This window comes from Grammomys surdaster, unplaced genomic scaffold (assembly GCF_004785775.1).
Source record: "Grammomys surdaster isolate TR1022 unplaced genomic scaffold, NIH_TR_1.0 174, whole genome shotgun sequence".
Classification (NCBI taxonomy): domain Eukaryota; kingdom Metazoa; phylum Chordata; class Mammalia; order Rodentia; family Muridae; genus Grammomys; species Grammomys surdaster.
The window spans coordinates 20937858-21009946 of NW_021604622.1; the positions used below are offsets into that span (position 1 = coordinate 20937858).

Below are 72089 nucleotides of genomic sequence, written 5' to 3' on the forward strand. Positions count from 1 at the left end.
TCCCAGTGGGGTGCTTACCGAAGCCACCTTCTCCCGCTGCCCTTTCAGGTGCTCTCTCTTGTGGCTTTTCAATAAATCACCCTTTAAACAGATGGCTCACTCCAGCCATCAGTCACTCCAGCCTTGCTCCTGGCATTCCGACAGTGCTGATGTGCAGTCAGCATGGCGTCGTCATTCGACATTTCCATACTGGAAGACGGCATTGCTTTCTCCTTCTCAACTGAGATGTGTGCACAAGACACTAGCTGTTGAAGCTGAGCTCTTGGCTTCCTTTTGATGTCTGCCCCCTCCCAAACATGACTTCTCATGTCCCTGATAAAACATACATGAAGGCCCACTTTTTTTTCTGCAAAGACATAGACAGAGGCATGTTTTATTTAAAGCTGTGTCTTACAGGTGGGGGTGGGATTGAGACGGGAATATCGGGGCGTCTTTGAACTTTTAGCGTTTGCTGTATATAGTTTGAGGTGAGAGCCCAGGAAGCTCAGTCCTTGTCTTGTGAATTTGGACAAGGAAGTTCACAGACCACATGGGGTGATTTTAGGAAGAAGTAGTTTATTGTAGAGCTTCAGAGAGGGAGGTGGCAGAGCTATGCTGGAAAACCCTGGGAGGGGAGGAACACCAGCCACATTGCTGTGGATAGCTGGGTGGGGGGTGGGAAGAGCTGGTCAGTACAGGTCCTGGAAGCTTCAGCCCTAACCTTAGTGTGCTTTCCTGGAAAGAGTACTCCTTTAGGGAAAAGAGATAAGGAAATTAACAGCCCCCTTACTGCCTTCTCAAGCCTCTTGGCCATGACAGAACCAAAGACTTTTGGTGCAGACACTCCTTTTCTGGCATGTCTAGCCTCCAGCAAGGGGGCTAAGATAGAAACTGGTTACTTTTATTTATGATCTTTTTATTTTTAACTGCCTAGCCAAATTCTACCACCCATTCTCATCAATATTCTTTGTGGAAACTATGGATAAATATCAACAAGGAAATGAAATCAGTCCTAATCTCACGGGTATCTAGACGAGGCCGTTATCGATGTCAGTTGGACCCCCCCCCCTCAGGAAGCCATAGGAACCACAGCAGCAGACACTGACCAATCAAGGGTAGCGAGCTGCCCAGAGGTCCTTGGCTACACTTTCACATTGATTTCCTTTCTCAGTTAAACCTTAGGACAGTGTGGACCAGTCCCAACTCTGTACGCAGGTACCTCTGAGGAGGGTGGTGCTCATAGCGCTCCTGTAAGGGGCAAGATCCCATCTAGAAGATGAGGCTTTCTTGACCAGAAGCAAACTATGAAGAACGAGTGATAGGAATTCGTCCCAGGCAGGCAAGACTCTTCTAGTTATAGGAAACACCTAGTCGAGGTGACACCTGATCTGTGTATGTAAGCACCATCCTCCCAGTGGGAGATTTCAACCCCACTTCACATCTGTTCTTTCTGGTAAATGCTCTAGATAACAGTGATGCCTTAGGCCAGGTTTGTTGTTTGTTTTCCAGACAGGGATTCTCTGTGTAGCTTTGGGTGTCCTGGAACTTGCTCTGTAGATCAGGCTGTTCTTGAATTCACAGTGATTCACCCGCCTCTGCCTCCTGAGTGCTACAACTAAAGGTGTGTGCCACCATGTCCAGCTGGACCAGTTATTTTACTCCAGGACAGCTGCGTGCATTTTACTTTTTTTTCTAACTTCAGAAGATCAGAATGTCTCCTTCACTGCTAATTGTAATTACTGGGCCATGGAGAAAACTTTGTGAATTCCTCAAAAGTAGAACCATTGGCTTAGGGAAATTCCAGAGCCATATTACTAAGCCATACTGGCTGTAGAGCAGAGCCCTGAGGACACACGAGGGATGCACCTCTCTCATCTTGGTGTAGCTTTATGTGTTCTCTGAATTGTCATGCTAAGGGACAGCTGGCCTCTTAAACTCCATTAGCCAGATTTCCCCATTGTTGACCTGGATCACTTGACCCAGTGATGATGGTTGGCAGCTCTCTCCCTCTCTGTGTGCAGTGACAGGATTCGTCCTAGATCAGTGCACAGGAATGGGCTGGAAGGAACTGTTAAGAGGCTGTCTAGAATTCCACACACATTAGTTCCCCCTTTCCCTTATTTGGTTCTATCAGCATAGGCTCTCGATGCTCCTTTTATGCTTGAGGTCCTATCAAAGCTATTTTATTGTGTTGTTCATATTCCTATCTTGGCTACTGGGGACTCCAGTGGCTCTGGTGTCCCATTGACATGTCCTATTGTTTTGTGTTCTGGGCCCTTCCTTACTTCCTAGCACTGTAGATCTTCCAGGATAATGACAGTCTTATTCCCAGCTCTAGTCATAGACTGAGTTATTTCTCTAAGGGGCTTTGGATCCTTTGGTTAGACAATGAATAGACAACCCAGGGCTGGGCACAAGTTGGGCTATTCCATTTTGAAAGCTCCTTCCTAATGAGATGATATTGACAGCAAACTCTCTTCTGCAGAAGAGAGCCCAACCCTGCAGCTACTCCAGGGCACACAAATCATGTCTGTTGTCAGTAGTTCATTAGGTTTTCGGTCTGGTTTGGAAAAGTCAATGTGACTGACCTCTGCAAATATTTGATGAACACGGTGTGTCATGGTCAACCAGGAGGGCATGTTCTGAGTTACAGCTACACTAGTTGAACTCAGTAGAATGACATTTCCTAAAATGCCCCTTGTTGAGTGAGCTCCCCTTCTTGTTTTCTGAAACACTGTGTCTAAGTATCGGACTGGAGCATAGGATCTGCCCTGAGGGTTGGTGTCCTGGCTTTTAGCAGACACTCTTTGCTTCTGAGTTGTTCACATGCCCCCCTTTTGGCAAATATTCATTCCCTTGTGGAAGACTGGTTGAAAAGCAACGCACTATTTTCTTACTAGAAGCCTGAAGTTTCTGGCTTCGGAGACTTGAGAGAGGGAGAAAGAGGCTTCCCAAATATGGCTCTTGGATGGCCTTCTGCAAGCTGGAGCAATGGCTTTGAACTTCAGTGTTCCTAAAAGACAAAGAGCTAGACCCTGCATGTACATGTATGGTTGACAACCTAGGGTCATGTTCCCTATCTGCCCCCCTACTAACTGCCCTCCCCTGGAGATGACTTCTTACAAGACAGCATCTTCAAGGTCAGCATCTTCCATGTGGAAAGACCAGAGGGAGGAATTACCTGACTCACTTGCTGCACAAGCATGTTTCTACCATACATACATCTGACACGCAGCCACACGCTCCTTTTCTTTGGTGTGTTGTGATGTAAAAGCCACTTTACAATAATTTTGCAAAGCCCAGAGAGCTTGCAACTTGTATTTGAGGCACTGTATCATGTTCAGATCATCTCTGGCTGGAAAAAAAAAAAACAACCAACCCAACACAGTAATGACTCTCTGGGAAGTCAGTTTTGTGAGAATATGGCCCCTGTGACACGTTCTACCCACAAAGGAAACACAGAAAGGCTCATCTAGGAAAGATCCAATGCACAGATCCATGGCAGACTGGAGGGACGGTTTATAGCTTTGCTGCTGTGGGGACTACGTAGGGCCTAACATAAAGCAGCACTGAAAGAGGGATCTTTAATCTCATGCTGGGATGGGATATAGACAGGGGTATAAACTGTTCTCCAGCACCATAGCCAGTGCCAGTTAGCAGTTATTAGAAATTGCTGTCGTGTCTGGGTTGTAGACACAAGTGATGCCACACTATTTGAAACCAGCAATGGGGAAAGGTGGCAGACCACTTGTCCATGTCAGGTAGTAAAGTTCCCAAGCTTCAAGGTGCTAGATCTGAGGGAGTCAGAATGGTTTGAATTTCTAAGGCAAACAGTGTGACTAATGGGTAGCACCTGCTGCTGCAGACCAGTTGAATGTGCTCCCAGATACTGATGAGCCATGGGGAAAACCCTATTGAATGTATGAAGTAAACGTCCGATCTGCTAAGCTTTGTTGTTTTGATGTCTCACTGTGGCCAGGCTAATTCCATGAAATTTAAATTACCCAAGTGCAAATGATGCTATAATATTTCGGTACTCTGTTTTAACATGACTACAACTCATTACTTAATATATTCAGTTTTATTTTAGACAAGACTTGCTTGTATTTTAGGAAAAGGAGATAAATATTTGATGGAACTGACATGTTTTGAACTCCACCCTCCAAAGTTATATCATTACGTTTTCAAATTAAGGTTTTTGAAATCAGCACAAAGTTTAAAGTTGGTTCTATTAAGATTGTTCCCAATTAACACGTCTCAACCTACTGCCCCATCCATTCCCTTTGCAGCCCTGTCCCCTCTTCTAGAGGCATGCCACCCACCCCCCAACCCAACCCCATTTCTCCTTTGGCTGGATCTGTAAATGGTGAACTATGATCCTATGAGAAATTTTTTGATGAATTGTAATAGCCAAGTCCTGATACTTTAAACAGTCGTTAAATGTCATACCATTTCCCTGCCTTAAACAATTAATTACTCATTTTTCTTAGCTTTCCGAGTTCTTAACCCTTGTTTAGTTCCATGCTGTGTGTTTGTGTAAATCTCTTGTAATGCATTCTGACTTGGCAGGTGTCTTCTGTCTCACCTGCACTGTAACTTGCTGGCCTGTGTACCTCGCACATCCTGCCTGGGATTATTGCCCAGAGCCTCTTTCTCTGGAGTTTCCCTGACAATTTCCCCCATGTTCCTGTCAAAGTGTTTTTCTCTTTCTTTCCCTGGCTATCCTGATTTGGCAGGTCATGTCCTAGTTAACATCCTGGAAGTGTGTATGGAGGGTATAATATTGTCAACTTGGCATAATCTAGAATCCGTGGAAAGGGAAAGAAACCTCTGTCTGCATTTGCCCGTGAGGGATTTTCTACATTGTTAGTTGAGGTGAGATGAACCACCCTAAATGTCTGTTACCATTCTGTGGGCTGAGGGATCCCTGGCTGAATTACAAAGGAGAAAGCAAGCTGACAGGAGCATTCATCTCTGCCTCATGACTGGATGCGATGTTATCAGCTGCCTCTCTCCTGCTCCCATGCCATCTCCACAGTGATGGTCTGTGCCCTCACACTGCACTAAAACACGCCCACCCTGAAGTCAGCCTTGTCAGGGATTCTGTTGGAGCTAAGACAAGTAACCAATGCAAAAGGCTTGAGCGAAAAGGTCTTTCTTTTAAATATCATTCAGTGACAGTTTGGTTGAGAATTCTAGGGGAGAAATCAACTTCCCTTGAAACCTGTTCTTGGAGGTCTTTTGCCAGCTCTTCCCCTAGTACTACTGATGATGTGCCCTGCTGGGTATCTTCTCATCCTAAAGGTAGCCTTTCAGTCTTGAAACTCCTCTTTCAGCTCTGAAAGTTTCACAGTTCCCTCCTTTTAGAACTCTTGGTATCAGAATATTAGATTTGATTAAAAAAAATCTAGTCTCATTCTCTTACTTTTGTCAGCTGTCTTGTGGCTGACTTCAGACCCCATGTCAGCTTATGCCTTTCTCAGGTCTATGTTCATCCTCCTGATCCTTGGGTCTTTCTTGTTCCATGAATGTCTCTAGAACATTTCTATTCTGTTCTTGATCCATGAATACAGTTTCTTCACCCATCTGAGAATGTCAGCATGACAGAATGAGGTTATTTTTTTTTCTTCTTTCTACATTGTCTTAAATTTCTTTTGTTTTGACCTTGAGGAAAGGCTGTGTTGTGGAAGGCTAGGGACCACTGATTGTGTGTTCAAGTTTATAAGTAGGGTACCAGCAGGTGTGAACATTAACACAGGGCTGAGATATGTCACTTGTATGACTCTCACTGGTTAGAAGGCTTCTTTGGGAGCCTGAAATTTTCAGGAATTCCAGCTACTTCTTTGGCCAATGAAAAGCTGCTCTGGTCTCTAGCCTCTGGGACTCACCTGGTTTCCTGTGTTTTGAGAACTGAGGAAAGAGGATATACAACATGTCCCCCTGCCTGGGGTCCCCAGAATTCTGCCCTCAGCCTTGCCAGGCACCAGTTTTCCTTATGCAGGGATGAATCTGATGACAGTTTAAGGGACACAATCCTAAGATGTCAAGGGTGCAGCGTATGAACTGCTTACAGGCAGATTTTAGCCAACCCTGATGAGCTGTGCTTCCCCACTTCCTAATCTGGGGGAAAGGAAAGGGAAATGAGTTCTGCATTTCTGTCAGATTTAGGTTTCAGTTTCTAGAGTCTGCTAAACTTTCATACTTACCTGTCTGCTTTGCCCAAGTTCCAGGTTCTATGGCTGTTGTTTCTTCCCTTGCCCTCCTGACCCTAAAAATTAGCAGGCTGCAGATGACCCTACATGTCAGGTGGTGAATACCATCCAGATGCTTTCAGTCTGCTATTTTGCCAAGGCTGTAAAGGCTGTATTAATAGACATATTGCCCAGAACAGAGCAAGCCATGGAAGACCCTGGCTAAGCCTCAGTGAAAACAAGGTGGTCTCCCTTCCTAGGCCAGTTATCCATTCAGATGCCACCTACAGTGGACTGCCACACTGGCTATTCCTAGGGGGCAAGTGCAGCACATGGACCTACGCCACCCGCAGTCCCCACTGGCAAATGAGAGTAAGACAGGGATGTGTAGCTGCAAACCTGGGGTGCCAGTGACACCCGTTGGGTGTGTTTACCATCCTCCAGAACACATAGGGACCATGTCATGTCTTTTACGCCCTTTCTTTCCAACCTGGCTCACTGCCGTCCTGTCTGCCCTGCAGCTCTGTTTTGTCATGTTCTGGACCCCCAACGTTTCCGAGAAGATCCTGATAGACATCATTGGCGTAGACTTTGCCTTTGCAGAGCTGTGTGTCATTCCTCTGCGAATCTTCTCCTTCTTCCCGGTGCCAGGTAAGGAGCAGAGTGGGAGGTATATGCACTGCCATTGTGCAGTGGCGACATACCGAATGAGCAGTGGCACCATGACATGAGCGAGAAAGAAAAAATGCCTAAGGCTGAGGTGGTCAAGGCTGACTCAAGAAGGCACAGTGGGAAGTGGGGACAAGGTCACGGCTCCCTCAGACAACAGAAGCGGGATGGTGTCTGGTCCCAGCCTTGGGGTTCATCCAGCTCTTTCCCCAACGCTTTCCCTCTAGAGGAAGGTGGTCAGAGCTAGACTGGAAGAGTAGCAGTCATCATGAGAACAGCCAGGCCCACCAGAATGGTACCTGCCTGCAGCTGGCCTCCTACACACAGGTCTGGGGAGGCAGGGAGCCGGGTAGGATTGGGGCCTGACACAGGAAGACGAGTGAGCAGCCCTGGGTCACAGCAGCTAGGCTGCCCTGGGCCAGCAGCAGAGGGGGCATGAAGCAGGGTGGAAGCAGGCCATAGAGCTGACACGCCCTTCTCTCCTCACAGTGACCGTGAGAGCTCACCTCACTGGATGGTTGATGACACTTAAGAAAACCTTTGTCCTGGCCCCCAGCTCCGTGCTACGGATCATCGTCCTCATCACCAGCCTTGTGGTCCTGCCTTACCTGGGGTATGTGTTCGCAGCACTTGGCACACACACACACACACACACACACACACACACACACACACGGCTTAGAGTCCTTTGCCAGTAAAATCTCCTATGTAGAGGAATAAAATCTGCATAACCAAGTGAAATCCCCAAACTATTAGACTGACAATCCAAAAGGATGCTTGTCTGCCCACACCAGTGAGTCTTTGAGACCCACACTAGCCTGGAAACAGGTGACCTCAGGGTTCCATTCCTGTGGTGAGGAATGTGTAGAACAACGGGAGGAAGAAAGGCACAGGTCTACCTCAAAGGTAGGTGGTCATCAGATACTGTCCTGAGGCCAATGGAGGGTACTACTGCGCCATCCCTTGCTGGTCTGCAGTATTCTTGGGATTAAGCAATTTCAGCTTAATTATGTCAGACTTAGTTCTAACAGACAAAATATGTCTGTGTTCTCCTTTGCAGGGTGCATGGAGCCACACTAGGTGTGGGCTCTCTTCTAGCAGGGTTTGTGGGAGAATCTACCATGGTTGCCCTCGCAGCATGCTATGTCTACCGAAAACAGGTGAGAAGCGATGGTAACGGCTTTGGGGACAATCGGGACCTCTCTCTGCCTTCACAAATAACTCCCCTCATCAGATCTATTCCAGGAAGTCTGTTCTGATCCAGTCTGGCCACCCCACCCCTTCCACACCAGGCCCATTCCATTCCAGGCTCTTACCCTGAAAACACAGAGCTAGTCTGTCCTGAAGGCAGGGCTTTTCAAACTGCATGGCAACTATTTTTTTTTCCTCTCCATGATTTATGAGTTCTCTGGGGTCAGAGACCCTGTATTATTCACTTAGATGAGATGACAGGGATCCAAAGCAAAGCCTGGATGTGTATACTTTTAGGCTGCAGGGTACAAAGAAACCAACATAACTGCTAAGAGGCCAGGGGAGCAGTCAGGGGAGCCCAGGGATAGATGATGGAATTCATTGTGAAGGGCGGACGTGAGGGGTAAGGGGACAGGTGAGTCACCCTGCCCACGTGCACCATGGCCATGGGGGTCAGGAGAAAAGACCTAAGTAAAGGGCAGAGGGCTACAAAAGGAAATGTCAGAAGACTAGTTAAGATGGGGTAACGTTCGGTGCAGGCTTTGCACTGGAGACTGACCCAGTGAACGGGACACTAGTGGGAGAAGGGACAGCACAGCCAACTGGCCATGTGCATACCGAAGAGAGTGGGCAGGTAAGATGGGAACCTCCACTAAATGTGGGGAATAGTCATGGGAACTCTGTACTTGCTTACGCTTGGGTCAATTAAAGTCGAAAGCCAAGCTGTCCCTGAGAAAGGGCCATGAGGAGGCCGTGGGGAAGCCCACGCAGCTGGGGAGAGCAGGGTGTGAACGCCCCGCCATATAGAGATCGGTTCACTGCAGCAGGCAGTATAGCCCAGGCCTTCCTGTGGGTCCCTCAGCCGTGCTAGCAAGTTCCAGTGGAGACAGATTTGGACCTATCTGAGGTCTTGTAACTAGGACTCAAGGAAAGCAAGGATGTGACTGTAATTGCTAAACATCACAATTAAGCCAATACGAGAGGGGTGAGAGAACTCAAGAAGGCTGAGCCACTGGAGAGGCACGGACAGAGCAGTGATGGGAATCAGGTCCTGAAAGGAAAGTGTTGGAAGAGGCTGCAGAGCACGGAGAACACAAGGTCTGCATGGACCTGGGGATGACTGAGCGCTGGCTGATGGCTGAGCAGCCATTTTCTACAAGGGGGCAGCAACATGGCAATGAGGCCACCAGGAATCAGGATATGCAATCAAACAGGACCGCGTGAAGCGAGCACTGTCACAGGGGACACCCACTAACGACAGGTGGAAGGACTGCTCTAGAGAATAAGATTCAAAGTTTGTAGCTTGGGGTGGAAGGGCACCGGAGGGATGAGAGGAGCAAAGCCTCCATTTGAAAGAGTTGTAGGGAGCTGGTATGTTCCAAAAGCGTGTCAGCAAAGATGTGAGGGACAGAGTCCCCCACAGTACCTAGTACACAACAGGCATGCCAACAGCCACAGGGGAAGGCGTGTATGAGCTAGATTCAGCCTGAACCATAAAGGGGACTCCGCTCACAGTAGTGCTGTGGTGTGTCCTGTCCACACCCCCACTCTGATATGTCATCTTTTATCTAGAAAAAGAAGATGGAGAATGAATCAGCCACCGAGGGGGAAGACTCGGCCATGACCGACATGCCTCCAACAGAGGAGGTGACAGACATCGTAGAGATGAGAGAGGAGAATGAGTAAGCACAGGCCGCCAGGGGCACTGCAGGGACGGTCAGGACAACAGTCGTCTCTTTCCTCCTCCTCCCACCAAGTTGTTCTGTTGTTTAATTTTTATTCTTGGTTATGAAAGAGGCCTTGATTTAGAGGTTTCGTATAAATTCTCTAGCATACTGGGTATGCTCACCGATGCAGGGACCTGAAGAAAGGTCTTTACTGTTGCTTTGTAACTCAGAACCGCTGTCTTCATGCCCCTGCTTCATAAAACCCAAAAGATAGAGCCGCCTCTTGGTCGATGTTTCTACTCCCTTGGACAATCTCCACTTTGGAACCAAAGGACTTGGGACAGATTCTTTTCTGTTCATGTTTGCCTCCTAAGAATCAACAGGTTGCAGCTCGGCCTCTCTTGACTTGCTCCCCAATACTGTGGCTCTGGAGTCATGAACTATCTGCCGCGCACACAGGTGGGCCCCAGGCTGCAGCCCACAGTCTCCCTGCTCCCAGAGGAAGAGCTGGTGGCCCTCCTGGGCCAACATAATGGGAATTTAATCTCCTGTAGAAATTGGATCAGTCACAAACTGACTTGATCGTCAGCATCTCATTGTTTCCCTGAGTTGCCGCACCCCAGTGTACATACATGAGCTGACATATCAGAGTTGTCACGGAAGTGCCGCTCCAGTGTCAGCATCCTTCCGCATGAGTTTCCCTGAAGGCTTGCGTTTACTCGCCTTCCCTGAAGATGGCACTAGAGCGAGAAGTGGAGCGTTCTAATTGTCCGTTTCTCTAACTGTCCATTTTGTTTTCACAGTGAGCAGAGCTTTAAGTCGTAATCTAGCAGCACTATTGTAACTTCTGATGTAGACGTGTTACCTGCTTCTGCAGGACAGGTAACTGAGTGTACTATGGTACTCCCCTCCACACCGTAACGCAAGACATTTTATAAACAAGTATCAAGGTCACTATGTGATACCCCAGAAAAAAATGCATTGGAAATCCACTTAGTGCAGTATATTTTTCTAAGTTTTGGAAAGCGGGTTTTTTCCTTTAAAAAAAAAATTATGGATACAGTTCACTAAATTCCTGACTTAGTCAAAGTAACTAGACTGAAAGAACCTAAACAAAACAAATATTTTAAAGATATAAATATATGCTGTATATGTTATGTAATTTATTTTAGGCTATAATACATTTCCTATTTTCGCATTTTCAATAAAATGTCTCTAATACAATTCAGTGATTGCCTGCGTGCTCCAGATACCTACAGCTTCCTCGTGTGTACCAGTGACCAGTATATGTTACAGCCTTTTTTTACACGTCCTTTGTGTATGAATGTAAGGGCCTACAGATGCCAAGAAAATAAGTTTTCATGATGGGCAACCACGGGAGAGAACGGAACCCCTAGTGCAGACAGGCAAAGGGCAGAAGGCGGGCCTCCTGTGCTTATTATTTCAGTGCTGTGTAACCTCATGTTAAGACTGTCAGGGCAGAGGCTGGCTGTCAGCTACACAGGCTTGCGTTCCCATTTCTAGATACCCAATGTCCTTCATATGTGTCCACCACGGGAACAAGTCCTATGTGCTTCCGGAGCTGCTTGTGGGTGACTTCAGGGGCAGATTTGAGAGAGAACTGAAAGTCTTAATTGTATTGGCTTTTTAAAGTACATGACTAGAAAATTAAACAGCAATATTTTTTAAAATGTGTGGCTATTTTCATGCTTCTGGGGTTGGAGCTTAAATATCAAATTGCAAGAGCAAAATCCTTTCCCTCTAAATTCAACAACAGCTAGTATCTCTATACTGTGCAATCAGAACATGTAGCTAAAAGCCCAAAGCCAGCTTACTTGAGCAGGATGGCTGGTCACCAGCTCACTCAAACTTTCCGACCACTGGGATGCAGGGCCTGGCCAGGCCTCAGCAATGAAGCTGCCACATGGCGGGATTTGTTCAGACCTTCCCTCGTAGTGCAGGCTCTTCCACACACACCTTCTGTGGGCCTGTTTTGTCACCTGACATCCTAAGACAGAACTCTACACTGGCATACTGTTGTGTTCAAACAAAGAATTCCATGGCCTAGACTTGGAAAGGGGGGTCCCTTTCTCCTCTTTCCAAAGGCATTAAGGGCAGCCTTTCTTCCTCACCAGCCAAGGTTACTTTTAAACATTTTGCTCAACTGAAAAGGACCATGCCTGTGAAATCCTCAAGGACTGTGGGAAGACCAAGTATGGCTTTCTCAAGGTTAAGTGACAAATGCAACTTAAAGTTGGAAAGGCAGGAAGGACAGGTTTTCCTCAAAATACTGAGAAGTGAGTTAGGATGGTCCAGATGAGGATTTTCTCAGAGGAACTAGAGAAGCTGTTTTTCTGAGGGTCATTCTAAGTGCACACCTGCTGTTGGCTCTGCCCTTGTTTACTGGGTCCTGGCACACAGGGCCTCTCTAAGGCACCCTGGAACTGAATAAACAGGATTGCTGTGACTCATGAAGGACAAAGCCTCCCCACTGCAGGGCTCAGGGAGTGTGATTGGCTTGAGGTTGGCAGGGAACTCACCAAGGATCCTTTCACTGGGAAGACCACTTGTTTGCATCTGTGGGTTAGAGCTGGTCAGTCTCTTCTTGCTGTCGATGTTGGGCTTCTGTTGCTTCAAAGGCCCTCTTCTCCCGTTTAGGACCATCTGTTTCTTGGCCTTCACTGATGGTTTGGCTTGGAAATGTTCATAGAGGGCCTCAGAAATGAAAACACTTACCCTGGACTGCAATAGTTACTTAAGCACTTCAGACTCCATGAACAATAGGAGCCTTCTTCCAATGCAGCCCCTCCTGGATCTGACAGGACTGAGACAATGGCCTTCATCATGGGGGAAAGTTCTTGTAATTATTTACTTTTAGTTCTTTGAGATAGGGTCTCTCAACATAGCCCTGGATGTCCTGGAACTCACTATGTGGACCAGGCTGACCTTGAACTCACAGAGATCCATGTGGCTCTGCTTCCTGAGTGCTGGGATTAAAGGTGTGCACCACCACATCTGGCCTCTTCTAACTAAATTATCTTACCTGAGAAATGTTTCCTTGTACTTTTTTTCTGCTTCAGTAAAGCTCTGAATAGAATGTGACCAGAACATCATGTGCTGGTTTGTAAGAATCACCCAGGTGTCTGGCTTAGGGTACTGCAGGAAAGCTAACTAGCAAACTTAGAATGAAGCCTTCTGCACCCCACCAGCAGAGGGATGTTCTCAATACTGCTGCCTACTTTTATAACCAAAGGTATAATGCTGTCTCTGGTAGGACCTGGGGAGGTGAGGTGACTTCAGCGTTATCTGTGCAAACCTAGTGTTTCTGTCTGCCTTTCCACAGGACCCTCACACAAGGCTCTTTTATTAAAAGCATTTGAAGCATCAGAAAGCATGGTTTTGAGCAATGTCTCTGGAAACCATGAGAGATGCTTCTGTGTGGCTATTCTGAGCCTCTATTTTTGTCATTCAAAGTAGCAAAACATCAGGTGACTCATCAGCTGATCTAACCACACATGAAACAGGATGTAGTGGAAATCTCAAGAAAGGCCTGGGTGCCCTGCTCAAAGGCTAGTGACTAAAATTAACACACCAAAGCTAAACAAGAGGGAAACAGGACTGTAATCAACAACCCGAACCCCAATTAAAGGTCAGGAAACAACTCAGTGCATAGTTTACTGTCTGATCTCAAAGGGGAAAATAATGAGAAGACAAAGAGACCTTAAACTTCATTTTCCCCACCACAAGACAGAAGGGTGGTCGTTTAGCTCTGTTAACTGATGTGGTTCCCTACTGGGAAGAGTACCTAAATCAAAGAAAACAAATTCTCTGCCAAGTACAAGTGGTTCCGGAATTGTAACTAGTACCTTACAAGACCTTAGTAATAAATTTTTAGAATTTCTATTTAGTGTCTTTGTGTATGTACACTTTACTGTGGAGATTCACAAACTGAACACAACAGAGTCTAGAAGAGGGTCCAAGTGTCCTCCTTTGAGATGGAGTCCCTTTCTGAATTTGGGGCTCAAGTTTTGTTGGCTAAGTTAGAAGCCATCAAGACCCACCAATCTTGCTTCTGACCCCCATGGCCTGCTAAGTGGATGCTGGGATCAGAACTCTCATCCTCATGGTTTCACAGCAAACACTCTGAACCAGTAAGCTGCCTCTCCAGTCCAATGATAATCTTTCTCTCCTTCATTTGCAATCAATCAAACAGGGTCTCTCAGAACCGGACCAGGGAGATAAACTTTTAGAGACGGCTGTCAGACACACATGGATAGACTTACTGGATGTTTCTATACCGCAGACACACATGGTCAGCTCTAGCTTTTATACAGTACCTCTTTTCTTTTACCAGTAACTCCAAGTACACTTATTAGCAAGACTTGACATCCACTTCTGTAGAAACAATGTCAACCCACATACAAGCTGAAACAACACACAAATACTGGAAGCCTTTTTACTCCAGAAAGAAGTCCTTAGCGTACAAAGAGAAAGGGGATGAGGGGACAACAGGTAAAAACAGTTCTAACACAACAGCAGTAAAGTCCCATTAAGGGAAAACTCTTCCTTCTGGTCAAGATGATGAAATCTCTGGCCTGGGGAAAGAAGACCTAACACCTAAGTTACCCACCATGAGGAGTGAATGTGAACTAGCAGATCAACCACCTGGACAAGGGACCACACCAGGAAGGTGGGAGCACCTTTAGGAAGGCAGACTCAACTTCGGCCATGTTGAAGAGATAGGCAAAATAAACGAATTCCTTTAATGAGATATACTTTTACTTCCCAGAATTCCTATCCCCTAGCACAAGCTGCCATGGAGTTTAGCTAGGTCCTTATTCCAAAAGGTCCAACGTCTTTCTTTTTTCTTTTTCCTTTAAGATATTGGCAAGAAGCCAAGTGTGCTTTTGCTAGTAGTTCAGGGTTCCAAGCTCTTTTCCTAAAGCTCCTCTCTCCACCATGTGGCTGCCTGCTGCAGAGTAACATGGTTTGTCCTTCTCTTTCCCTTTCTCCTCTAGGCAACTCCTGACAGCTATATCTTGCTTGCTCTGGAATTTTTCTTTTAAAACTCTAAAACTGTCTTTGAGCTTCCATTTGATGTTTTAATAAAACTCTTATTAATGAGAGTAAGAACTCCAAGAGGGTCCTCCAGGTCTTTGCACTTCAAATAAACTATGGTTTTGACTTTCAAAGTCTCCTGCCTTTTAATTCTTTAAGCACTAGACAGAAAAGAACCTGTTCCTACACCCTACTCAGTGTCAACTGTTATACAGTGCATAACTTCATGGAAATTCAGTGTCATGCACAGTGATGATTGCTATAAAAGCCCGAAGCACGGGTCTCCAACCGTGGGTTCAGATAGGCAGCTTTTGCAACTGGAGAACATTACGCCAGGTGGACTCTGGTTCCCTGTAGTATAATGCTGTGAACTTCCAAGACCCAGATTGGCATGAGCTAGCTTCTGAAAGTGATGTTCACATCACCTTCATGTCACAGAGCAGATTCAGGGTACACATCACAGAAGCCAGCACTCCACAGTGTCAGCCATGTTACCACGAAGCAGGTGTATTACCCCAGGGGTGTCACAAGGTTTATGGAGGTACCTTGTTCCTTGTAGTCAATGATAGTTTTGCTTTGCCCTGTGGTATCTTATCTAGATGACTGTCTAGAGCTGGTATGACTAAGGTATCAGAGCTTCAAAGACCTGACAGAGCCACACAAGAGAGCTGTCCAACACCAGTATGCCTTCACTCACTCACTGAAGAAAATCTTCCAACCAGCAGGCCTGGAGCCCATGACAGGCCTTTCACACCTCTGGCCTCTGAGCACTGCCCACTCATAAAGTCCAGGATCCTTCCAGGCACAACACTGATTTTAAGTATGATCCAATTTTAGGACACGCAGTGGGAAAATGACCTAAATTCAGAACATTAGCAGCAACCCGTATTTCCCTGCTTTAGTGAAATGAAGTCACTGGAAGTCACCCTTCCACCAGTGTAGCACCTGTCGCTTCCACTTCCTAGGTGAATCTTGCCCTAAGGAAGTCAATATAAAAGCCCTTTAAACAGTCCTGCTTATGCTTTTGTTATTAGCATCCATGCACTTTTGGTTTGAGGTTTGGGGGGATTTTTACCCATAACATTAAGAGTAGTTTCATACTCCAGTTTTGCCTGTGAGAAGTGATGGGGTAAAGTGAGGTTGGTTTCAGTCTTGGTTCTCTTATCCTAACATCCGTCCATTTACCACCAGTAGCTTCACTGCCTAGCCTTCACTACGATGTCCCCATTTCCCAGATTCATACTTTAAGTTTAGCCCTTTACCTCAGTAGTTAAAAGCTAAGCAAGAGGTTTTCCCCCCTAATTTCTTGTCATAGCTAAATTATTTATTTCTTTCAGATTGTTTTTTTTTGCATTATGATGGTTTTTACTTCACACCACTTCAGACATAGTCTTTGAACCTTCCCCAACTTCTGTGCTCTACACACACTACAAAAATCCCAATGTTAGCCAGGTCTGAGACTAGAATCTCTAACTCCTGCCATCTGTAACCTTGTCTGCAGACTTTTCAGGAAAAGCCCTACTTTTCAAAATGTGACATCAGAACCCAAAAGATGAGTTTTTCAAATTCCTCGTGTTCTATTGTTTTATTAAGATCACGTACCCATAACCCCTATGGTTATAAACATCCTACTGCTTTAAGACTAGAGATTTTCTTTCTTCCTGTTCTTTTGATTATATCTTCTATTCTGCTTATGTTGAGAGTTTTCCTTGCTTTATTGTTTTGCCTTTTGAAATACAGTCTCACTAACTAACCAAAAATGGCCTGAGACTCATAACCCTCCTCCCTCCGCTTTCTAAATGCTGATTACAGACACATATCATCGTGCCCATTGCAGTTTTGAAATTTTAAGAGGTCAAGTTCTTTGTTTCCACCAAGGTACGTGGGACATATGTATCTCAATATCTGACTAACATCAAGGTGAGCTTAGTCACCTGGCTATCCTAAAGGCAATTCAGAGGTGCACTGGCCCAAGTAACAGTTGGTTTCCTTGGGGAAGAATGGCACCACAGGGTAAGTTTGCACCTCTTTCATTCTCATGATATCCCTGCCTGTCTAGCAGCTGTTGATGAGAGGCCCTGAACTGGGAACAAGGTGAGGGATAGAGGGTCTCTGAATGCATCCCAACAGGAGGCCGTGAGCTAAGCCTTGGCCTAGCCCAGGGGGTGAGGCTGTTTTAGGGCAGTACATGTTATAAGCTAAGATCCTGGCTCCATCTTCCTTCCTCAGGTTCCAACTTGAGAGAGGCAGTGCTCAACAACGAGTTACAGCTCTCTCTTATTCAGGAGAGAATGGGTTTTGTCATTCTTGTTGTTTGTCTTGTTACCTGTTAGCAAATAGCACTGCTCGTGCCTTATGAAAACCACAAAAGCTATTTGTTTCTCAGCTACACTCCACCGGGGCTTGATCTCCACCGGGGCCATTCCCTGTTTCCACTGCCTTTTTCCTGTGAGAGAGAGTCCCACACAAGAAGGTCTTGCTATTCACCTTCCAGGTGCATTTCCAGCAACTGGAATGGGCAGCACAGATGAAAGCTGTTCTGTACACAGCAGGTCTTTCCTCAGCAAACTCCTGACAAGGATTATTATTGGGAGCCTGTTTTGCAGGCAGAGGGCATCTTTCTCCCAATCTGTAGCATGCTAGCAACTCGGGAGTCCACACCACGACCTGAGAAAGACTGTGCAATCAAGACAAAGAACAATTTTAGGGAGGGTCAATAGCTTACTTAATTAAGCTAAGCTCATCTTGCTTAGAGTAGGTAGTGGAACTGTCCTTCAACCCAGACCGTGCTGTCAGCACTGCCCAGCAACACATAAAATCTTAACCCCTCTACCCACAGAGGCAGCAAGATGTCAGAGTTGGCCTTAGTACAACACAGGCCTACAACAGGATGCTAGGAAGTTAACACGCGGGTCTCAGTCTGTCATAGTCCTTAAAAGCAGACACCTAACCACAGCAACAGAACAGGCTTCTAAGTTTTATTTTCTAAGTTTATTTTTAGTTCTTTCCATAATCCTTGGCATTTGTGTATGTTAAAGGGATCAGAAGCAAAGACCCAGAGTAGGCTCAGCCTCTGGCCTTGAAGACAAGAGACACTACAGGCGACAGGAGACCCTCACCCACCAGTCAGGCATCTGAGATGAGTTCACAGTAGGAAGCAAGCCCCTAAACCACCCATATGGCAAGGTTAGGTTTTCAGGGCAGTGGGCATCTGACCAACACTGCCAGGTCCCAGTGAGCAAGGAGCAAGCTCCACTAACGCAAGAGCACAGTAAGGCCAATCTCCTTACTGTGGGGTGCAATCTCCCATGAGGATGATCCAGGGAAGGAAAGCACCTTCTCCACGGCAGAATCTAAAACCCTCCCCAAGCTACTAAAATGCAGGTAACAAAGGCATAGGCCTTCCATAGAAAGAACAGAAAAGAAGGGGAGTTCATTACCTATATTCACCTAGGCTACTCTGAAGTCACCCCATCAAATGGCTGCTGTGGTCTCGTAGGACTAACATAGTTTTAGCATCATTTATGTGAATGCAGATCAAGGTGATTCTCAATAGATAAATTAAAACTAAATTAATTTTAATTTTAATTAACCACAAAAATGTATTTTGAGGGTCAACATTAATATTCAAGTACCTGTGGTTACTAGGAAAATGATGATAAAGACTGGATATTTTAAACTCAATGCCCTTTTCTTGTACTAACTTATGTTTTGACAATTTAATTCGTGATGCAAAACTAAAACCCAAGATATCAAGAAATTAACTGAGATAAAAACTTGAGTCAATTTCCTCCTCAATTACTGTTCCAACATGCTCTTATGAGTATTCACAATGTGGACCTATACAGTAGTTGAGACCTAAAACAGACATCTGATAAGTGACCTACATATGACAGTCAATCCAATGAATGGTACAAACTTCAGGTCATTCTATGTGGAATTAAAAACAAAAGCTTCGTTCCACCTTCTCCAGTAGTAAGTCTCAGTTTACACAAGCACCTGAGCAGTTGGCCTGTCCTCTCAGAACGGTGAGTTTCCACGCTGCCCAGCTACAGGGCATGTACACAAAGGCATGTGTGTGTACACTGCAGCCTGGTGTGCACGCTTACCATACCAACACACACACAGACAGACCTTTCCTCCTGGCTCCTAGTATTACTGACTTGGGGAAAGCAGCAGGCAGGTGTAGACTATGTACTAAACCAGCGACCCTGGTGCTTTCTGTGGCTCACGAATGTCTTTACTTCACACGTTCACTGAACTGCTGCACAGCTGAAACCAGATTCACCCTGTTCCTCTGAAGAGATGAAAACAAGATTGTTAAAAACAGTTAAGTGTTAAATATTACACTTATTTTAAAATAACGGACATAAATTTGGGGACAGGAACTGATAGAATATATTCTCAGGAACTTTTCACATTCAGAGTTTTATTCTCTCATCTTTAAGCACAGGTTTGTTGGGCATCCACATTGCATTATGTGGTGTGGCAGTTAGTGTTAACTGCCAGCTTAACACAACTAGACTTACATGGGAGATGAGTCTTGGTACACCTGCAGACTAGCCTGACTGCCTTCACTGGTGGCTCCTGGTCCTGGCTGGATGCTGGACTGTAGAAACAGACAAAGGAACTAGGCAGCAGCTTGCGCTCTCTGTTCTCTGCTCCTGGCAGTGGATGTCATGTGACTAGCTACTTCAAGGTCCTGCCACCTGACCTGCCTGCCATGGTGGACATCCTTGGTCAGTGACTGAAACACGTTTTCCCTTATGTTGCTTCTGCCCGAGACTTTTATTATAGAAACAGATAGACATCATCTTCGGGTTTAAGCTCATTTGTCAGCCCACCTCCCACAGTCTATCACTCTTTCCTAAAACTCTAAGTGGACACCGGGCTCTGCCTCTGCCAGCCAAACTAGCGATCTGCTGTTTCTCTGAGATGAACTGTACACATGGAAAGTTTTCTATTTCTACTGTGGTTATTGATTTTTTAAGAAACAATACATCTTAAAGCAACACTATCCAATTTATACACCTACAAGCAAGATTCTTCAATGGTTTTTACTTCTAAAAATATTCTCTGCCCTTCAAAGGGGAATACCCACAAAGTAATGCTTAAGAAAATAAATAAATAAATAATAAACTAACTGATCAACTAAATCTTTACACCGCAGGCAGTATGGCAGCCTGTGTGTCTTCACCATTAGACGTTCATCATTAGTGCTACGTCACCTCAAAAACATAGAAAAGACCTTCGAAAACAAGACTACTGTTTCATAGTGTGAGTGGGAGAGGACAGGGAGAATCACACAGAGTCACTTAGGGAATCAAAAGAAGAAAAGCTTCAACACATGAGAACTCACAGACAGGAGAACTCGCCTAGTGTGGTGGCGTGTACCTATAATCACAGCACTCAGGAGGTCAAAGGCTGAGGATGGCTATGTCTCAAGAAGTCAAAACCAACCAACTAAATTAAAAACAAAACAAAAAACCACAGGCATTCTTCCAACAGAAGCTTTATCAATTCATACTGTATGATATTTTACCTAGAAAGTCTGAAAACTGGAGGGGAAAATAAACAAAAGGACACGCAATGCCATTTTCCCTATTCTGTACTATCATGAGGGTATCTGTGGCTACACGGGAAAACAGGATGACTGTGCACTTAGAGTATTTCCTTATGCATACAGGAGGAAATGCAACTATCTCAGAGCAAATTCACACAGACTCAAATTCTAAGTTAAAGGCACTAATGCCGGCCATCACGAACATATGCATGAGTGAACCCATGAGCATTGCACATCCACAACCAGTGCAGGTGAGCAAGATCTGACATGAGATATGATACAGGGAAATTGGACCTAACAATACCACAAACAAGAACAAGAAAGAAATATGAAATAGAAAGAGGTTCCCCAGAAACGAGTTCAAGTTCACTAAGATTATATTGTCTTTAAAATGCAGATAAACACGAGTATTTCCAAGAATATTACTAAATTTCAATACTGATAATAAATCCAATGGTCAGCTGGGAATTACCTAAGCATTTCAAGTTCTGCTTCCAAAACTGTTCAAACATGAATGCAGACGTTCCCCACTATTTAATTACAAGCAACAATATAAAGTGTCAAAGTCCAGAATAAGTCATTATTCCCATTTTAACTTGCTGCTCAGGGCCTCCTGAGGTAAGGGTACCACAGCATTTCAGAGTGACAACACAATGCCTCTCAGCATAGTCACACACATTCAGAACAGAGAGGGATGCCAGCACTCTATTCAATAAACAGTTAATGAAATGTGGTGATTTTACTCACAAGGCAATGTAAGAAATACTACAAGGGTCTGATTGCTTTTTATATCCTGAGTTTTCATTCGTAAGACTTAATTTTTATTGAAACCAAAATTTATATTTTAAAGGGTTGTCTTTCTTCTCAAAACAAGTTGCTTATCGTCCATATGAAATTAAGTCCAATTAAGAATTTTAACTATCATAAAATAAGTTCAACACATGAGGATAACACCACCAACAAATTTTGAATATTCAGGTGCTACAGGTGGAATCCTAAAGAAGGATATGTCTGGTCACCAAGAACAAAGGCCATAGGCTATGTTCCCCAAGGGAAATAAAGGGCCCAAGGCAACCCATGCTCAGGACATCTCCCCAGTTACCCCTGCCCAAGTCAGGAACATGGCTCATGCCATGCAGACAGAGCTATCCTAGCCAGCCTGGCTGCCTCCTAGGTTCCTAGCACCTCATCACACTTCTGGACTGCTTAGCACATGCTTCTGCTCCGACTTGCTTATCAGACATCCCAGGTAGTTGGCTGTGTCACATCCTGTCACAGGATGAGTTACATGGGCTCATCAGCACACTGCATCGTCAGCAGCTTGAAAAGGGGCACCCACCTGTGAACTTGAGTGACAAGCTTAGATTTCCACCTCTATAAACACTGGAATCACTGAAATCCACAACCCCAACACTAGAGCAAACCCAACACATGTACAAAGAGGATCTCCCAATGCCAGGGCACAAAGCCTCAGCAACCAAAGCCTAAACTCCTCCCCACTCTCTTCTGAACCTCTCCCAGCCTTCAAAAAACTACTCTGGGACCCCATTCTTAGTCTTCTAAGAGACATTATGCTTTAAATATGTTAATTGGCATATAAATTCACTGTCCATGCCTCCAAAAGCAGATGAGGCTACCAAAGACACTGTAACTACTCATCCCTGGACACTACTATTTAAGCATATCTCATAGGAAGACCACTAATGAGACCCATCACCACCATTCCCCAAAAAAAGGAATAAAAATAAAAAACAAAACTACTGTTTTAAAAAGAGAAGTAAAAACCAGTTTACCGTTAGAACTTTCATTGGACAGATTCCTTTCCAAACAGTTTCCTCTGACCCAAAAACATCTGCCTTATGGAGACACAGTTTGCACCTTCCAAAGGCACGTGCTGAAGCCCCCAGTGAAACATACTGTGTAACAGAACAATGAATGAAGGCTTGGCTAATTAATTCTCATTATCAACAGCTAGTCTTCAGATCATATCGGTCCAAAGTTGGCTTCAGGGGCCCAAGAGTTCTCCCAGATTGTCCTTGGAGACCCGCAGATCTGAGGCCCCAGAGGAGGAGCTGCACATGTGCATCTCTTGGCTGTTGACATGTGTGTCCCTCACAGACTTGTCTCCTCACACAGTCTGACAGGGATGTTATAGTGCCGATCATCCTCAGCTATGAGCGTCACCATTGGCCAGTCCTTGGGGGGATCAGTGGGATAGACTGTGATGAATTCCTCAGTGTTATACTTGGACAGCCGGTACACCTGGATGGTGTGGCGAACAGCATAGGCAAGAAGGAACATTTCAACCTGGGAAGGAAAAGCAAATGAGTGTTCTGAGGGAACCCACAGGGAAGATGGCCCCTAACACCAAGGGCATCCACTATCCCAGACAATGAGAGGCAACGGTTTAGCTGCAAATGTTCTCCTCCCTTTTGAACCTAGTCAAGAAGGATAATAAAGAATGGAGTACATAGCCAAGAGGAACTTATACTTGGAACATAAAAAATTTACTGTTAGTTTAATAAAGTATATAATAAGACATCAGTTTAAAATTGAACAAAGTATTTGGAAGACATTTCTCCAAAGACAATAAACGAGCGGCCAATGACCACATTAAGTCATAGCCCTTAGAGGAGAGCAGACCTGGGCCATGAGCACGTCATTCCTGTGAGAGTGTGTGCAATCAAAAGACAGTGAGTGGCCGTGCATAAGGGGTTTTCTTTGGGAGTAATGAAAACGTATACAGACTGAAAACACAGTAACTGTCAATTAACCACACAGTTTAACCGCTGATCTATGTTCTGTGAACTTCATCTTGGTTTTTAAAAGATAGTAAAAGCATCAGGAAGACATGGAAAAATGATAGACTGCTGTGGGGATGTAAAGAGGGGAGCTGCTCGTCTTTCTCTTCTTCTGGCAATGCACGGGATCAAACGTAGGCCTCGTCCAAGCTCTGCGAGTGTCTGGCACTGAGACACATTCTAGACCTGTACAGTAGTTCTTCAGATCGTCACAACATTACTATCTGCCCACAGCAATTCTGTTCTTGGACATATACCCCAAACGAAACGTGTACACACATGTACACACAACCCTGCCAATGACTGTTCACAGCAGTCAGCAGGAGTTACCCACACATCGAGCAGATGAGTGCACAAAATAGGACACTGCCATACAATGCCAGTTTACCTGGTAAGAAAAAGGAATGAAGCCCCAGTACATTCTAAAACACACATGGACCCTAAGACATTATACTAAGTCAAAATGGTGGTCATAAAATACCGCATGGTGTATCATTCCATTTCTAAGAATGTCCACAACAGGTAGATGTATACCCAGAAATTAGAGTATGATCGCCTACAGTTGGAGAGAAGGAAGCCTGATCACTAACGAGCTTTGGATTTCATTATGGAGTTCCAACATGGTTCAAGATTAGACTTCACTGGTGGTTTAAATGAGTGGGGTTAATGGTGCTTAAGTAATATTTTTTAATGAGCTATTTTTAAAGAGGACACACCACTGTAGCAGAGCTCACTGGGTCTCAGAACGGACTAATTTCAGTCTAGTGTGTAGCACAAGTCCTCCTAGACTCTTTGCCACAAGACCTTGACTTCTTTGTTCAGGAGTCAAGCAGCCTACATTCTAAGTACAAAGAGTTATCTTAAATATTTCTGGCCTAGCAATAACCACCAGTCTTTTGCTCTTTCTTACACCTTATATAAAACAACAGAATAGGTTTCATAGATTTCTATCTGGCAGAAAGAGTCACAGAAACACAGCTTGACTCTCTATTCCTTGAAGCATCGATCCTGGTACTCCGGCCTTTTCAGGAGTCCAAGTAGAAAGTACCAAGTTAGATTCAGAGTCTTATTGTTACTTAATGTTACTTAGCTAATCGCATGTATGCACACAGAATGTTAACATATTTTACAAATTATATTAGCATCCTAGAGAGTCAAGAGAACTAATCTTATCCATCACTTTGCAAAAGCAATCCTAGGACCATGTAAGGGTCGAGACTAATAAACTATGTCCATAAGTCTTAGAAATGTCTCCTTTAAAAAGGTAGAACTTCATCACCCCCTTGAGTAAGTAACAGATTTAGGGATAAATGAGAATGTGTAGCTTCTTCCAAACCAAGAGCAGATCTGTAGAGAGGCCTATGCAGTGAAGAACTGAATGACCCTCTGGACACCAATTGAGATGTAGGTTTCCTGCCAAGAGTTATGCAAGTAAGACATGCAAGTACATCTACAGCCCAACCAAGACTGTAGCCTTAAATGCCATGACTGCAAGCTCGTGATGGCTGGACCAGCACCTAGGTAGGATGCTACTGAACTGACCTACAAGTTTTGGGACCCCCCTTGATGGCTAGCCTAGGGATAAAACACTCTCAAAGACAGAACTCACCTGCTCAAGGCCACCAGTGTGTCCCACCTGGTTTAGGTGGTTCCTCAGGAGCTGCTCAGGGTCATTTGACGTGTCTCGGGCAAACAAGAGCACAGAGAAAAACGGAACTTCCTTTCCCTTCTCCTTGTCATCATACAGTTCGATGGCTCTGTTTAGCATTAGGAACTTTACAGCTTCGTAGAGGCTGTACTCCTCCTCTTCATTTGTGAACAGTTCATCACAAGCTGTCTGCCTCGCTTCGGGAGTTTTCATTGCAGCCAGGCTTACCCACTACAGTAAGAAAGTTGTCACCATTAGAATTCTTGTTCTGCAAATCTCTGGCATACTTCTGTACACTGATTACCGGATGGTTTTCAAAAGAAGGGACCATAAGCAACATGCCAATGTGAACAGCTTCAAGTTCTCACCTCAGACAACACTGTTCTTCAGATTACATGAAACTCTTGTTTACAGTGCTCCTCAGACTACATGAAGCCCTTGTTTAGCTTGTTAAGGTGAAGTGCAACAACACAGCAAGGGGCGGCACGGGGATGTGAGGCGGGTGCGGATCCCCTGCCTGCCTTCCCAAGCAACAAGAGCAGCAGCAGCAATCAGACAGCTGCCAGAGAGCACGGAGACCTGCCAACCCCGACAGCTGACAGAACGTGTGTGAGAGCTGTCAAACAGCTGTGACTGCCATACCTGGAGGTTTTAGAAACCCCAGAAACACACAGACAAGCCTCCAAACTGGAAGACTACAGAGGGAGACTGTGGGATCTCCTGAATATTGGTTTATTAAACTTACCCCATAATGTCTTCAAAATATACATGAGTGTCTAATCAATAAATCCACTCAGGAATTCTTGACTACTAATTAAAACTCCAGGTTTTCACATAATAGCCAAACTCTTTAAATGAACAAAACATTGTAAATATGTGTACTGCTAAGCTACCATGAAAACTGAGCTGTCAATTTAAATATCAGCCCTTATGAATAAGCACTAATTGGCACTGCTTTCAAACACCAGTCCGAATTTTAAACCTGAGAAAAACGTAGTACTTCTGACTAGAGAACTCTCCAGTACTTAATGGCTGGACTATGTTGTCACGCTTCATCTTTTCTTGAAGCAGACAATGGTGCTGGCTAGGAGCACAACTGGAGAGACAGAGAGTCAAGGTGCAATTAAGATCTGGCTTCTCAAGGTTTCCCTCCAGGCTGCGTTCCCTTATCTTTAGAACAGAGGTCACCACAGCCATCCCACTTTCTTGGTTAAAAGGTAGAGGAACCCAAGCACCTTTTAGTGGCAGTATGACAAAGACAAGTGCCGAGAGCTGTTCACACAGATTACTGAGGAACTGTAATGGTGCTATAGATCCGTGTCACAGACACAGTCCCCCAGAGGAGGGTCTAACTACAGTCAACATACATAATACAAAAACCTAACACCTTTACCAGACCCTTAAATTTGAAAAGGAAACTACAACTTATAGCTAAGCTGACAAACTCACCACTTCAAAGACTTGCAGCCTGCCTTCATCATTCCAGCAGGCCAGCGGCTTCTGGCCCCTAAACATTACACTCCAATAGGCAGGGGGAACAATAGAGCCCTCTACCACAGGAAGGGAGAATTGTATACACCAGACCACAGGAAATTAGAATACCAAGCTATCCATGAACTCTTTCAGACTACTCTTAGGATGGTTTCAAAAGACAAGTTACTAAGTCTACTTATTGAAAACATTATTAACATATATTGGTAGACTTTTAAAATGTAAGAATAACTGGAAAGGGAGAGACTTCCGGTCTGGGCCCGAGCATAGAGCAGGTCACAGGCGGCAGCTCCATAACCAACCCCAGAAAACCGAGAGAAAGAGGGACTCCCAGGAGCTTTAACTCAGGCAGCACCCCAGGTAAAAATGAATCACCCGTGATGTCTGCTGTTAGAAGTTCTAATCCAGATGCTAGCCTCCGAACATATACTACTCAGACCTTTGAAGGGCCACTGACAAGAATATCAAACAGCTAGAGACTGACATCACTAATCTGAAGAAATCCCTCATTTCGCTGTCTGAAGAGACCTCCTAAAATCGCAAAGATCCTTATTGGACTTGATTTACTCTATTACAATAGAAAAGGCTGTGTACAGCTCTTGACTGTGTACAGCCCTTAAAGAAGAATGTTGCCTTTACATAGACAAGACAGGGAGGGTTAAAGAGAGCATGAAATAGGTCAGTGAAGGCCCTGAGAAAAGTCAGAGAGAGAAAGAGACAGATGAATGCTGGTACAAGAATTAGTTTTCAGCCTCTCCAAGGTTGTCAACCCTACTTCCTTCCATCTTGGGACCATTATTTGGGTTCTTTTTGCTTTTTTCTGCTGGTCCCTGGCCCTCAAATAGGCGGACTAACTCTGTGATACAACAGATAAATAATTTGGTAGCAAAACCTACTCAGATACATTATCATAAGTTAGCTATGGAGGACCACGAGACTCAAGATGAGGTTGTTACTTTATACAGGGTGTTTCCAAAACCCATCTCCACCCAACCTAAAAGGGGGAACTTCTGCCCCTAGACCAAGCTGAGAGGGGCCACCCAGAACCCCCTCTGACAGGCTATCTGAATTCTTGCTTAGGCTGCGAGGCTAAGCACTGCAAGGGAATATAAATAAAAGATAAAAATATCTATCTGGGTTCCCTGAGGGACAAGCCTGACTGCATAGAGGTTGATGTCAAAAGTATCCCCTCTCCAGGAAAAAGACATCGGGACGGGTATGGTCCTCATGCCTCACTGGACAACGACAGGGGGACTGGAGCCATTACAAGGTCCCCTTCAAATACTGGAGGTCAGGCCTCTATCCCCACCTTCACAAGATTAGAATCGCCACAGCCCTTCTATACTTAGAGAAGGGAGGAGATGTCAGGGGCAGCCCTGCTTACCCACTGAAGGCCTAAAATCAGCCATAGGCCTAAATTCAGCAATAGGCCTGTCATACATGTATACTAACACCAAGTCTTGGGTCTCAGTGGAAAAACACTGAAACAGATGACTATAAGCTAATGTAAACAGGCAGCTTTTGTGGAAATTTACAAGCCTGAGTAGTCATAGACCTTGTAAATAGGTAGCCTTGGAAGACAATACCAACTTAGATAAGGACAATCGAGTCATAGGCAGAGTCTTAGTGACTTGTCCCCTGAACCTCCACTCAGCCGATACCTGGTTCTGAAGATATCTGTATTCCCCCTGAACACCCACACTCCAGTGTCATTCCCTTCCCCACATCCTGCCTTTCTGTGTTTATAACCCCTGTGTGAATGAATTACGATTTGAGAAAAAATAAATTATATAAAAAAAAGAATAACTGGAAAGAACTTAATAACTACACAGAGATATACATAAATACACTGAGAATATGAACATGGGATAAAGGATGGAAGACATAGCTCAGTTAAGAGCACTTGCTGCTTTTACAGAGGATGCTCATGTTGGTGCTTACACACACACACACCCAACTCCAAGAAACCAACACATTCTTCTGGACTTCATAGATGCACATGTGTGCACATACACATATACTCACACAATAAATAAATAAATCTGTTAAAAAGGAATATGGGCTAAATGATAACCCTAAAACCTACAAATATGACTTAAAAATTATATTTATTAAGGTTTCTTTGGAAGAAAATTAAATGTTAGCTGAAACACTTGTACATAGCACCACCCCCAAGAAAACAGAACGTTGGTTTTCCATTTTACCCCCGAAAAAAAAAAAAAACATGAGAGGAATTAATGTTCTTTTAAAGTTTCCTTTTTCAATGTGTGTGCAAGTCTATGTGTGCACATGTATAAGGGTATAACATATGCATGCATTTGGTGACTGTCACTGATTAGTTAGGCTAGTCTGGATGGCCAGTGACCCTCAGGGACCGTCTTGTCCTCTGCTCTCCATTGCTGGGGTTACAATCACATGCCACCATAGCTGCTACTTTTATCTAAGTTCTGAGGAACCAAGCTCAGTTCCTTGCCATGCACCTACAGACTGCACAATTCCCCAAGGCCAAAATTATTTTGTCTAAAACCAGCAAATTCTGACCCCTAAAGAAAACTATGAGCCAAAATGAATCTTCTTTATTATAAACTTACAAAATAAATATGAATAAATAAATAAGCCTAGAACTCTGAATCTGCTGGAACAATAAAAGAGAAAGCTTTGCACCGATCAGAGACAGAAAATTACATGCTCAAACCTTCTTCCTTAGCAGGGCAAGGGATTCCTTAATTTTTTCAACCAGGTCCTCACTCTTCCCATCAAATTTCAGTCCAAGTTTCCACTGTTTGATCCAGGCATACTTGTTTATCAGTTTTTCTGGTAACTGGAATATCAAAAAACAGAGATAAAGAGTGGTCAGTGTTGCCAGACATCTATGAGACAGTCTAAAAGGAAGACATCTCAATGCCTTCATACAAAACCCACCTTATTTCAAGAATTAATTCCTGCAAGTCTATTTTAGGGGTTGAGGTTGGAGAATCTGAACATGAAGTCACAAACTCAAAGCACTGCCACATAGAAGGCTGCAAGGTTAAATGCTTTTGGTTCGAATCCCCAGGAGTCCAGCCTGCAGCACACCAGCCACAGGCAAGGACAGGCAAGGCACAAATCTGAGGATAAGCTAAGGAAGAATCCACACTGGGTCTTCATACTAACTACCTTTGGCTTCTGGGGACTCTGGCAGCCTTACCATGCGTTAGTACATGCATCAGCAATGTGACTGTAAGCCCGGAAGGTCCATGGTAAAGTCAAAAGCTGCTCCTTTTCCTGATACAACAGTAAGGCCTAACTTCTGATCCTTATAAATGACCCACTAAAAACACAAGATCTGTTAAACAATATTACCACACATACTTAACCCACACCATAAGATGAGGAGAAGAGGAGTCAGACCCACAGCCACAGGAGGGTGAGGGAGCAGTACCTTTCTTATGAGAGAGCCAGAAGCAAGAATCTGGAATCTGAAGGCCACAATTCACTCAATGACAGCGTGAGAAACTATATCTTCCCAAGAGTCCTGGGAGTGTCAGGATGAAAACCATAGACTTGGGCTGGGTATGGGCACATCACTACACTGCTAAGATTTCACCTCTGAGGTCCAGTGAGATGGCTCAGCAGGAGAGGCACACACACACACAGACACACAAAGTGAATGAATGAATGAATGAATGAATGAATGAATGAATCAACAAACAAATGGAGGAAAACTAGAAATATAAAAGAGAAAGAGATTTTACCCTTGGAGTCAAAAATTCATATCCTTAACGCCCCATACTGAACTGGTTTAACAATAATAAACAGTCTAGAACAAGACATGTTCAGTTCCACTAGAACCTAGGACTCTGAGACTTTCATAAACAATACCTCTGATTGTGCTTTCTTAGTCCATGACAATTGTGTAACTGAGATGGCTTTTATCTCTAAAAAAATCAAAATCACAGTGACTGCTCTATGTCATATCTTACTGTGATAAATGACCCTTAACCTAAAGCTGCAATAGCCCACTCTGTTCCCACACCTTCCTGCACTTCTGAGACGTGCAAAGGCAGTCTAAGTAGTCTCGGACTTAGCACCAGAATCTAATGTGCCCTCAAGTGGCAACAAAGTGAAATTACAACCTGGCTCCAAGAACTACAATCCAAGAGAAAATACTAGTCCAAAGACTAGAAGGTAGGAGAGGAGACAGAGGGCAGCCCGGGGAGATCTGTATCTGTAACACTGGACGGGTACCTAAGGAGCAGGTTCAACAGGGAACTCAGTTATTGTTGGAAGAAACAGGTTAATTTCCTCATCTCAGTCACTCATTGGTCAGTCAGTTGATTAAGTGATTGTCCAGGTCCAGCGTATATACTTCCACAAGTGGGAATCTTGGAGGAAAGTCCAAAAAGTAAGACTTAGAAAAGAAACCAGGTTAGAGGACCAACAAGACAGCTCAGTGGAGAAAAAGCACTGGCCGTGTAAACCTGCTGTCCTGTGTTCAATCCCAGGAACCCATGTAAACATAGAAGGCGAGCAAACGCCACAAAGCTGTCCTCAGACCTCTGTACACTCACTTTAGCACCCACACACACACACACACAGATACATGATAACAAAAGTTTAAAGGAACTATTAGGAAAGAACAATGGAGTTGGATTTATTTATTCAGTAACTGTAACTTTAAATGCTTTCATGGGTCACATGGGGTCCACATTAATCACTATTCCTTTCTAGTAGGCACACAGGCAGGCCTGCCTTCTTTTGTAGTAAGAGATGTAAGCAAGAAACAGACTGTGCATTTGAAGTCAGCCTGGTCTCCAGAGCAAGTTCCAGGACAGCTAGGGCTACAGAGAAACTGTCTTGAAGAAAAGAGAACTAAAGACAACAGTAGAGGAGGAGGAAGGAGACTGAAGCAAGAGAAGATGATGGTAATGTTTATGGGTCACTAGGGAGCTTAAGCACATCATTTGTGACTGACCTAGAGAACAGCTTGTTTTCTCTAACAATCACCTATAATCTTGATAACACGGCAACTGCAAATATCAAAAGCATCATCCCCAAAATGAAGTCCCAAGGAGCTTTAGTGTCTTCCTGTAGCATGTGCTGTCACAGATCTCATCCATTCACAGATTTTACAAATACAGCACACTTAAAACTAAAAAGCTCCTAATAGAAAGGATAGTCCCTTTACACAGGGTGAGGGGCTGACCCAGCTCTGACCAGCTATGTCCAGGTTGGGGCTGGGGTCAGATGATCTGCCTGCAGTCAAACAGGCTGGTTCAGGACAGAAATGAGAACAATCAGAAAGCCTAGGCAGGACAAGAGACAAGGGGACTGCTGCAGGTCAAGAGGGACAAAGCTCACCTCCTAAGCAGGGGGACAGCACGGCCAGAGAAGCTGAGCAGCAGCAGAACAGAAGGCCCTGTCCAGGAGTTGTTCTCAAGCAACGACTGCTGAGCCTAGCTGTCTCGCTTTGATGCCCTGGTGGCATTGAGGTCAGAGTCTGCAAATGGAGGCAGACAGCTAGCACTCTTGCTCAGTCAGTGAGTCTGTGTTTCTACCTCTCCTTTTGAAGCACCTCAAACACAGAGCTGGAGGTAGGTGTTTCACTCAAGTCAAGAAAGGTCCAAACCACGTTAAGTTTCTGAGGGCATGAGAACAAATGTAGTCTCTTCATCTGAGACTGAGCAGAAGCAAAATTCAATCAATGTGAATACTGATTTCAGTGACCACAGCCTCGGGAAGGCAAACGCGTGATGCTGTGGGAATTTAACAGTTATCTGCACAGTACTCCTATCAGGCCAGGAAAACCACATGATCGCCTCATCACTCCTACAAGGAACACATGTTAATACTGATCAAAAACACAACCTATCACTCTCGAAAAGGCTGCACTACATAACCCAGACCAGCTTAGAACTCATAATCCTCTTGCCTTAGCATGAAAAGTGCTGGAATTTCAGGCATTGCAACGCCCCACCTTGCTTACTTGATCTATTTCCCATGTGGTAGATGATGTTACCCAAATGCACCCTGTTAGCAGGAAGTATTGCTTTACTTTTCTGAGGTGTAATGTATATGTTTAATTACTTAGGACATTATTTGAACCAAAAACTCTTAGAAAGTATAAAAATTTAAAATTAGTGTCAAATAAGCCCAGAAATCTAAAAAGCCCCACAAATATAAAGGTATCAGTTTTAGTAATAATTTTCAAAGTACTTTTTCTTTTGTTTTTAAGACTATTGTAGGCAAAATCTATCCTCTCAGAATAATATCATGTAAAAATAAATTAAAACTTACATTTCTTTCTTTAATAAGTTGTAAAACACATTCATTCCCTCTATTGGGTGTGTTGAAAGTACACAGCCCATGCTTGTGTAAGAAGCCCAAGTGTAACAGGAACAAGGCAGTCGGCACAGTCACCCACTACGTTAACAGAGGTGAGTGCGGCAGGCACTCCTATTACTCCTAGGAAATCCTTATTGCTAAGTGTTAGACCACACAGAAGTAACAGCTTTGCCATGTTTATATCCACCAGGCATGCTGGCTCACACCCGTAATCCCAGCACTCACGAGACTGAAGCAGAAGGATTACCACAGGTTTGAAGTCAGCCTAAGCTGCAGAGTTAAGACTCTGTCCACCCTCACTCCCCGCAAAGCCCTTCAACTCATGTGCAAATAGAAAATAGCAAAGCCATGTTCACTAGTGCCAGGATTTACAGAATTTCCTTTTATAAACCACTACGGGAAACGTCAGCATGAGACCTTCTTTGAATTAAGACACCTGCAGCCATAAATCCCAGGGACTCTCTACCATGTGGCAGACTTAAAGCACTAAGAATAGCCAAGTTCAGGGAAGGCTTCTCCATGTAACACTAACATCTCATCATGAAGCATATATTTGTTTTTGACCTGCCCCTAAAACTTGCATGGATTCCAATAAAAATTATATAACCTACATCATAGAAACACTAAAATAAAGTCAAGTTTTTTCTATGTCTTTTTTATGAATTCTAAACATCAGGTCTTTAACTCAGCTTAAGTGTATTAAGTTTTGTCTTATTTTCTTGTAGGAAATACTGATTATTTCTAGTCATTTTTATACATACAAGATCATCCTACAGATGCAAACTGAACAAATCCATACATTGAAATCACGCTGCATAAAATCATCAGGTGACATGAGCAGAAAAGAGAAGTCTTCTCACAAGAACTTCCTGAAACACTGTGACTCAAATTCATGCAGCAACATACCAGTGTGAGCTCCAGGTCCTGCAGCCAGGGGGGCAGCTCGGCCAGCTGGCTCATGGCCTGGAACAGTGTGGCCCTCAATGCGCAGTAGTTATCACCACGAACTCGCCTTATGGAAGTGAATTTCTGAGAAACTTCCTCATAGCCCTTGGGAGAAAACATCAAAGATTTCAGATAGTGGTTACTGGCTTGAGACAGCAAGAAAAGTTCTATCCCTGCGGGGAAAAATTGTCCTAAATCACTGGGAAATGGTAAACAAGAAAGAATAGCTCAGTAAGGCATTCCAATCTCTGATTATAATTCCATTTACCTTAAAATATTGATGCTTTATGAGACCTCAGCCTCGGTAACAGTGGTTCTCAACCTTCCTAATGCTGACTACTTAACATAGTTCCTCATGTTATGGTGACCCCTAAACATAAACTTATTTCCTTGTTACTTCATAGCTGTCATTTTGCTACTGTTATGAATCCTAATGTAAATATATGACATGCAGGATATCTGGTATGTAACCCCCAAGGGGGTAGTGACGCACAGGTTAAGAACCACTGATGTATAACAATGCAACAGACCTGACATCCATGTAAAGCAGCTGTCCAGCACTAGCCATCCTCATTGTCCCTCCCTAAGCATCTGAGGGAGCACTCACTCACTGCTGCATTCCTAAAGGTTTAATGTGTGGTTAATTATCCCAAATGCTTTAATAAAGAGACCAGGAAGGGGGCACGCACATGCAATATTTCTATATCCGGTTTTAAACATATACATAAACCCTGAGTTTCCAAAGGGCATGTGTACACATACAGGCCTGAGTCACTCAACAATGGTAATACATTCTGAGACTATGTCACTAGACAATGTCATCGCTGTGCACACATAGGAGTGCATTTGCACAGACCGAGCTGGTATATCCTACTATACACTTGGACTAGAGAGTCTCTTACTGAGTATTAGCAGGGGAAGTATGCTAGCAAGTCACAATGGAAAACAAAGATATTAAATCAAGTATGAGACAACACAATCAAGAGGTAAAGTGAACGTGAAATACATCAGGTTGCTGCTGTCATAGAATGGCACACTGTTATACACAGAACACTGGCTCAGGCAGCTATCAAGTGAGTGACAATATGACTTTGTGCATGACACTTTCATGACTGATGGTCCAGGTCTGTTTGTAACAGCCTCATGACAAGCACTAGAGTGACACACACAACCTGACACACACTTCACAGCTGCATCATTAGGAGATCCAAAAGCTGCAGGTCCATTAGAATCTTACAGATCTCTAACTGTACTTCAGAGATGAACCTAACACTTCAAAAAAAGCTAATTTGGATTTATAAACACTACCAAATGAAGATTCAAATCAAAACACAAGCAATTAGGCGAATAAGGACTAAAATAAGATCAAGAATCAAAGTTGTTAACGGAGAGTGGAAACGTTCAGATGACATCATAGCTCTTAAGGAGCTGCACCCTAAATGGGTGTTTTAATTGATTACTGAATGGACAAATCTTTCCTTCCCTGAAATCAAACCCAAAGAGGAATGATTTTCCTGTCAGTTCTAAAATACAGCATATTTGGGTAACCTGAATGTCTTCAGTATTGGACTTAGACATACCAACTATTTAAACAGATCTCTGGAAGAGACTAAGGCAAGAGAATGAATTATTAGCTGGTGATGCCCTTTCTAGGGCAGCTAAGAAAATATAGACATGATTCACCGCGGAGTCTGGGTGAGACGTTGGGGACCCCAGTAGGCGGCAGCGTGACTGCAGAAGGCCTCTGAGAAAATAAGCCTTTCACCTTTGGCAGGCACTGAGAATCAAGGTGCCCTGTGACAGAGTTCACACGCAAAGGCCTAGAACACACATTTATAAGAATTAGGGCTAAGGCGGACATCTTCTTTCAGATCTGTGGACCAGAGTTGAATCCTAAAAATGAGTAATATTTTCTAAAATAATATTTAATAATAACCACGATGGTGAAAATGAGGATGAAAAGGAGGAGAAAGGGGGAGGAGGAGGAGAAGCAGCAGCAGCTTTCAAACACGGTCCTCAAATTCTACCAAATTTGGCTGGAGAAATGACTCCGCAGTTTCCTAACTGAAGGAAAGACCTTTCCAGAAGGTCTGGAAGAAGATCTGGGTTCATTGGAAGCATCCACACGGAGGCTCACAATCATAGCTAACTCCAGTCTCAGGGAATCCATCCAGTGCTCTCTTCTGGCCTCTGCAGACACTGCACACACATGATACAGATATACATGAAGGCAAAACACCCATACACATACAGATAAATGATAAAAGTACAAAAGACTGTCTAAAACACAAGTAGTATATTCAAATTCAAAATATGAATAATTGAAAAAAAAAAAAGACACAACCTTAAGTACTAAGAAGAAGTTTGTCACTAGCTTAGGAATGGTCAGACAGAAACAGTGTCACACGGTTCCCCCTACTCATTACCAATGATGGATGGAGTACAGTCTGTAGGTAGAGCCCATAGGGTGTGCTGTAGCTCCAGTACCATATCACAGTCTCAGAGAATATTCTAGGGGTGCCAGTGTATGCAATAGAGTGAAGTGAAGGTAGCTCCTGGCACACCTCAAATGAAGGAAATGGTTCAAATCCCTCCGAAGAGAGAGTACAGGAGAATTCTATACCTAAAAGGTATAAGGCAGAAGGTGTAAAGTCACCTCTGCTTATCCTTGAGGCTTTTATGGCACGGTTAAGAGGGCACTCCCAACTGTCTCAGAGAGAAGCACCAGTGGCTGGTTCTACTCGCAACAGCACAGCTATGTGTTCCTCAAAGAAATTAAGTTACGACAGAACTGATGTTGCTTCTATATTAGTGCTATGACTCCAAACAAGTCCTTATCTTTGCAGTCAGTTTCCTCATCTCTAAAATTAGAACACCAATATTTACAGCATTGTCTTTTTATAGCAGTTGTCTTAACCAATGTCTAAAAACAACCTATGATACGTATGTCATATCAAAACTCATGACAGACGGTCATGAAGGACTTCCATAGGTACACCTTGGCCATACCTTTTTCATACATGTGGCTTTCTGAGTATTTCCTCTCCATTCTTTTTTGCAGTAGTCCATAATATCCATTTCAGGAGCCACACTTAACCTGGGTTCTGTTGAAAAAACAAAATGACAATACTAAAATGAAACAAGTAATCAACGAAAGCGTAATGGAAATTAAGGTATTGCTTTCCAGGGGTTGAGGGGAGTCCTCTCCTTATGCCTTACTTTCTCTATTTTAAACACTCCTCAATCTCACTACTGCCCATGCCTCTAGCCCATGCCACCTCCACAAACCAATCTTAAAGAGTCTCCCTTGTCACCACACCATCCAGAGCATTCTCCACACAGCAGTAGTCAGGTTGCTCATTTAAATCCTGAGTCAGGTGGCAGTCCTTCCTCACATGCTCAGAGAGCTGCAGGAACCTCCCTGTTCACACTCATCTGACCCACGGGTGTCTGTGAACACTTTAGTAATCAGATGCAAGCATATGAACCATGAAAATAGTTCCATCATCTTTTTCATATCTATTAGACAGAGATAACACCTAACCAAAATTCCATTTGCTATTTACCTAAAAGACTATAGGTTTTGTTACAAGCCAGAAAGGATCAGAGCACTCAGTGTTGGTTAATCCACAGACATCCTTTGATGTCACTCAAAATTAGTACTCAGGATCAAACAAATGTTATGGATTTTTTTATATATAAAAAAATGCCTTTCACTTCTCCCCCCAATACCCCTCTCCTTTGTTCATGTGCATGTGCATATGCATATGCGTGTGTGTGTGTGTGTGTGTGTGTGTGTGTGTGTGTGTGTGTACTGGGGATTGAACTTAGGGCATTAAGTAAGACTTTCTTGATTTAGTAGATGAGGTTTGATTTCTTGATATATGCCTATGATTATGTGTATGTGTGCATATGACAGTCTGTTACTTCAAAAAGAAATTAGGGCAATTCTCAGGTTCATCTTGGCTTGTTTTTTTTTTTTTTAACTGTTAAGGATACAGATATTAGCAATTGTTTTAGAAAAATAAACCTAGAACACATAGAGCCTACATATTTTGTACATAGGTGTTTCACTCAATTCAATAAATAGTCACAGAAGTTCTAAACGTGCCAAGCACTGTGCCAGGGATGGAGACGAGGGAATGAGGACGGGCTCTGCCCCAGTGGATGCTATAGATGAAGTGGAAAGGCCCACAAGCCCGTACAGGCAGAGCACAGTGGAGGCTAATGACCGCGAACACCAAAGCCGCCCTCGAGTTTAAGGAGTGCAATTTGTTTTTTAAGTAAATTGTAAAAACTGCCTATTTAAAAACCACCTCATTGTTCACCATTTCTCAAAGAAAACAACCTTTTACAAAAGGCTACATAATCCATGCACAGATAGATTTCTGTGTGGAACACATCATGATTAACCTAGAAGTGAAAACAACCACTGTTAATACTTTGAAATTCAAGAGATAATTTTTAGGAGGCTACTTAGAATAAGGAAGTACTCACACATATCTGCCTTTCCACTCACATCCCCCACAAAGAGGAAGAACTGCTAAGACGCAGTCAGGACCCTTCTGGGCCATAAGTTCTTGTCAGGCAGGGGTGTAAGCCTGGGGAGAAAGTACTTTACCAGCAGAGGAAAGGCTTCTAGACAAGAAGTCTTCCTTCCTGTCTTCTCTGCAGTCCTCACTCCCAGACACACTAAGGCCTGACCCCTGGGCAGGGCTGGGGAATCCTACCATGTCAGATCACAGGGTTAAGGCTGGCCCAGGTGTCTTATAAAAGCAAGAGGCCAAGCCAGAAGCCCAAACCTGCCCTGAATGAGAGGTCTGCATAAGGTAAGAGGCTTGAAGAACTGAAGTACTTGCATAGTTACAGCATAATGTTACCAGAACTCCACTAGTTTCTGTGTCTGGGAGATACAGCAGTCCCCACATGCTGACTAGGGTAGGAGATGGAGGCACAAGACGAGGCAGTGCCTGACCTCATCAGCCCACTGGGTACAACTCCCTCTGTCTACTGTAAACTACACAGGCTCCCACTGCTGCTTCAAGGAAGACTTTCTTTTGCCAAAACCAAAACCAAAAAATTAAAAAAAAAATTTAAAAAAAAGGGAAGTGGGAAGTAAAAAAAACCTAGAGCAGTAAGCAGGCACTCAAATAAGTCAACTTTGGTCCTTAAGCACCATGTATGTGACAAATATAATAATCAGACCTCAAAGAGTAAGAAACAGAACTGGGACTCCTCCAGGAACCCGGAACTTGCAGAGGGCAGACTAGCACTGGATCTTAAATGTAAACTTAAAACTTCCAATAGAACTGTACTTACAAAACTGGACAGGACAGGGTGTGGGAAGCCTTTACGGAGAGAAGTTAGATAGAAATGTCTTTTCACCCACAGAAAGGAGCAGAGCATTCTCACTGGTCTCAGAAAGCCCTGGGCCCTGCTATGAAGGAGCAGAGCTCCTACAGGACACCGAGGAAGGGCAATGAGCTCATCAGGACTGACCTATGAGGAGTACCGTGACACTGAAACCGCACTTCGGAAGATTCACTGAATGCTTGGGCGATGTGTGGGAACAATGCTGGACAGAAGAAAATCAAATCAAAACCGAGCCTCACAAGGAAGAGGAAAACAGCAGGTCTACAGCATTATCAAACAACAGGTAAGCAGAGAAGCTCATTAGAGCTGACTAAGCCTGAACAGCACTCTGTCCTGAGGGATTTGGAGCACCACAGCATGAAGACTGAGCAGCCTATGAAGTTCTAAGGAGGGTCACTACAAGACATCCCTGCTGGCTTCACAGGAAGAATGGACCAGCTCTGGAGGAAGAATCAGAATCCGTTATCAAAACCTTATGCATCCTAATTACAATAATGCTTTTGATAGCCACAGGGACAGAAGCCAGGTCTAATAGTGAAGCAGAACATGAGAATCACACAATCAGTGAGAGTACTATTCATGTGCGCTCTGGTGAGATCTCCACCTGCCTCTGCACAGGCCTAAAGCAAACGAAAGACACACTTCACTTGGCACCACAGGCCAGAGCCACGGAGAGCACCAAGTCCACACCAGGAATGAGAAGACCAAGCCGGACAGAGCAATACACACTGCACAGCCACACAGTGGCTGGGGTTCTCAAGCAGATGGTCATTCTGCCACAGTCATTAGATGCACGTGGCCTTCTGCAAGGATATCTGCACAGCTAACTTCTCAAAACATCTTGCAATTGAAAATGACAAATGTGTTCAGATCCAAACTCTTAGAGAATGTAAAGAAACAAGCTGAGAGATGGCAGAGTCAAGAGATGCAGGGCGGAGTCTTCCCTACGTCTATTTCAGCAAAGTGACTAGCTCATGTACAAGAGACGGGATGTATGACAGGACTTGTAGGAATTTCAGGCCGCATTTCATGAAAGCGGGTGTGCTGATCTAACTAGGTTTGCTATGCATAAGAAAGTCTACAGACAAAACAGTTCCACACATACCTGATATCCCTCTTTCATGTATTAGCAATTCTTTCTCCTTTTCTATTTCATCTGCAGCACGGTACATGTCCTCCTCGCTGAAATCACACCAAAGTAGATATTTTCAAACTCTTGTTGCACTGACATTTCCCATTGTGTGACAATACACAGCTGCTTACGAAATGCTATGACATGGAAATTTAACTCTTTTCACATATAGGATGCCACAGTGATAAAATATGGGTCCTAGCATCTCTGTCGAAGCACTTTCTTCCAGTTCAGAATTGCTTTAAGTGAGACCATTCATATATCACTTTACATGACTCCAAGGTCATTTAAACTAAAATCTACTGGCATGCATCTTCATCACTGAAGCTCCTGGATGACCCCTCCGTGTTCCAAGAACAGAAATAGTGCTAATAGAAGCATTTACACAGAATGCCGACTTTTATAACATATTACAAGTAAATCTGACAGCAACTTAACTCTGAACATGAAAAGAGAGAATCAATTATTACAAGCCCCCTAAGCAAAATCCCTCCTCAAGGTGTCTCTTGTTCCCTCACCAGCCACCAACCAACCACCCGGATGCTGCTATGCTCCCACACATTTTAATGGCTACCATTAATGAACAACTTCTTTAAGAACATAGTCACTTCCTAAAGTGTCTCTTGAGTGAACTAGTAAGTATTAGGAAGGGGGTAAGCTTCTAGGCAAAGATAAGGAATATGCCTTCCACTATGAAAATGCTTCCCTTTCCTTGAAGATTTCCAGGCTTGGCTAGAGTTGCCCTGCATGTTCCAACTTTAGTATTAATACCAGCACCTTGAAAATAATATTCACCCCAAAATGACATAAAGGGGACAGAACACAAACTGTGTAAGTGAAAGACCAGTGGGAAGCAGAGAGGGAAATGGTAAAAGCATGAAAGGCCTGGGTGCTGGAGAGGCAGCTATGCTAGGCAAGCCAGGAAGCCAAGGGGAGTCTGAGGCTCAGGGACTGAAGCAAGTTCATCTGAAGGAATCCCAACACACTGAGCTTAAAAATCAGGAGATGCCACATTAGGAGTATGCAGACTTCCAACACCCTGTATTTCCCATGACACTGTCCCATCCTCATGCAGACAGGGGAAAGAGGAGCTTCAAACACAGTGGAATCCAGGAGAAGAGGTGCCAGGCTCAGATATAAGTAACCAGTAAATAAGCAAGGTACTTCTGCTTCCAATCTCTTTGTCCTTGGACATAGCCTAGCAGACAGAGCTGGGAGAAAGAAGAGAGTCTCAGGAGAGACAGACAAAGAAGGGAGGTAAGAAAGTGAACTGCAGAGGAAATCTAACAAGAACCTCTGAAATCATCCAGTGTTGCCTGTGTATGAGAGAACAAATGTCTAAATCTTCACCTTGCAGATGTGGTGGTACATACTTATAATCCCAGTACTCAAGAAGCTGTGGATGGAAATGCTGATATCAAGACCAGCCTGGAGTATAGAAAGATCTTATCATTCATATGTGGATACATGAATGCACCTTACCCACCTTTTCCCTCCAACATGGATTTGATTATTCCCCTACCACTCAGAATTCAGTCCAAACACTGAACCACAACTACCCTGCACTTTTATAGGTGGTTTGCTGCAGGCATCCTCTTGTCCCAACAGATTGAGTCGTCATCTGCCTCTTTGCTAACACATCCTGCCCTGTGCTTCGAAGCACACAGCCTACAGAGAACAACAGTTCCTGTGGGTACCCAGTCAGACTGAGAGGTTAGCTGCTCTTCATCCCAGCCCTTATTACCTCTATGTGCAGCAGTTCCTGGGGTAGCTCCTTCACAGGACTGCTGAGAGAAAGACATATTTAAAGTAACAAGTACTCAAAAAAGTTAGCTACTATTAATTTTCATATATCCACCAATGTGGAGAGTGCTAAGAAACAAGTTGCCCAGTGGTCATTTCTGATCCTTCTTTTCTCTAGTGTGCATGTATAGGTGTTGGCAGTGTGGTGGTAAGAGAGCAAGTATCCTATGATCCAGTGACATTTCAAGCAAAAGGCATGATGTCACTCAGAGAGCCTGTGCCCAAGTTAAAAGCAAACAGATGCACGGGGTCAACAGATCAAAGGCCAAAAATAAAATATGACCACATGTTTTCACTCTTCTCTCCTAAATTTAATAACAGCTGTCTGTCAAACCAACAATTACACCTATCAGAAATTCTGATCCTCTAAAATAGTCATTGAAACAAATCACTTTCTTAGTATATTTCAATTCTCAGAAGCTGTCTTCAGACGACACTTCCCCAATCTTGCCCTCAGTTTTCTGAGCTTCAGTGAGAAGCCTGCATGATCTGCGGTTCCTCTTCCAGCTAAGCCCTAACCGCCTATGATAAATTTGCATTTCAAGCAAATCCTGTGGCTAGCCTGTATGAGCATTTGGCTCCCCTCTGTCCCCTCACAACCCAGTGCCCAGAGAAGGCAATCCAAACAATCACTTACTAAATACAAGTGCCCATGCGGGGCAATAGGAAAAGAGCCAAAGGAAAGGTCGAGCAGAACAGGCAGGGGAGCTGCGTGCACAGGGAGGCAGGGCAGCTCGGACTCAGTGGACACACAGAGCAGTGACTCAGGACACAGTTCTCAAAGGAGGAGCAAAGCAGAGCCATCACTTCAGCAACCAGACCCGTGCACCAGTATTTGTTAATGTCCTTGGCCACGAAAGGTGAGCTGCGATGTGAGCCTTCAAAGGTGACCTCAAAGCTGTGTGTCCTTTAAGAACAGATAAATGCCAACTTTAAGTAATGAAGATTAACACAGTCAGAAAGGAAAGCATGTGAGAGCCAGGATGGAATATCCATCCACCTAAGGTAACCAGGAAGAGACAGAGGGAAGGGAGGGAATTGAACTGTCTGTAAAACATTCTAGGGATGGAGCACTTGCCTAGCGTGCCCAAGTCTCTGGCATTCATTCGCTGGAACCATAAAAACTGAAATGGCTCCACCAGAACTTGTGTCTTGGGGCTGAAGTTCAGCTTTGCTTGGTTCTATTGTCTCGATGTCTGAAGTGACAACTGCTGTGCTACACAGCGGTATTGGAGCCTCACTGGGAATGTGGGGCTGGTGGAGGGCTCATCTCTTTTCTAATGGGAAGCAAAGAGAGTCAAACAATGCAAGGAAAGCGGCATCGTTAAGATAAAGTCGTGGATGCTGACAGATCTAAGAGAATGGCGTTAAGATAAAGTCACCGATGCTGACAGATCTAAGAGAATGGCAACCTTTACTGGGAAAGACCTGTCCACTCTGGCAAGGAACAGAGGTCACGAACCCCACAGACTCAGATGATCACCACAGCAAAAACTTCTCTGCTATAAAACAGGACAGCTAGGAAATAGCAACGTGAAAATGACGGCATGTCCAGACAGCCTAGTTACACGTCAACTCTACAGTTAAACGTTAAAGCCAAAATGATAGTAAGTCCTAACTAGAATTTCCTAGTTTAGCACCATGGCATTATTTGAAAGGATGTTTTCAAGTTTCCAATAAATACTATTTACCCATTTTCTCATGAGCTAAACTACTCTATTCTGAAGCCAACATGCCAAACTGAGTAAGCTCCAGTGCACACTAAATTATAACTAGTACCTCTTACTTTGCTCCAGAGAGTTCCAGAGCCACAAATTTTAATTAAAGATAGGTGTGTATGTGAGTGTGTGTGTGTGTGTATGTGTGGTGTGTGTGGTGTGTATGTTGTGTGTATGTGTGGTGTGTGTGTGGTGTGTGTGTGGTGTGTGTGTGTGTGTGGGTGTGTGTGGGTGTGTGTTGTAGGAGGGAGACTAAGCTGGGTCTCATGAAAATAAGGCTGGCCTTGAACTCCCAATGCTCCTCTGACTCCGCCTTTGGAGTGCTGGCATTACAGGAATGAACTATTAAATCCAGATAACACTTGTCTGCAAATGCTTATTGGTGCAAACAAAATTATACTATTTCCAAGAAAACTGTAAAATTAAAGGCAGAGCTCAGTGAAGTAGATTTCTATGAAGCTTTATTTTCAATTTCTGATTGAAGGCATGAAATGAAAACAACCAATTCTAATGAATATACACAGCATACAAACAACACTTTATTTTAAAAAGTAGTATTATTTTGATGTTTACTACTTTATGTGCATGAGTGTTTCCCTGAATGCATATCTGTATGTCATGTGTGTCGAGAGCTTGAGGCTAGAAGAGGGCGCTGGATCTGCTGGTACTGGAGTTACTGCGGTTGTGAACCACACTGTGTGGGTGCTAAGAGCCTAAACCATTAGGTCCTATACAAGAGCAAGTACTCTAAACCACTAGCCATCTGTCCAGCCTGCAAATAACTCACCAGTATGAACATTTGACGAGGCAGCCTTAGCTATCTAAGAACATCGCATGCAGCTCTGCTCAGGTCTGAGCTGGAGCCCTGCAGTTTATATTTAACTGGCTCTGTCATAGACGAACAATGGCTCAGGCAGTATTGGTAAGATGGAGTCAACCAATGTGACACCAACATGTCTTCCCACACAGACACAGAAAAGTAAAGAGCGCTTGGCCTAGCCTTTTTCCAGTCTTGGTGACTGCAGGGAGGGTAAACAACACAGCACACGCAGGAAAGTACCAGCACCTAGGCCAAAATCCCACCCACTACTGCAAGTGGGCTTTCCACGTCCAGCTCAAGCTGCTCCATGTGACTGCAAGAATCACGTAAGGACGACAGCCGCCTTCAACAATGAGGAGTCACCCAGGATGTTCCCAGACCTCATTGGGTGAGAAAGGAGAGGGAGTCCACTCCACTCCCACAGCTACACGCATTCTTACCCCACTCTGGGCGCTAGGCTGGGCCAGGATGGAAAACAGCGTAAAAGTGGGCTTGGCAATCTGTGAAAACAGCTAACACGTAGAGGAGCATGCTCATACACCCTCTAAGAGTCCACACCTTAGCTTAGAAACACAAGTTTGCTCTCGGTTTTATAGAGCTTCGCAGACTACTGGTACGCCTCCACCCAAAAGCATACCCACCAGGAATCTCAGTCAGCTCCACCTCCATCCTCAAGCAGACAGAGAAGGTGCGTGGGGTAGTCTGTGACTTCCCGAACCACTTCTGGACTAGCCACATCCTTGAAAAGGAGAGTGTGGCACCTGTCTAAAGGTTCCCCATAGATGTAGCGGAAGGCAAACATGGAAGGATGAGGGATGAACGGAAGATAGAGCAAGGGAGAGAGCCCTGTAACGTGAGCAGCCGGGGAGCTTGCACAGAGTCAGTGAATCTGCTCTCATGTAAGGCCTCTTCAAATGGGACTTCAAGTTTCCCTGTGACCATCCCTTGGGGCTTGTGCAGCAAGCAGTGTATACAGGTGGCTTGGGTGTCCCTCTTCCCCAGTTCTTTCCCTTGTGAAATGCACTGAGCTTATTAGAAAGAAATCAGAACAGCTGTACTACTAGAGCCACCCCCCCCCCCAGTCACATCCCAAGTACATAACTCGCCTGTAGACTGCCTAGGGCTTACATTCATAATTTATCTCCCCTTAAATGAGGTAAAGATGACTCCATAGCAAATCATATCCAATCTTACTATGGTCCCTATTTTAAGGTACAAATATTTTCAATAACTCTGAGTGGAAAGACAAGTCTGACCCCAGAGCCTAACACAGGGTTTAAAAGCACATTCTTAACAGTATTAAACTTACACCAAACTATTAGGCTGCATATATCACATTTGCACATATTATACTGTTAACTATCTATGTACTGTTTCTGCGATACAGGACTCTAGGAAAGCCCCACAGAGAGAAAGAGCCCAACCAACTACTCATGTAAGGCTGATCCAGAAAGACAAATGGGCTAGCGGTGTGGTGTATTAAACAGTAACATCTGTCAGTTACACTAGCGTCACTTCCACACCTGAAGACTCAAGAGAGAATAATTAAAGCCAACACAGGCAATAAAAAAAGGAAACTGAGCTAAAGTCCACTGGCCTTATAAATCATACCTCTCTGTCCGGTGTTGCTGAGGAAGAAGTGGGGGGGGGGGGGGGGGCTCAAGAAATGTGGTCTTAAAATCTCCTACCCGTGTCTCCCTGGCTCCCTGCACAAGCTGTGCCTGCAGAGTCCGCACCTGTTTCCTCAGGTGTGAGATGACAAACCTAGGTTTCAGCTTTAAGACTAACAACAGAGTGAAGACTCCTTTCCTCTGAGGTCCGTTCTTTAAGATGTTCGTGAGAACCACCACACCAAGAAACCTACCAAACAACTGTGTGTACTTTGGAGAATGTAGTTAGTTCTGGTTTCAAAAGCTCAGGTATCTTTCAGGGCTAGGAGTTCTGAAACTGCTAGGGTAAGAACGAGGTGCAGGACTTAAAAGGCGGGGCCTCAAGGAAAGGGCTCAGGGTAGGAATGGCAGTCGGGAGCAGTTAGGAACCAGAGGAAGAGCAGAGGCAAGAGACATCTCTAACCTAGACAGTTTCAACTTGGCAGCCACAGGTTAGACCAACTCACACATGGCCCTGTATATGGAGCTCAATATAAAGAAAAATAAGTGTCCCTATTTAAGAATCAGGACATTTCATTAAAAAATCAGGGTATCTAGATTCATTAACTACAGAAGCCCCAGCAACTATGCCCGAAGCTCAGATAATGCTGACCCAAATAAAGAGATAAAAGCTCTCCAAGTCCCAAAGCTAACAGCCAATGTCACTAACTCTAATTAGCAGCCTAGCTCTGGGAGAAGGCTAAGGCCTCCTACTCTATACCTTTCCCCAGTAACCATTGGCTCATCCCTCGAATAATCACCATCACATTTGGGCGCTCAATAAACGAAAACGTTAGTCAAAGCCCCACTGCGAAGCCCCTCACAAAAGAGCTATTATATCACACCGTCATTAACAAGGCTTCAAAAGACCCCTTCTTAGGAAATTAAAACAGCTCTAAGGGTCCGTCTAGACACACCTTATGCTTTAACTTTTGGGTCAATAAGAAAATTGACTGTAAGTTCAAAGGCATCCATAACTGTGCCACGAACTCAGTAGACACCTCCAAATCCTCAGTAGACACCTCCAAATCCTGCACAGTGTAATCGCTTCTCTAAAACCGTGTGTGAGTGTGTGTGTGACAGAGAGAGAGAGAGAGAGAGAGAGAGAGAGAGAGAGAGAGAGAGAGAGAGAGAGAGTTTAAAAGCAACGGGTGGAAGGAATACCTAGCCAGGGTCTGAAAGGGTAAAACGGAGAGGGCCAGCATGTGGCCAAAGTCTGTCCAACAGGTGGGAAACTCTTCGAGTGGTGACATCGCGGGGCAGAGTTCTGTGGCTGTGACAGGGGCGACCTCACTTCCTCCGAGCTAGGTTAGAAGAAAAGAGCTACAGGGAGATAATCGGTCACTAAATAAGCCCCCCCGGATTTCTGTCCCAAATTCCTAGTGCTTTCCCTAACTTTAGGAATGGACAGCTATGCAAGCGGGAGTGTGGCGGCCTGGTGGACTAAGCTGTGACTGGGTCCGTACTCCGACTCTGTCAAACTCATTTACTGCTCGGTCGGGGTCGCCGACCTGAGACCGAGGGAGCCCACGCAGCCCCGCGCCCGCTCCCACGCCCGACCCGCTTACTCACTGCTCGGCCGGGCATCGCGTCGCGGCCCGGGGCTGCGAGCCGGTCGTCACCTTCCCGCCGTCCCGCGCCGTGGCCCCTGCCTCGCGCCCGGGCGTCTCAGCGCAGCTCGCTCCGGGCCACGCTCCGGGCTGGGGCATGGTTCCCCGACTCATCGGCGGCCACGCCGGGCCCTGCCGTCCCGCCGTCTGGAGCCGTGGCTGCGCTGTCCCGCACCTCGCGAGGTCCGCACAGCGCTTCCGCAAGCGTCACTGTGGCCCGCCCCGCGACCTTTGACCTGCGGTGAGGGGCGTGGCGAGAGGCTAGGGGACCTGAGTCGGGCGGGGCTGGAAACGAGGGCGTACGCCTGCGCAGAGCGGACTGAGCCGCGGAGCCCGGAGTGGCCCGCGTCAAGTGCCCACCGCGCATGTCCGGGTTCTGCTTGCCTGGGCGTCTCCTCACGATCAGAGGCCGCTGTTGGGGGATATTGGAGGTTGGACAGGGCCCTGGGACCGGCTGTGTGGAGTTGGATCCTGGGAGTGAAGGGTTGCAACGAGTTAGGATGCCGAGTAGTACTTCCCTCAGTTCAGAACATCACCCTCGGTCCCCTAGAAGTCCGGCTGGCACCAGTTCCTCAGTGCCAGCGCGGTCTGCGGAGCCCACGTGGCCTTGGCCTCGGCTATGGGGGTCGTCGTAGCTGAGCAAGCACAGCACCCTGTGTCATCTTGAATTATATTGTTTCATATGATAGATTTCATTTAAGAATAAGAGCAAAGGGCTGACATTAACAAACTTACACGATCTGAGAGTGGAGGCGCAGAAGCCAAGGAGAGTGGGTGAGTTTGTAGGCATAGCTCCAGCCTGGAGACAGAACCCAAGTATGGAGCAATAGCGTGTCAGGGACATTTCGGAAGCCTGGAAGAGGTTCAGGGACAGAACCGATAGGTAGTGGTGGATTTTATGGAACGGTTATTGGAAGTCAGATCATAAAAGGCCAAGTTAGATTGATAAGCTTGAACTTGGTCTCGGTTGAGTTCCCATTATGAGACTATTTATGAAAGATCACTTTTGCCTGCAGTTAAATATTAAATAGGACTAAACTGATATTCGGGGTGAAGAGAGCACACTAGTGTTAAACATCCCACATGGCTGACTAAAACTTCCTTGATTATGGAGAGATTAGGAGCAAGCTGCACTGTCTTGGGCTATCTTCAGCTCTCCTTAACGGCCGTTTATTGCCAGCCTCATTGCGGCTATTAGGTAAATCCTTGGTATCTACAGACTCTTAAGCCCAGAATGACATCAGATCACACCTGAGACCTATAACAAACATTTCTCCCATCTACCTGATGCGTTTTAGAAATACCTTCGACTTAATGTTTGATTCATTCTGTATATTTATATAAAAGCTATTTGCTGGAACATTTGGGGGATAAGCCAAGGCTGTGTTCCTGGACCATTGTGCCTCATATTTTTTTGGCACAGGAGTAAACTATCTTACTCACTTTCAGGTGAGAGCTGTGTTCTTTGTAAAGACACCTGGGAGGTAAACATAAGAGGGTAAACTATAGAAAGAATGTTTGTCTTTTGAAGCAAATCACTCGGAGGTGTTCATTTCCTTTTACTTTTTTTTTCTTTAAAAGGTAAGAAATACACGTGCTGAAAATGCAAAGCATAAAATGGTAAGCAATCTGGCTGTAGATTTTAAGGAGGTAGGATTGTAGTAGGTCGTCACCCAGTTCATGTCCGTCTGGAACTTCACAATCTGACAACTGGGAAAGAATCTGTCTATGAAATTAGTAAGGTGATGTCATGTTGGATTAGGATGTCCTGTAAAACTAATGATTGGTATTTTGAGAGGAGAGGCTACACAGACTACACAGCAGGGGGATTAGGCCATGTGAGGAAGAAGACAGAGATGGAAGGGTTGCGGCTATAACCTAAGGAATGATGGAAGTTACCAGACGCTAAGATAAAGCAAAAAAAGGTTATCCAGAGACTCTTCGGATAAAGCCTAGCCCTGCCAGCAATCTCATATCACACTTTGAGCTCCCGAAGCTTTAACTTTCTGTTGTTCACCCTCTGGTTTGTTATATTTTGTTACAACAATACCAGGAAATTAATACAAGGCTCAAGATGGAAATATCTAAAATTCTACCACACTAACTATGTTTGCAATGAGTCTAACAGGTAAAGATCCTGGATTCAATATTTTATTTCAAAACACAGAGTAGATCATTTTCTGGCATGTTAAACTTGGAAAATAACCACAAGGTAGGTTTGGGGGTCTACTGTGAGACAGACCCAAGTAAAACTCCATCCACCCAGAAGTGCCCACACTGCATGAAGTAGAAGTATGAAGACAACATGGATGCACCCTAGGAAGTATCCAACATGGATGTACCCTAGGAAGTATCCAACATGGATGTACCCTAGGAAGTATCCAACATGGATGTACCCTAGGAAGTAAGTATCCAACATGGATGTACCCTAGGAAGTAAGTATCCAACATGGGTGTACCCTAGGAAGTAAGTATCCAACATGGATGTACCCTAGGAAGTAAGTATCCAACATGGATGTACCCTAGGAAGTAAGTATCCAACATGGATGTACCCTAGGAGCTGTCCAACATGGATGTATCTTAGGACGTGTCCAATATGGATATACCATAGGAAGTATCCAACATAGATGTACCATCAGAAGTATCCAACATGGATGTACCCTAGAAACTATCCAACATGGATGTACCCTAGGAAGTATCCAAAGGCTTAAAAAAGAGCTGGACAATCTAGGAAATTCTGTTCAGGCAATAAGTAACTTAAAAACAATACCACTCTTGGAAGGATTGCAAAGGTTAGTTCCCTGTCAAAGATTTGAAATTTGTGACAGTGATACTACCTACCATATCCCTGTCTGCTCCAATAGTGATCATCTACAGACCACAGGTGGAGCCTGGACAATAAACACAACTGTATGTCAATTCCATTTATATGTCTATCAATAATTTGCTAACTATGAATTTAGGAAATGCTTCCCTCCCTCCCCCATACCTGTTGAAAAGAAAATCGGAAGGAGTTTTACTTCCAACCAGCATGACCAGAAATAAGCTTTATTGCCCCCAAAGGAACCAAATTAGCTCTTGGGTTCTCGGTTGTAATTTAGGCTAAAATCCTGGAAAACCAACAGGCACCAAAACCAAGGAGTTTCTAGAAAACTTGAAGAATGAATTCAATGATGCGATTGGAAAGGAGTGAAGTGTGTGTGTGTGTGTGTGTGTGTGTGTGTGTGTGTGTGTGTGTGTGTAGCAGGAGGAAAATCATAAGAAAGGTTGCCACCAAGGCCTTTCTTAGTAAGGCTTTACTACGGTGAAGTATGGGAAGATCAGCTGATCAGGGCAATTGGCCTACCCACGACTTGTTTGTGTGCTTCTCCATCTGGTGGGTGGACTGGAGTTTTGGGCACACCTTCAGGACAAATAGCCTCCCAGGATCTTGCTCCTTGGGTAACTATTCCTCTTAGTTGTATTCACTATTGCTGGGTGTGGGGGTGGAAAACAAACTTGGAGGGACAGGTTTATTTTGGACCAAAATTCTGGGATTACAGTCTATCACTGTAGGGTGGTCTAGGCAGCAGGAACCCAAAACAGCTAGTCTCTTCCTCAGTTAAGGGTAGAGAAAGAATCAATGTGGACTTATCTGTGCTCAGGTTACCGTATCATGTTTCATGTAATTCAGAATCCAAACTTAAGCAATGGTGTTGCCTACGTTTAGGCATACCTTTCCCCATAATTTAGCATAATTAAGACTATTGGCCCATACTTTCTTATAGACCAGCCTAACCTAGACAGCTCCCATGAGACTCTTTTACCAGGTGGTACTAGATCATATTGACGTGACAAAGTGAACCACTTTATTATATACAAGGGGTAAAAAAGGATCAAGAGACTAGAACGTGAGCTAAGACCCCTGAATGGTTTTGGCATGTCTGGCCTCCAGCCAGGACAGAACTACTGTTAACAGTCCCAGCTTCTGACCAAGACTAAACTGTTTGCCAAGGACAAGAAGCTGAGTTGCCCTTTTTCAGGACCCCTCCCTACACTGCCTGACCGGCTTCTTTCTCCTGTTCTTGCTAGTAGCAACCACTCTGGACCTATTGGTAATGTTTCAACATCAAGGGTATGGAGTGTCTCCCAAATTCTATTTCAGTGAAATTTTAGGGGGAAGGGAGCCGAAATGTGGATGTCAGGATGTAACTTCTAAGATGAAAGATAGATAGTTACATCTGGCCCTTTCTACAGAAAGTAGGGCACAGAGAGGGCAGGCTTTGTGCCCAGTGGGAGAAGAGAAGACTCTTCAGCAGGTCTAGACTAGTAAGCAAGTCACTGTGCCACTTGAGTCATATGATCTAGCAAATCCAGTTGTGCCTGACGTGGTCCTGGCAGATTTAGATACTGTTTGATCTTTGGCAGGCACATTGAGGTGAATCACGATACAAACTCAGCATTTGGAGTAAAGCCCCTGCATTCTCTGTGGAAAAGCACTCTTGTTTTAGTTCGATGCTGAATGCTGGTCAGCATTGAACACTCGGACGTAGAAACCACTTTACTCTGTGGTCTGACTTCAGTGACAAGTCATGTTGCCAGTAAATAGTGTTCATATGATCAGTCTTCACTTCTGGGGTTTTCTTCCCCAAACCCATAGTCCCAAAATAATGGGGGGGGGTGGATTCAGACAACAATTATAGGAAGGGCATCTTATAAAATAATCTGACCCTGCTGGAGAGAGAGACAGAGAGACAGAGACAGAGAGAGACAGAGAGAGAGAGAGGGAGGGAGGGAGGGAGGGAGGGAGGGAGGGAGGGAGGGAGGGAGAGAGGGAGGGAGAGAGAGGGCTCAGCAATAAAGAACACTTGCTACTCTTGCAAAATCTCTGGGTTTGCTTCCCAGCACCCACATGTTGGCTCACAACCACCTGTAACTCCAGTTCCAAGGAATCCAAAGCCCTCTCTGGCTTCTCAGGCACTGTTCACACATGGTGCACATATATACATACAGGCAGCCACTCATGCACATAACAATAAAAACAAATGAATCTTAAAAAGCTGACAGAATTCTTCAAAACCGTCAAGATCACCAAAAGGAAAACAGTTGAGAAACTGTCACAGCCAAAGGCAGTCTAAGGGCACAGCAACTAAATGTGCAGTGGTATCCCTAAAACACAAACAGACTTCAGTTATCCAGGGGAAGTCTGAATAAACCATGAACTTTATGTATAAATATCAGGTTGTTAATGATAGCGAACATGACATTCAAACGTGAACATTTTAGAATTAGAACAAAGTTTGGATGGGAAGCATATGAGAACTCTATGAAATAAATATTTTTGGAAATAAATCTGTTCTTTAAAATCTATTGTATTTTTCAAATTGTAACTTTTAGTTATGGTGTGTATGTGTACATGATAGTATTATGTTATAGGGACACACATGCATGTGGAGCTCAGTGGGTAACTTAATGAAGTCCACTCTCTCAACCTCTCTGTGGATCCCAGAGGACCAAACTCAGGTCTCCAGACACTTTTATTAACCACTGAACCATCTTGCTGGCCTATTGTATTTTTCAAAAACCAAACTCAAATAACTGTGTCTTAAAATGTTAAAACCAAAAGTCTCAAAAATAGTAAAGCATATTTCTGTGTCCTTCTTATACACCTCATTGAAATTTCTTATTTATTTTTTGGCTTTTTTTAAACAGGATTTTTTTGGAGCCCAGGCTGGGCCCAAACTCTACTGTGTAACTCAAGAGTGACTTGGAAATAAATGTTGCCTTTATCTCCCAAGTGCTAGGATTAAAGGCGTTTGCCAAGACACCCAGTTCAGAACTTAGATGTTGATTATTTCAACTTCATTTCACCTTTAAAATTTTCCATGTGTGTGTGTGTTCTATACTATTACTAGTACATGTATGTAGAAGTATGCATGTGATTCTTCAGCATGATCGTTGAGGACAGGTTTTTTTTTTTTTTTACTGACATCATGAAATTATTGGTTGTATATGTGTTTTTGACTAAGTAAAAAAAAAAAAAAAGTTGATTTTTTTTTTTAAGAGTTCAACATGAGAAGAAAGTTCAGGATCACCAAGATGGCTCATCAGGTAAGACCACTTGCCATCCGATCTGACGACCTGAGTTCCCTCCCCAGGACCCATAGGTAGAAAAAGAGAACCAACTCCTGGAACTTGTCCTCTGATGTCTACATGTGCTCCCACAAGCACATTTTCACACGCACACATATAATAAATAATTGTAATTTTAAAGTATTTTAAAATTCCATAAACTGTGATGACAGCTAGCTTATTCTTTTGCCAAAGTAAGTAGTAATACAAAAATACGATGACCTGAAGTAATTAGGAGCCTGCTAAAGATGGCTCCTATTTCAATATTCTCTTTGGATTGCTTTAACTGTAGGTAATATGATGATATTATAATTTGTAAGTGCTTGGTAACTGATACCTGGAATCACCTTCAATTAATGAAGCTACTCAAGGGGCCTTGCTTAGAAAAGCTTAAGATCTTTGAAAAAGATCTTAAGTTCTTTTCATTGAGATTTTCAACCCTTAGTTAGTATTATTGTTCACAAAGTACACTGTTGGGTCATTATACTGTTCTCATTGTTGCCTTTGAATTCTCTTTAAGTAATTTAGTAAATGGGTTGGATACATACCTCCTAACCCTTTTCAATATCATAAACTCTGACTGCAAAGTTAAAGCTTTATTCTGTAGCCTGTGGACTTCCCCAAAGCCACAGCAATGAAAAAAATAGCTCTTAAGTTCATTCTGTACATCAATATCTAAAGTACTGACCAGAAAGGTACTTTTTAGTGTATTCTTGTTTCACAGGTTGGCGTATACTCAGACCTAACAGGAAGCGCTGTTAGTTTCACTTAGAAATTAACTGTTCTAGGAATAACCATTCATTAGTTTGAAAGACGCCCCCCCCCATTAGCTTCATGGAATGTTCATATGAACAAATAAAATAAAACAAGACCAGATGACCAAACAAAAACCCGTGCCTTTGTAGTTCTGAGGCTGAAAAATATCATTCAGAAAGAAAAAAAGGGTGACAAGAAATTGTTCAATTAAAAAAAATACCTTGCAATAGTATTAGTTTACCTGGAAACCCCAAAACTTCCCCAGGAGTCTTTATTGGGAGAACTACAGATCATAATGAAATTTATTTTATTGTGAAAATGAAAGTTTCATACCTAAAGGACAGAATGATGTGACTCTAATTCACGGACCTGGGGCTCTAGAAAGATTAAACCAGTCTACCTGAACAGACCCGAGGCAAAAGATAATCTTGATTTATTTGAAAAATTAAAATGAAATTTCATACTCCTGTACCTGAGTATGTGCCATGGGCAGGATTGGGTCCTCCCAAATTCATATGCTGAAGTCCTGACCCTCCGTGGGACTGCCGAGAGGCATGGACATGTGAGGAGGGGACGAAGTTTAGCTGAGATTACAAAGAAAAGGAGGGCAGGGGCTTCAGTATGACGAAGACACCATATCCTACTCTGCCTACCATGAGAAGACACAGCAGCGTGGCCACCACCAGAAGCCAAGAAGAAAGCCCCTACCAGAAACTATTCTCAGCCTAGCTTTAGTTCCAGGCCACAGAACTGAAGGCTGCAACCAGCAACTGCAGCCAGTTAAAACCGTCACAAAACAGTTCCTCGAACTCACCTTTAAAGATAAGACACATGTTTCCTGTGGCAAGGAGGCTTGTGATTCAGACTGTGCCCTAGAACTCCGAAGAAGCCAGAAGTGTGAACTGTAGCCATTTCCTAAGAAACTAAGGGTGAGGAGATCTGTGTTGCTTACAGGAACCTTAACCTCCTCCAGAAGCTTTGGATTAGGTCGGTGGTTCACACGTGACCCAGTCCCACCACCTACTATTCCAACACAGCCACTGATGATAAGGTAAGGTGTCAGTCTTAGTGCTTAAAAAAATGAATCATACCAAGATATTTCTCACAAAGTAACAAGCACTTTGGATCTTACACTAATATGTCCCATTACTCCCTCCTTGGTCTAGAATCTTAGAAGGTTATCTGGTTGAGTTTTATTTTCAAATAAAATGAATATATAATTGCATATCATAGCATCATTCTCAAAATCACTGGCAGTTAGACTCTTAACAGGTATCAAGACCTTGCCCTCGGGCTTGGGTTTCTCCGCCCTTAGATATGGGTATATTTTGGTGTTTACATGAAATATCTTGGCTAATATGTCAATTAAGTGTCCTGCAGCAGGGGACAGTAAAGGCAATGTGTAACAGAAATAGAACTGTGTGACTTTGGCCGTTTAACCTCTCAGTTTTCAGCCTTCAATGTCACTGACACGTGGTAAAGTGAGAGATGCTAGTGGCATCTTAATTGCCCGGGTGACAGACTCATGACAAGGCTGTGTGTCTTCCTAGCACCCTCCTCGGACTGAAGATTGATGCTAAACTCAAATGGTTGTCTGGTGACGCTTCTCAGAAGCAAACAAGACGCTAAAACTGAATATTCTCTTTTTCAAGGATGGCTTTTAATTGGCTTTCAGCAAATTTGAAGAATCTAAAATTGTTAAAATAATACAATGGCAAATTACTATGATATGAGTAAAGTAAGGAGCGTGTGTGTGTGTGTGTGTGTGTGTGTGTGTGTGTGTGCAGTGTGAGTGCCTGTGTATGTCTGTAGAGGCCGGAAGTTGAAATCAAATGTCTTCTTCTAACATTGCTTGCCTTATTTTTTGAAGCCAGGAGTTTTTCACTGAACTGTGGACTCACTAGTTGATTTATGTGGTAGTTTGAATAATAATGCCCCCACAGGCTCATATATTTGAATGCTTGGTCCTCAGCTGACGGAACTGCTTGGGAAAGATTAGAATATATGCATTTATAGGAGGAGGTGTGTCACTGGGGGGTGGGGTCTGAGGTTTCAAAAGCTCAGTCAATTCCTATTTAGCTACCTCATGCTCGTGAATCAGAATGTAAGCTCTCAGCTACTACTCTACAGCCATGCCTGCCTGGTGCCCTGCTTCCCGCCATGGTGGTCATAGACTCTAACCCTTTGAACCATGAGCTCAAGTTAAACCGCTTCTTTTAGAAGTTGCCTTGGCCATGGTATTTTGTCTTGGCATAGAATAGTAACTAAGAAAGCTAGATCAAAGCCAGTGAGCCCCTGGGAGCCTCCTGTTTCCGCCTCCCAAATGTGGGATTTCAGGCACACAACAATTTTTTTAATGTGTATTGGATTCTGCCTATATGTATCATCTGTGTACCACATCTGTGTCTGGTGCCATCTGGAGGCCAGAAGAGGGCACCAGATCCTCTGGAACTGGGATTACAGATGGTTTTGAGCCTCCATATGGGTTCTAGAAATCAAACTTGGTGTCTCTGTGAGAGCAGCCAGTGTTCTGAATCACTAAACCACCTCTCCAGTCCCCTGCCTAGCTTTTTACCTGGGTGCTGAAGATCTGAATTCAGGTCTTCATGATGGCACAGTAAGCACTTTACCCACTGAAACAACTTCCTGTCCCCAATTATTGTATTTTGGGCATGGAATTCAGAAATTCTAAGAAGTGATTTTGTTAGAACAAGTCCCCATTTCATGTTTGTGAGTTTCTTAGTATTAGTCTCTCAAGCCCCCAAATAGGGATAGAATTGTAACCCAACCCTGTCTGTTTCAATAGGGATAGAATTATAACCCAACCCTGTCTGTTTCCGACAATGAATAGCGTTCATCAACAAATTTTCAGAGAGATGGACTCAATAAGTTGTATCTGTCTATAGCAATTATTAAAAGTTGCAATGTTATTTAGTTAAATTTCCAGTATTGTTGTAAGTAAAGCTTTCAAGTAATTTTACATAATAAAAATTTCCAATTACAAAAATACCAACATTTACTAATAAGACCATATAAATTGCATGTCTTAAAATTAACCATCCAGGGATATCCATAGCATTTTTGGTAGACAATCAGTGGTTATACTTAAGATATTATAATATCAGCTGTAGGACTATACACTTACTCATTTGTGAATGAACAGACATTTACAAAGCTCATTCTGCGTGTCAACTACTGGCACCCATTTTGTACACACATTGAGTGAACATGAGCCTTTCTCCTACTGTTGTGTGTCTCAAGGGGCTTGTTAGTGCACATGGCTCCACTGCCTTCCTGAGTCAGACATGATTTGGCCATGTCCTGAAAACTAAAATTCATGTGCCCCAAATTTCATGTTCCAACATGTAAGTGGCTAACGTTAACGTTCATCATTAGAAGTCATGGTGTGGGGGAGATAGCTCAGCCGTCAGTTTTTCAGACAGAAACGAGAGGACTTCAGTTCCGTCCCCTGCACCCATGTAGAAAGGTGGGCATGAGGTACGTGCTTGTGATCCCTGTGCTAGACATGGGATGGCAGAGATCGATCCCTGGGGGCTTGCTGCCTGTCTAGCCTAGCCTACTGAGCAACTCAACATCCCAGTGGGCTCTGTCTCCAAAGAAACGATCATACAAAGAAAGATGGAAAGTTCCTCAGGACGGACATCTAAAGTAGACCTCTGCCTGCCCCCATACACACATACATCTTAAGTCAAGTTACTTTCCAAATACGCTGGAGGCAAGTTACAGCAAAGCAGGGAGTCTCAGCAACAGGTCTCAGATGCTAGCTGACTAGATTCTTAGCTTTTGATTTGGCGATAAGTAGTAGTCTGCTAAGTTAGTCTGTTAAGTTAGACACAGAGGCAAACAATGAATGGCTATTCAGGGAAGTCCAGGCAGCCTGTTATAATTTAGTCTGAATCTGGGATGCTCTAACTCTCCACAATCATGGGATTCTAATCAGTCAATCAGAATGTATAATTTTTTAACACAGGCATGCCTCCCCTTTTTGGACAAGCATTGTGCATTTGCCCAGGAAGGTCAACTGTTGCCTTAAGTCCCACAGCACTGAGAAGTCTTAGCGCTAATATGTGATAAAGACGAGGTTGAGTAGCCAGGACCAGTCCCCAGAAGGACATCCTTGTTATGCTGTTAAGAAGTCCTTGAGCTGGCAATGGTGGTACACACCTTTAATTCCAAGAAGCAGAAGCAGGCAGAGATCTGTGAGTTCCATGGCCAGCCAGGGATATTGTCTTTAAACAACAACAATGACAACAGCAACAACAACAACAAAAAGATACTTGGATCATAGTCACATATGGCTATCATGACCTGAAGGCCTTCTGTCTCTCTCTGTCTCTGTCTCTCTCTCTGTCTCTCTGTCTCTCTCTCTCTCTCTCTCTCTCTCTCTCTCTCTCTCTCTCTCTCTCTCTCTCTGTGTGTGTGTGTGTGTGTGTGTGTGTGTGTGTGTGTGTCTTTCATCTGGCATAAGTTTTTAAATCGATTTGGAAATGTCATACCTAAAGCTAGCTTGTTGAACTCTGTACTATGGCCTAAGAGTGCAGGTGAAAGCGAGAAAATTTGTTATCCAGCATTCTCCAACGCTCAGACTATTCAACCAGTGTGGCTGTCGCCTTCTCCCACACCTAGCTTAATTACGTGTTTGTTTTGTCCCTCCTCTCAATCCCCTTTCTGCTTAGATCCGAAGCTCCTGTCAGTACCTGAAGACAGACAGGTTATTCTACCCTTTCATCTGCCTTCTAATCCCATGGTCACTGTACTGGCTGGTTTTGGGTCAACTTGAAACAGACTAGAATCATCAGAGAGGAAGGAGCCTCAGTTGAGAAAATTCCCCCATGAGATCCAGCTGGAAGGCATTGTCTCAATTACTGATCAATTGGGGGAGGGCCCCACCCACTGTGGGTGGTGCCATCCCTGGGCTGATGGGCCTGGGTTCTAAGAGAAAGTAGGCTGAGCAAGCCAGGGGAAGCGAGCCAGTCAGTACCACTTACTTTCCATGTCCTCTGCATCAGCTCCTGCCTCCAGGTTCCCGCCCTGTGTGAGTTCCTGTCCTGACTTTCTTTGGTGATGAACAACACTGTGGAAGTGTAAGCTGAGTAAACCCTTCCTCTGCAACTTGCTTTTTGGTCATGGTGTTTCGCTGCAGCAATAGAAACACTGACTGAAGACAGTCACACTGCTCAAACACACACTCTCTCTCTCTCTCTCTCTCTCTCTCTCTCTCTCTCTCTCTCTCACACACACACACACACACACACACACACACACTCAACACTATTCATCTCTTGAATGTGCATATTGGGAATGATGGTTGAGCCTATTCTGTTGGAGCTGCCAGAGCCAGGACTTTGGCCCACCTTAATGTGGGCTGAGCATCTAGACTGAACTGAGAGGGGAAGAGGAGCAGACATGTCAGGTGGGCTCCATCATCCATCCTTCTCTGCTCCCTGTTCTGCGCAGATGTGAGACCACAGCTGCATTCCTGCTGATAAGTAAGCAGTGTAGCTTTTACTTTTCTCAAATCCAACGTTTTAACCTCCCTGCTAGCCCATCACTCACCAGAGGTAGTGGGAAAGAAAGGATACAGGGGAGGGGTTGGGGGTGGGGAGTGGACCTGTTTAGAAAGGTTCTTTGGAGCAACTCCCATCTGTGTTGTCTGGAAATCGGCAGATCAGTTCACAGATCAGCAAGGGCAGCTCTATCCACTCGCAAACACTTCACAGATACACCAGCAGTCCTGTTGGGTAGAGTCGGGATATCAAACAGGAATCAGCAGTAGTAGCACGACCTAGCAGAGACAGCCAGGCCTCAGCCTTGGCTTGAATCAGCAGGAGGGGCCAGCAGGAACACCAGGAGTTCTGGCTGTGCCTTTCTCAGGGGAGTGAAGATCAGCAAAGACCCGTTGCACAGTTAGCTGTACCAGCAAGCCAAACTCTGTCTCCGTCACTCTATCAAGTCCTACTTATACCCTCCAAACATCACGTGTCTTCCATGTGCCTTGTTTCAGCATGGGTCTTGCCTCAGCACGGGTACCTGTCTCATCTGACATCACTCTGCCAATCAGCCTGAGTGAGTCCTCAGAAGTGCCAAAAAAGCACACCACCAGAAGTTTTTTGGTGCATTTTTCTCTATAGAGTCTCAACAAACGCAGCTCAACTACTCAATGTAAGGTGGACCAATACATGCGTGTTGTTAGCAAAGAATCCTTCATCACGTGTCCTTTCACATGCTTGCTTTAGCAGAACATCGTCTCTCCTGTGTCTGCGTCAGTGAAACATTCCTTCATGAGTCTGCCTTAGCCTTTCACCTGTGTCTACTTCAGGAAAACACTCCTTCACGTGGCTGCCCCAGCAAAACACCATCCAACACAGCTGACGCTCCAAAGAACCCTTAAGTTTCCACCTCAAAGCAGTTCTGATAAAGGTGTGGTTGGTTGGTTGCAGCCTCGTTTCTAGTTTTCTAAGTTGGTCTGAGAAGACCTCATGGCTTTCCTCACTTGAGAAGTTCTATCTTGTTCTCAGGAGCTGACTACTTCTGCTCCAGGGCACCGCCTTACACACATCACTGTCCATCACTGTAAGGCTCTGTCCTGTGGGCTGTTACAGTTCCTGTAACCCAAGGTCGCTGCAGAGCAATGACTTACCTCTGTGGGTTCGGCTAAAATAAAGAAGACAGACATAGGGCTGGAGAAATGGTTCAGCGGTTAAGAGCACTCTTTCAGAGGTCCTGAGTTCAATTCCCAGCAACCAACCTTGGTTCACAACCTTCTGTAATGAGATCTGATGCCCTCTTCTGGTGTGTCTGAAGACAGCTACAGTGTATACATATACAAAATAAATAGATAAAGACAGACAGACATAAAGTGACGTCAAAGATGTCAGCATCCATCCTGCTTTAGTTCCATGTTGGTCTTAGCAGAAGAGGCTCCTACATGCCACTTCTCTCCCCTCACCAAGATAAAGTAAATGGCAAACTACTGACTACGGGACTCTTCAGCAGTGCAGCTTTTTGTGAATACTTCATGCTAGGTGGGACTTCATCTTATGTCAGTGACACATCAACACTGTAGCAAAGGTCTGGACCAGTAACTATATCTAACATTTGCCTGAAATTTTGTGCTTCACGATGCTTCTTCAATACACTGTCCCGCCGTTCACACCTGAATGTCTCTGACTCTTCTGGCAGTAGGCCTACTTACCCTTCCACTCCACAGGGTTATCCAGTTTTACAGAATGCATTGGGCTTAAAGAAACCTTCGACTTCACTAGCTCATGACAATTCCCTTGAATAAATTTTTTAGAGTACATATGGCCTGTTTGTGAGTAATTCAAGTAATGGACACTAGGTGGCACCATAAGACCTCTGGGCTGCTTCATAAAAAACTCAACGATTTTTTTTTTTTTTTCTTCTTGCCTGAGTCCAGGGTAAAGAATCACAGACAAAACTTCTCTTTCAGTATAGAAAGAGCCTAGAAGAAGTTCATTTATCTAGTTTCCTACCATGAAACAATTGGTAGAGGAGCAAACAAACCTCCTTTATAGAAAAAAAAAAAACAAAACAAAACAACCTCCAGTGCTAACCAAGAGGCCCCATGTGAGACCCAGGGCTGCTGTCCTGTTTTCTCGGGGCACATCTGTTTCCTGCCCTGTGCGCACCTCACCAGATTCCTGGAATGACCAAGTGAAGTGCTTGGGAGAACTCTCAAGTGTAAAACTAAAACCCCAAATTGGCTGGTGATAAAAATACCCTGACCAAGCCACTTGAGGAAGGGTTTATGTTGGCCCATGTTCCGGGAAGTCATGGCAGCAGGAGGCAGCTGGTTACTGGTTACATGGTATCCACAATCAAGAAACAGACAGTAATGGATACATTCACTATGCTACTTTCTTCCCCCTTTATACAGCTAAGGACCCCATCCCAGAGATGGTGCTACCCACAATGGGTGTGTCTTCCTACCTCAGTTAACCTAGTCAAGGTAATTCCCCACTGGCTTGTCCAGAGGCACAACCCCCCAGGCAATTCTAGATCTCTTTAGGTTTCCAGTCAAGGTTACCCACTAAGCTCTCTGGTTTCCGGCCCCTTCTGTTTCTCCTCTGGCTAATTCTATCTCCCATGTTTCCATCTGTCATTCTTTAAAAGTCTAATGGCCAAGTCTTTAGATTTTTACTGATGTGACATTCTGTGCTCTTCACACTTGCCTCCATTCTGCATTTTAAGCTACATTTTCTACCAATCTCCACTGCCTGTGAAAAAATAATTTCTATATATTTATTTAAAACATAGAGCAATAAAAACTGCTTTATCTGCGTTGGATTTCCATTAGACTCTGCTAACATGCAATACCCTGAGAAGGACTGTATAGTTCAGTTCCCATACCTAGCCTTGTTCCCATAGTAACAATATCCATTTCTGCATTTGAAATCAATTAAAGTTATTGAAATTTCTCATTATATCTTCCTTTTAGTAGCAGTGGATTCTGGCAGAGTATCTCACGACTGTTACTGTACCAGACATTCAGAAGCACTAGGGTCATAGCCCTCGGATGTCATAATTGTCATCTTTTCCCAAAGCTTTGGAGAGTCCGAGTGGACATGTTTCTGCACCTGGGCAAATGAAGGGTGTTCTTAGTAAGAGGGAGAACAGTTCCCTGGCTTTAAACTCATGGTGGGAACTGCAATTTGGAAAACATGTTCTCAGCAAAGGACTGTAAGAGTTAAAAGATACTCTCTCCCCTTGATATGAGTGCTGGATAAACATCCTCAGAACTTCCAAGGGAAGGACCCTGATCTTGGCTCACTCATTAGATCCGTTTACCTCTCCCACCATGCACTAAGGGGAACACAACTCTGTTTCTATTCTCCCACACAATACATCCACACTACATCTCAACTGCAGCTTCCCTTCCTCCACTCCTCCTAGCCCCCCTCCACTTCCCCAGATACACTTTACCCCCAGTCCCCCCCCAGCCCCCCAAAAGAGCTGGCCTCCCAGAGACATCAACAGGACACAGCACAGCAAGATACAAAAAGACCAGGCATAAATCCTGCCATCAAGGCTGGGACAGGGAACCCAGAAGGAGGAAAAGGGTCCCCAAGAACTGGCAAAAGAGTCAGAGGCACCCGACTCCCAGTGTCAGGAGTGCCACAGAAACACTAAGCCAACAACCATCACACATATCCAGAGGATGTAGCTCAGACATGTGCAGGCTCTGCAGCTGCTGCTTCGGTCTGTGAGATCCCATGAGCCCTGCTTAGTTGCTTCCAAGGACCACGTTCTCCTGATATCCTAGGACCATCTGGCTCCCATAATTTCTCCTCCCCCTTCTCCTACAGGTTCCCTGAGTTCCAAGGAGAGGGACCTGGTGGAGATTTCCAACTTAGACTTTCTCTCTGCCTAATGTTTGGCTGTGGGTCTCTGTATCTGCTTCTTCATCTTCAGATGAAGATGTCGGGGGAAGGCACTGAACTATGAATATAGCAGAACATCACTAGGAATCATTTCATTGTTTGGTTGTTGTTTGGGTGTTTGTTTGTTTGTTTGTTTTTGTTCTCATTGGTTGGTTTGGTTTTGCCATCATGTTTGGTTCTACCCTAGGTTTCTGGGTGTTCCAGCTTTGGGTTCCTGGTAATCCAGGCAGCGTAGGGCATGGGCTCCCTCTGTGGCATGAGCCTCATATTAGACCAGTAGTTGGTTGGCTGCTCCTATTAGTTCTGCATCCCCATTGTCCTGGCACATCTTGCTGGCAGGACAGACTGTAGCTTGAAGGTTCTGTGGCAGGATTGGTGTCCCACTTCCCCACGGAAGCCTTGTCTGGTTACAGAAGATGGCTGGTTCAGGCGCCTCCATTACTATGGGTCCTCACTAGGGTCACTCCCATAGATTCCTGGGAGTTTCCATTGCACTAGGTTTCCACATGGCCCCCCAAATGCCCTCCAATTCCTGTCACCTCTCCCTGTACTCCCTCTCTCCATCCTCCTTCACCTAACCCCTCCAATTCTCATCCCCACCTACCCTCAGTCCACCTGCTGAATGTATTCTACTTCCCCCTCCCTGGGAGACTCAAGTGTCCTTCCTAGATCCCTCCTTGTTCCTTAGCCTCTTTGGGTCAGTGGACTGTAGCATGATTGCCCTTTATTTAAGAGCTAATATCCATTTACAAGTGAGTACATACCATGCTTGTCTTTCGTCTTTCTGAGTCTACGTTACCTCACTGAGAAGGATATTTTCTAGTGCCATCCATTTGCCTGCAAATTTCATGAGGTCATTTTTTTTTAACAGCTGAGTAAATTGTGTATAGATGTACCACATTTTCTTTAACCATTCTTCAGTTGAGAGACACCTATGTTGTCTCTAGTTTCTGGCTATTACAAATAAAGCTGCTATGATCATAGTTAGCAGTTGTCCTTGTGGTAGGATAGAATGTCCTTTAGGGATATTCCCAAGAGTGGTATAGCTGGGTCCTGAGGAAGATTGATTACCAGTTTTCTGAGGAACTGCCATATTGATTTCCATAGTGCCTGTGCTACTTTGTACTCCCAGCAGCAATGGAGGAGTCTTCCCTTATCCCACATCTTTGCCAGCATGAGCTGTCACTTGTGGTTTTGATCATAGCCATTCTGACAGGTAGAAGATGGAATCTCAGAGTAGCTTTGATTTGCATTTCCCTGCTGGGAAGGATGTTGAACGTTCTTTAAGTGTTTGTCAGACATTTCAGATTCCTTAATTGAGAATTCTGTTTAGATCTGTCACCCATTTTTAAGTTAGATGATTTGTTTTGAGATCTAGTTTCTTGAGTTCTTTATATATTTTGGATATCAGCCCTCTGTCTGATGTGGGGTTAGTAAAAACCCTTTTCTATTCAAGGCTTCCATTTTGTCCCTCTGATGGCATCCTTTGCCTTACAGAAGTCTTTCAGTTTCATGAGGTCCTATTTATTGATTTTAGTCCCTGTGCTAACAGTGTTCCATTCAGGAAGTTGTCACCTATGCAAATCGTTCAAGGCTACTTCCTCTTTTCTCTTCTATCAGGTTCAGTGTATTTTGGTTTTATGTTGAGGTCTTTGACCCAGTTGGATATGAGCTTTGTGCATGGTGATAAATATGGATCTATTTGCATTTTTTTAACATGCAGCCATCCAGTTATATCAGGACAATCCTTACAGAAGGCAATACCTTCTTGCTCATTAAAAAGGTAGCAGATGTGCAGCTTGGTCTTCATGTGAGTCTCAGACAATTGGAGTGGGGGCTATCCCAAAAGCTGTTGTCTGTCCATGGGATATGTTCTTCTAATTGGGCTGCGTTGTCTGGCCTCAGTGGGAGAAGATGAGCCTACCCCCACAGAGACTTGATGTGCCAGAGTGGGGGATACCCATGGGGGCCCTCACCTGCTCAGAGGATAAGGAGAGGGGGATGGGAGGAAGGATTGTGGGAGGGGTGGCCAGGAGTGGGGCAGTGAGTGACATGTAAAGTGAATAAATAAAAATTAAATAAATAAATAAATAAATAAAAAGAAAAGGTGGGCGTATGTAAAATGAATACCTTTTCTTGACAAAGAATAGATTGTGAAAATAACAAACTTAAATTTTGAAATATATAACAGCCTCAAGTTTCTGTTTTGGTTGGTTCCTCACTTTCATTTTAAATAAGATTTTTTTTTTTTTGTATAGAGAGGCAAGCAGGCTGTCAAAAAAAAAAAGGTTTGTCAAAAGGCAGAGACGTGCCTCTTCTGTAGGGTGCAGATCATCTTAGCCTCAAATATACGTACTTACCATCAAGCTACCAAGAATTCTCTTTCATTTGGTATTCACTAATGATGTCATGAAATGAGTTCACTGCTTTGTAACAACCTATTCAAAGCAATGCTACTGGTAGTGTTATGTGCATACACGCTCATGTGTGTTTATACATGTTCATGTGTGTGCATGTGCAAGTGGAGGCTGAAGGTCAATGTCAAGGTATCTTTCTGAAAAGAACTCCCTCTTGTCTCTCTAGAAAGGATCTCACTGATTCACCTAACCCAGAACACACTGATTCAGCTAACATGGATGCCCAACAAGACCCAAGGAGTTCCCTTCCTCTGCTCCCCATGCTAAGATAACCCGTGTGCACAGCTGTGAGAGGCTCTGTTTTAATGTAAGTGCTAAGGATTGAGTTCAGTTCCTCAGGCCTTCAGAGCGAGCACTGTACTGACGGCACCACTTTCTGAGCCCTGAAACCACTCCTGCTGTCTGTTAATGAGCTCTTGGACAGTTACTGAGGGGGTGGGCATTTGGAAAAATTCAAGAAGGACGCTAAAAATGATCTTTCACACCATGAAAAAGTAGAACGACAACTCGTCAAATGGTAGGAAAATCTACATCTGACAAGAAGGTGTATCCAGCCTATGTTAATAACTTTTCCACTTTAACAATGAAAAACGTAAGTATTTTAAAAATGAGTAAAGGGGCTGAATGGACATTTCACCACAAAAATAAGAAATGCCCAATAAGGACAAGAAACGGTGTTCAAAACCATAGTCATTAGAGAAATGCAACTAAATCAAAACCAAGATGAGCCTACACCTTTACACTTGTTAGGTATATACCTTTACACTTGTTAGGTCAGAGGCATAGATTTTTTCACGGCCTACTTTAATGAGGGTTCAACTTCCCCTCTAGCCCACCACCCACCAGAGGTAATAGAAAAGTTATTAAGATACGAGGGAAGTGGACCTATTTAGAAATAATTCTTTGGGGCAATTCCAATCTTCGCTATTCTCAGTCCAATCCTACTAACAAACACCACACGAGTCAGCAGCTGCAGTCCACTCCACGGGCAGACACCACACACGCATCAGCAAGGGAAGTTCAATCCAGAAGACGCCACCAAGCTAAGTCCGCGGAAGCAGCAAGAAGCTGCAGGAACCTCACGAGAAGTTCTTTAACGAGTTTCTCTCTATGAAGTTACCACAAACGGAGCTCAGCAATGCAATGTAAGGCGAACCAGTACATGCACGTCATCAGCAAAGACTAGAAAGGGTGCAGCAATGTCAACCAATGCTTGAGCTGCCACTGTCTGTGGGGTCATATTTATATTCCTTGTAAACATCATGTGTCCTTTCATGTGCTTGCTATAGCAAAACACCCATTCACCTGTGTCTGCTTCAGCAAAACATTCTTTCACCTGTCTGCCCTAGCAAAACATCATTATAACCTGAGTTTTCAAAGAAACCAGAAGTTCCTACTTTATATCCCCCTTTCTGTTTAAAAATTGCCCTTTCCTCTAATATTAATAATCTACACACAATGTTAGGTTGTCTAAATTAAGGAAGATGGTCACAAATACCGATGTGTGCTCCTGTTTCTTTTCTGTTGCTTTTGGGGAACAAAACAAAACACCTAAATCAAAAGCGGCACAGGGGAGGACACGGTTTATTTGGGTAACAATTCCAGGTGACCACCTATCATTGCAGAAAGTCTAGAGTTAGGAGCTTGAGAGAGCTAGTCACATCACATCCAGGCAATAGTGGAAAAGAAACGAACATACCTGCCACCTGCTGTATCTGATCGCTGGCTTTGTTCTCATTTGCACATGTATTTCAGGGCCTAACCAAAGAAAAATGCAGCCCACACTGGACTGGGGCTTCAGACACCAACTGGCAGTCAAGACAATCCCCACCCCCAGACATGCCTGCAGGCCAACTGTTCTGAATGATTCGCCACCTGTCTCTTTTCAGGTGGTTATAGATTATGCCACACTGAGAGTTGAAACTAACCAGCACAGTGAGGATGTGGACGAAATGAAGCCCGCATCCTCTGATAGAAAACTAAAAGGGTGTGGCTATTTTGGGAAAGTACTTGGAAGTTCCTCTACCTGTTAAAAGCATCATTTAACCCAACAATTCTACCTCTGGGCACAGACTTTGAAATGTTAAAAGTAATGTACATGGGAATTTACACATGGATATTCATGAAAGCACTTAAAATAACAACAGAACAGTGGAAACAACCCAACTGCCTAGCAGCTGCTGAGCAGATGAGCAAAATGTGCTGTGTTCACACAACAGAGTTGTCAGTAGTGAAGCCATTGTTCATATCAATCCAAATAAAATCCCCAAAATATGATTTGTGAAAGAACCCAATCATGACAAGCCACACTGAATGATTCGACCTACATGAAATACCGAGAATAGACAAATCTACATAGATAGAAGGTAGTTCTATGCTTGTCAGAGGATAAGGGATTACCACTCATAGATATTAAATTATTTTTGTACTTGTAAAATATGACCTAAAATTAGATAGAAATGACAGTCAAAAGCTTTAACAGTTCACTAAAGGCTACTGAGTTATACATTTCACAAAAATTAATTTATTGGTAATGCAAGCTACCACTAACTGTTATTCTTAAAACCCAATTCTTAAGAAAGAAGCAATATCTAGAAAAATCATAATTTTTATTTGTAGCGCTGCTACTGGAAACAGAAATGTAGAAGAAAAACATGGTTCACAGTTTGAGAGCATTCTTGAACATCTGTATGTCGCCTTTTCAGCACCATGGACAGATCCCAACACCCACCATCCTCTTGGAACAAGCATGTGAATGGCTAACCAAAACCTGTTAAAGTTTTCCAAAAGTGATAATTCTATTATAGTTTGTTCTTCTTAGAACTTCCATATGCCATGGAAGTCCTGACTAACTTATTATGTACATTTTGTGAGTGCCTTCTTAAGAAACACAATATCTGCTACACTAGATCAATCATGTACTTATTTAACAACTACAGATGCCAGGTCATCACTTAAACAACTGTCTTGTTGCCTCTGTTAGGATCATTTTCTCTTCCAAAGCTTCGTGAATGACTACATACACATGATAAAATGTGAAAACTTATGAAATAACGTATCACTTACCATCGGTGAGGTGATTTGTTGCTGAACTCTTGAACAAGTCAATAGAAAATTGATTTCCTTCTGGAAATATTCTATGAGAGTAGAAATCCAGACACATATCCTACACTCAAGGCTTAAGATGAATTCAACTGAAACACTTTATAGCTAGAATGAGATTCCTGAGCATGCTTCAGACTTATGCAAATTCCCACAAAGTGGACCAGTTTATGAAGGACAGGATTACCAGCTGGGCATCCAGTCTTTTATCTTCTGAGGTTTGGTTCCATAGTGAACTTGAGAACCAAATGGCAGATTCAACTCCTTTACATATAATTCTATATGACCGTTCCTGTCAGCAAATGTAAGAGATACGCTGATTCTACTGCCATATAACATTGCATACAATCTGTAAGATTTACCATTTCAAAATGAGAAATCGTATGTAAGAGGGATCAAGAGATACCCTGGCTCTTAAGAGTGTTCTCTGAGCTTGCTCCTCTCGTTAGGACCTGAGTTGGTTTCTCATCATTGACAGCTCTTAACCCTAGCTCCAGGGTATCCGTGTCCTCTGCTGGTTGCCCTGGAACCTTGTATGCATATATATACACACCCAACAACACACACACACACGTGTATGCACACACACACACACACACACACTTACAAAGTATATCTTAAAAAGGAAGAAAGTATATACAAAAGTTCCAGAAATAGTTAAAGAGAAAACAAATGTGTGGAATTAATGAAATGTCCCTGATCTCCAGTCTCATCTAGGGAATTAAGCAGAAAAGTGGGCAAGACGCAGGTATTATTGATCACTTCATTATTGCCAGCTAGCCAGTGTCCACTCTTCCCGTTCATAAGCCAAGCAACCTGACCAATCCATTTCTCACGTTGGGTGGCAGCTCCTTCATGATGGCATGCAATAATAGCCAAAAGCAAGGTCCTGCCCGGTGCAGCCATGTTCCTTCTGGGTCTCTGGACAAGGTCTGTCTCTGCTCTTTCCTAGCTCCTGGAGATCCCTGCACCACTGGCTCTGCTTTCTCCTCACCTGCCAGGCTAGTGATGCTACCATAGCTCACAGTCCCTCTGATGCAGGGACTCCTCTGTTTTCTCTTCCACCTTTATGGGCTTTCCATCACTCCAGGGCCACCCAGAGACCACGCGGATGGACTCCTGTAGTGGTGACTCCCAACCATAAAATTATTCCCTTGCTACTTCATAACTCTCTTAATTTTGCCAATCTTAGGAATTGTAATAAACATCTGATATGCAGGATATCTGGTGAGGGACCCCCCCAAGGGGGTCTAGGCCCACAGGTTGAGAACCACAGCTCTAGGACAATGGGTTTCAATTTAAGCCTGTATTTGTCATGTTTTGTTTGGGGGGGGGAGGTGAGGAGGTGAGACAAATTCTCTTTAACCAAAGCCTTCTGGGATTCTGGGGCGATGACGCAAACACATCTGTATCTGGAATTTTACTCAGCCAATCACAAGATTCTGCTCATTAAATGGATGTGTAAATATAGATTAAAGAAACCATAGCTAAAAAATTTTATAACAGCTCAAAAATTATACAGTTGCCCAAATCCATACAATTTATCTTTTTTTATTTAAATAAGTTGATTTAAGCTGGCTAGATTCAAGAATACCAAAAAAAGTAGAGATATAAAGAAACTGTACAATAGTACAAACCCAGAGGTTGTTTGCAGTGTACATGCACATATTAATACATACATTTGTGTGTCTATATAAACACACATGTACATAAACATACACAGCATTTTAACATTAATCAGGCTGTTCTGGAAAATTAGTAAACAACAAAGACTCCCAGGAGGGTAATGCTTCTAAAACTTGGCCCTGTTTATTTATGACTGTTCCAAATCCACAGAGAGATTCTGACTGAAGAACATGAAGATCAGAAACAAACAAACAAATAAAATCCTGCTGTTCAGGTTAGCTGTTTCCCTTCCAATTTTTGTCCATATTAAGTTTCTCTATGTCTTAAAGACCCAACCCAGCAGATCCCTTAACAGACAAAGTCAACCCGCCAAACCACAGCCGTGTGCTGCTGTGGAGGACATCACTGAAACGGAACACGAACCACCCTGGCTCTCTCCACCCGTCGCGGCGCCCTCCGTGGCTGAAGCACTACTGCGGGTTTTCAGAAGTGCTTTTCTGCACGTGTGTCCACTGTCACTGAGAAGGACACACTGTGACTGATGTTCAGTCCACGGCAGACTTAAAAGACAGGAATGTGGTATTGGTGGTCATTCTCGGTCAGCAGGGAGATCTCTGGCCACTCCCTGAGAGGCTCCTCAGGGTAGCAGACTGCAAAGTCTCTGGAGTTAAACTTGAACAGTCTGAACACTTTTATCTTTACTTGAAGAGAATACCCGAGTATAAACATGTCAATCTGGGGAAGAGACGAAAGCAAGCAATGTCACAGACGTATATTTATACATTCCCACCGTGATGGCACACTTGCTGCAGTTTATAAGATGACCCACTCTGTGACAGGCTCACCCAGACAGCAAGTGAGCACAACTTAGGGACAAAAATACCCACGGTGTGGAAGGAGGGTGGGACCATGGCTACCAAGAAGCCAAAAGAAAACTGCAGAAACAAAGGCATGCTCAAGCCAGGGGCAGTGGCTCACAGCTGCAATCTCAGCTGAAGCAGGATGACCTCCATGGGTTGGA

At 44.1% G+C, this 72089-nt stretch overlaps 3 protein-coding genes across 5 annotated transcripts in view; 1 reads left to right on the top strand and 2 right to left on the bottom strand.

Annotated features, from left to right (window-relative positions):
* The window catches only part of Ankh (ANKH inorganic pyrophosphate transport regulator), a 127863-nt gene extending 116475 nt beyond the window's left edge, over positions 1–11388 (top strand). For both annotated transcript variants that reach the window (XM_028767682.1, XM_028767683.1), the window contains 4 exons: positions 6692–6821; positions 7329–7452; positions 7900–7999; positions 9603–11388. In XM_028767682.1, coding sequence (XP_028623515.1) covers positions 6692–6821; positions 7329–7452; positions 7900–7999; positions 9603–9716 — 468 coding nt within the window. In that variant the 3' untranslated portion in view covers positions 9717–11388. The remainder of the gene's footprint in view (positions 1–6691; positions 6822–7328; positions 7453–7899; positions 8000–9602) is intronic.
* A 9289-nt stretch (positions 11389–20677) lies between these two features.
* On the bottom strand, positions 20678–47824 carry Otulin (OTU deubiquitinase with linear linkage specificity). 2 transcript variants are annotated; one of them, XM_028767686.1, is made up of 7 exons: positions 47595–47824; positions 40006–40082; positions 36537–36631; positions 33489–33632; positions 28954–29079; positions 24729–24998; positions 20678–22625 (listed from the first exon to the last, which is right to left on the bottom strand). In XM_028767686.1, exons 1-7 carry the CDS (start codon positions 47744–47746, stop codon positions 22431–22433), a joined length of 1059 nt encoding a protein of 352 aa, XP_028623519.1. In that variant the 5' UTR covers positions 47747–47824; the 3' UTR covers positions 20678–22430. The 2 variants fall into 2 exon arrangements, with proteins under 2 accessions (XP_028623519.1, XP_028623520.1); XM_028767687.1 differs by lacking the exon at positions 47595–47824 and adding an exon at positions 47187–47305.
* A 23153-nt stretch (positions 47825–70977) lies between these two features.
* Positions 70978–72089, bottom strand: part of Otulinl (OTU deubiquitinase with linear linkage specificity like) — a 25584-nt gene continuing 24472 nt past the window's right edge. Inside the window, exon 8 of the mRNA XM_028767661.1 lies at positions 70978–71803. Within this exon, the coding sequence (XP_028623494.1) occupies positions 71630–71803 (174 nt within the window). The 3' untranslated portion in view covers positions 70978–71629. The remainder of the gene's footprint in view (positions 71804–72089) is intronic.

Bases quoted from the DNA above. Each gene is read 5' to 3' on its own strand.
- Otulin (XM_028767686.1), bottom strand. From the start codon at position 47,746: ATGAGTCGGGGAACCATGCCCCAGCCCGGAGCGTGGCCCGGAGCGAGC. The intron at 40,083-47,594 runs GTGAGTAAGCGG...GTGTGATTTCAG, and splicing joins ACGCGATGCCCGGCCGAGCA to CGAGGAGGACATGTACCGTG. The intron at 29,080-33,488 runs GTATGTTGCTGC...TTGATATTCCAG, and splicing joins AGGACCTGGAGCTCACACTG to TTACCAGAAAAACTGATAAA.